The 72,089-nt window shown below is 36.2% G+C and overlaps 1 protein-coding gene and 1 long non-coding RNA gene across 2 annotated transcripts; one reads left to right on the plus strand and one right to left on the minus strand.

Annotated features, from left to right (window-relative positions):
- Window positions 1–47,285: 47,285 nt before the first annotated feature.
- On the minus strand, window positions 47,286–49,876 carry LOC128654385 (homeobox protein Hox-D3-like). The gene is made up of 2 exons (XM_053708281.1): window positions 49,389–49,876; window positions 47,286–48,505 (listed from the first exon to the last, which is right to left on the minus strand). The coding sequence occupies exons 1-2, from the start codon at window positions 49,822–49,824 to the stop codon at window positions 47,778–47,780; spliced, it is 1,164 nt and encodes a 387-aa protein (XP_053564256.1). The 5' UTR covers window positions 49,825–49,876; the 3' UTR covers window positions 47,286–47,777.
- A 105-nt stretch (window positions 49,877–49,981) lies between these two features.
- LOC128654386 (uncharacterized) lies at window positions 49,982–57,794 on the plus strand. Its single transcript, XR_008401448.1, has 2 exons — window positions 49,982–50,319; window positions 57,344–57,794. It is a non-coding gene; the product is annotated as an uncharacterized LOC128654386 (long non-coding RNA).
- Window positions 57,795–72,089: the final 14,295 nt, after the last annotated feature.

Consider the following 72,089-nt stretch of genomic DNA (forward strand, 5'->3'; position numbering starts at 1 on the left):
CATTAGAGATACCACAAGCAAAGACAACTAAAAGGCCCACAAGGAAAAAAAGAGACTGAATAATCATCGCCCATATGTTGTATCCATCCTGTATCTGCTGATCATACATGTAATGTTGTGTCTCGATGTGAGGCTGCTGTATCATATCATGAAGCAGAACTCATTTATACACAGCGCTTCCAAATACTTCAGTAACACGTCCCCCCCTTTATTCATCACAGTAGATGTGTTGACAAGCGTCTGTCCATTGTCTTTGGCAACTTCTAAGGTAGTGAAACAAGGAAAGTTGCCTGTAATTTACAAATCACTCAACTGCTTCAAGGGAAATCAAATGAGATGCACCAGTCCTGATATTTAATTCAAGTGCAGCCCTTATGATGCAGAAGTCAGGTCACAATGGGGATATTTATAAGAAGGAGTTAAAAGGAGAATTAGAAAGGGGAAGTAAAATTAATCATCTTCTAGTTAGCTTTATGGATAGTACTTATTGATTTATTTAATTCCCCTTCCGTCCATAATACATTGTAGAATAAGATAAATGGAGTTATATTAATTCTATTTTTTTTCTCTATTGAATGCTTACCCCTCAATGATTTGGAAACCAATTAAACTTATCACAGTTTAAAATAATTTAGAGACATAAAATAAAATGCTCAATTTAGTCAAAGCATTTTCTTATTGCCCTATTGCTTGTATAGCACTATGAGTTTAACTTCCACAAAAGGGCAAAACATCATAGTCAATGTTAGCTTTGGAATTCCAACACACTTCCACTCCAGAACTGAACACAGACATTAACTGACAGCTATACACATATGCCACTTGACTTGTGATAGGCTCTCTTGTGATTTTAACTATGCTTTAACCCCTGTTCGGACAATAAGAACATAGCTAAATACAAGCAGTAATATAATAATAAAATGGATGTAACACAGTCAGGGCCGTCTTTAATATTGACTGGACCCGGGGCAAACATTTTCTTGCCCCCCACCATGCAATTTTGCTCTCCACCCCAACATCACAAAAGACAACTAAATCAATTTATTGTATATATATTTTATTATTAGCCCAGCAGTGGATCATCCACTGCTGGGCTAATTATTTAAAAAAATAAAATAAATTGCAATATGTGAAACTGGACCTAAGCAGTACTAATAAGTAAATAAATATATAAATTCCTCCACTGTGGATTAATTTAATATTCTTTTGAATGTGATTCTGGTGTGAAGTTGGCTGGTTAAAGAGATTTATGGCAGCCAACAGGAGCAAGCAAGGTAAAGACTGAGAAGGAATCATGGAGGTGCAGACAAATATAAGTTTACTGAACCATTTTTCTTCCGCTGATATTACAAGTGAAGCAAAATCGCCATTGCGCTAGGGCAATAGTCCTTTCTGCATCAATCCATACCGCAATCTAAGAGCTCTGGTAAAGTGTTTTTTTTAAACTAAAAAGTTTCACAAAACATTACAAAGTACACATACAGCCAAAAACTACACTGTTAACCCCTAATCCACCACCCCCCACATGGCAAACACTAAATACAATTATTAACCTCTAAACCGCCATCCCCTCGCACATCACAAACACAAAATAAAATAATTAACCCCTAAACCGCCATCCCCCACATCCCAAAGTAATTAAAATCTAAACCCCCTAACCTAAACCCAATTAATATACCCATAAATTTCCTTAAAATAAATAAAAACTTACCTGTAAAATTAAAACCTAAGCTTACCCTAACAAAAAAAACTAAAATAACTTGAAAATAAAAACCTACCTTACAAAAAGTTAACAGCTCTTTTGCATAACATAAAACAATTACCCCCTGACATTACAACCCACCCCCCACCCAAAAAAAAAACCTAACTAAAAAAACCTAAACTACCCATTGTCCTAAAAAAAGACATTTGGGTGGGCATTGCCCTTAAAGGTGCATTCAGCAATTTTTCTGCCCATAAAAATAAATAAAAAAATCCCTAATCTTAAACCCAAATTTTTTGTTTCATGATTCAGATAAAGCATGCAATTTTAAGCAACGTTCTTATTAACTCCTATTAACACTTTTTTTTCATTCTCTTGCTAGCTGTATTTGAAAAAGCAGGAATTTAAGCTTAAAGGGATAGTCAACTTGAAAAAATGTATTGCTTAAAAAGATATAAAATCCCTTTATTACCTATTCCCCTGTTTTGCACAGGTTGGTTATATTAATATATGTATAATCTCTGTGATTACCTTGTATCTAAGCCTCTTTTGACAGCCCCCTGATTACATGACTTTTTATTTATTCTGGATTGCATTTGTATTGTGCACAAACCACGGGTGTTAAATATTATCTATATAGCTCACATGAACTAGCACTCCCCTGTTGGGAAAAAGCATATAAAAAAGCATGTGATTAAGAGGCTGTCTATAGTGGCTTAGAAACAGGCAGACATTTAGAGGTTTAAAGGTTAAAAAGTATATTAATATAACAATGTTGGTTGTGCAAATCTGGGAAATGGGTAGTAAAGGCGTTATCTATCTTTTTAAAGTTTAAACAATAGCGATAGTGTTGACTGTCCCTTTAAGAGCCAGCCCGTTTTTGGTTCAGCACTTTGGTAGCGCTTGCTGATTGGTGGCTAAACAAACTGGGAACAAGTCAAGAGTTCACAGACGTATGTAATCACCCTAGACATATACAAAACACGGAAGGTGACTGCACTCTCAGACTGGACTGTGTACACATCAATGACCCTGCAACATGCTCAGCCCTGGGTGCTCAATAGCACTCACAGGTAGCTGTACCGTCCCCAGAGTCCCAGGCAGTTTACATTAGACAAGTCTGGGTGCAAGGCCCATAGGGAAAATTACAAAATAAATTAATAAAACACACAGATACAAAACACCGTCCCCAGAGTCCCAGGCAGTTTACATTAGACAAGTCTGGGTGCAAGGCCCATAGGGAAAATTACAAAATAAATTAATACAACACACAGAGAAAGTCCAGCACTCACTTACAAGCACTCAACTAAGGTTAAAAGCAAAACTGGAAGAGTTAGTTACCGCAGCTGGCCAAATGGGACAAGCCCAGGTAATAGCAATTATTGGCAGGCACTCTTCGGGTTTTCAGTTAACAAAATATTTGTTTAATAAAGGTAAAGTTTCGGTAAAGGTTTGCATATGTATTCAAATTGTATGTGATTACGATCCATCAGAAATCCCAGTTTTTGTAGGGATTTCTACTTTTTTTTCTTAAATGGACCGGAAATTCAAAATTAAACTTCCATAGTACATGTACAGCATGCAATTTTAAGATTTTTAAAGTACTTTTTATCAAATTTGTTTTCTTGGATTACTTTGTGTAAAAGCATACCTAGGTATACTTAGGAGCAGCTATTCAATACTGATAGCTAGCTTACACACTTAAAGGGACAGTCTACACCAGAATTTTTATTGTTTTAAAAGATAGATAATCCCTTTATTACCCATTCCCCAGTTTTGCATAACCAACACAGTTATATTAATATACTTTTAACCTCTGTGATTATCTTGTATATAAGCCTCTGCAAACTGCCCCTTTATTTCAGTTCTTTTGACAGACTTGCAGTTTAGCCAATCAGTGCCTGCTCTCAGATAACTTCACGTGCACAAGCACAGTGTTATCTATATGAAATACATGAACTAACACCCTCTAGTGGGGAAAAACTGTTAAAATGCATTCTGAAAAGAGGTGGCCTTCAAGGTCTAAGAAATTAGCATATGAACCTCCTAGGTTAAGCTTTCAACTAAGAATACCAAGAGAACAAAGCAACATTGGTGATCAAAGTAAATTGGAAAATTGTTTAAAGTGACATGCTCTATCTGAATCATGAAAGTTTATTTTGGCCTAGACTGTCCCTTTAAGCCTCTTGCCATTGGTTTGCCAGATGTGTTCAGTCACCTCCCAGTAGTGCCCTCGGAACCATCACAATTCTGTAGAAAGTTTATCAAATTAGTTATCTACAAAAATCTCATTAAAGATTAATGGTAATTTTCTGTAGAAAATTATTAGATACATTTCTCGAAAGGCTTGTGATTGAGTCCTTTGCAGGAGTTAAACACACGTTCAAGCAATAATAAACTTACACATATTACATTATTTTCTGTTTGCACTGCTATGTTACTATAAAACTGTATAGACCTCTATAGGAACTATTTTAGACATGTTTAAGCTGCATACGTCAGTGGTTTTAACGTTCTTTTTCTACAGTTTGCAGTTTAATTATATACAGTTGCATTCCCTTGTTTAATAAAGTGTTAAAAACATAACTTATGTCACATTTTAACCAACTAAACCTATCACATAAAATATAATTGTGAGAATGTTTATTTGTGATTGCTACTAAGTGCATACAATTGTGCAAAATGAGAGCGATTTGTACATCTTGATCTGTTACCAGGAACCATTTGGTGACCATAAAGTGTTTCATATCTTGCTTCCCACTTCTCTATTTCATACTAATGATACTCTACTTCTCTCCATTTGCAACACAATAGGGGCATATTTATCAATGTGCGAGCGAACATGATACAAAGTAGCGTATCATGTCCGCCGCACATCGATAAATGCCGACAGCATAGGCTGTCGGCATTTATCATTGCACCAGCAGTCGGCCGCTAGCAGGTGGTGTCAATCAACCCGATCGTATTCGATCGGGTTGATTTCTGTCCGCAGCCTCAGAGCAGGCGGACAAGTTATGGAGCAGTGGTCTTTAGACCGCTGCTACATAACTTCTGTTTCCTGCGAGCCAGGGGCATTTGATAAATATGCCCCAGTGTGTCATTTATGCACACGGAGCTTGATAAATATGCCCCATATAGTTCTTCTTTTTCATAAATAAATAAATGCATCACATTTTTTCTGGGGGGGAGGGGATGTGTCCAGACAATAAATAATATATATATAAATCAGTGGTTGAAAATTATCCCAAAATGCTACTCGTCCCAAGAGAAAGCTTACTAGTTTATAAGCACACTATACATTTTGAAGTAATTCGGCTAGATTACAAGTATGGTATTACAAGTTTTCTGAATGGCTGCGTTAGCCTCAGAAAAGTGAGCGTTGAGCAAATTTAGCACCACTTCTACGTGTAATACCAGCATTGCTTACGGTAGCGGTAAGCTGGAAAAATGTGCTCGTGCACGATTTCCCCATAGGATACAATGGGGCTGAGCTGTCTGAAAAAAAAACTAACACCTGCAAAAAAGCAGCGTTCAGCTCCTAACGCATCCCCATTGTTTCCTATGGGAAAACGCATTCTAAGTCTACACCTAACACCCTAACATGAACCCTGAGTCTAAACACCCCTAACCTTACACTTATTAACCCCTAATCTGCCGCCCCCGACATCCTTGCCACCTGTATTATATTATTAACCCCTAACATGCCGCTCCGGACACCGCCGCACCAACATTATACCTATGAACCCCTACATTATATGTATTAACCCCTAATCTGCCACCCCCAATGTCGCCGCAACCTACCGACAATTATTAACCCCTAATCTGCCGACCTGACATCGCCGCCGCTATAATAAATGTATTAACCCCTAAACCTTCTATCAGCCAATCGGAATTAAGGTAGGAAAAATCTGATTGGCTGATTGGATCAGAAAATAGAATGTGAGGTCAATTCTACTGGCTGATCCAATCAGCCAATCGGATTGATCTTCAATTTTCCTACCTTAATTTCGATTGGCTGATAGAATCCTATCAGCCAATCGGAATTCGAGGGACGCCATCTTGGATGAAGTCATTTAAAGGACCAGCCATTCGTCGGGTAGTCGTCGGCCGAGAAGGATGTTCCGTGCCGTAGGTCTTCAAGATGGAGCTGTTCCTCGTCGGATGGATGAAGATGTCTGCCGGTCTGGATGTCCTCTTCTGCCCGGATAGGATGAAGACTTCTGCTGGTCCGGATGTCCTCTTCTGCCCCATCAGATGACCACTGGTGACCGGCTGGGTGAAAATGGCTCAAGGTAGGTTGATCTTCAATGGGGTAGTGTTAGGTTTTTTTAAGGGGGGATCGGGTGGGTTTTAGAGTAGGGATGTGTGGGTGGGGGGTATTGTATTTATTTTTTTTACAGGTAAAAGAGCTGAATGCTTTGGGGCAATGCCCCGCAAAAAGCCCTTTTAAGGGCTGGTAAAAGAGCTGATTACTTTGGGGCAATGCCCCGCAAAAGGCCCTTTTAAGGGCTATTTGTAATTTAGTGTAGGGTAGGGAATTTTATTATTTTGGGGGGCTTTTTTTATTTTATTAGGGGGATTAGATTAGGTGGAATTAGTTTAAAATATTGTAATTTCTTTTTTATTTTCTGTAATTTAGTGGGGGGGGGTTCTCGTAATTTAGTTTATTTAATTTAATTGTATTTAATTGTAGGTAGTTTATTTAATTATAGAGTAGTGTTAGGTGTAATTGTAACTTAGGTTAGGGTTTATTTTACAGGTATATTTGAATTTATTTTATCTAGGTATTTATTAAATAGTTAATAAGTATTTAATAACTATTGTGCCTAGTTAAAATACTGTAAATACAAAGTTGCCTGTAAAATAAAAATAAATCCTAAAATAGCTGCGATGTAACTATTAGTTATATTGTAGCTATATTAGGGTTTATTTTACAGGACATTTAGTCTTTAGTTTTAAATAGGAATAATTTATTTAATTCTTGTAATTTCATTTAGATTTATTAAAAATAGATTTAAGTTAGGGGGTGTTAGGTTTAGGGGTTAATAACTTTATTATAGTAGCAGCGACGTTGGGGTCGGAAGATTAGGGGTTAATAATTGTAGGTAGGTGTCGGTGATGTTGGGGGGGGGCAGATTAGGGGTTAATAACATTTAACTAGTGTTTGCGAGGCGGGAGTGCAGCGGTTTAGGGGTTAATACATTTATTATAGTGGCGGCGATGTCCGGTCGGCAGATTAGGGGTTAATAATTGTAGGTAGGTGGCGGCGACATTGGGGGGGCAGATTAGGGGTTAATAACATTTAACTAGTGTTTGCGAGGCAGGAGTGCGGCGGTTTAGGGGTTAATACATTTATTATATTGGCGGCTATGTCCGGTCGGCAGATTAGGGGTTAATAATTGTAGGTAGGTGGTGGCAACGTTGGGAGCGGCAGATTAGGGGTTCATATGTATAATGTAGGTGGCGGCGATGTCCGGTCGGCAGGTTAAGGGTTAAATAATTTTATTATAGTGTTTGCAATGTGGGGGGCCTCGGTTTAGGGGTTAATAGGTAGTTTATGGGTGTTAGTGTACTTTGTAGCTCTTTAGTTAAGAGCTTTATGTTCCGGCGTTAGCCCATAAAACTCTTAACTACTGACTTTTATATGCGGTAGGAGTCTTGGAGGTAGAGGCTGTATCGCTCACTTCTTCCAAGACTTGTAATACCAGCGTTAGCCAAATCCCATTAAAAAGATATGATACGCAATTGACGTAAGGGGATTTGCGGTATGGAAAAGTTGCGGAATAAAAGTGAGCGGTACACCTGTACCTGCCAGACTCGTAATACCAGCGGGCGTTCAAAAACCAGCGTTAGGACCCCTTAACACTGCTTTTTAAGGCTAACGCCAAACTCGTAATCTAGCCGATTATTTGGTAAACTTTATTACACACTTTTACATTTCTTTTTTTTTTGGGGTGTACTAAAATAAATGTCTGTATCCAGACTCCTTATAAATGAAAATAGTAGTATATAGTTGTATTTATTCATTTGTTTTGTGCCAGATTACAAGTGGAGAGCTAAATTATCACGCACCCGAAACAGGAAATTTGCCTGTTTGCGGGTGCGCGATAATTAACCAGCCATTGCAAGTGGCTGGTTATTGCTGCCGCAAGTTTGCGTACATATACATATATATTTACAGGGAACACACAGTTCCCCACACCTGCCACTTTTAACCCCATATAAAAAAATGCTACTATCTTTATTTTCAATAAAATATATTACACTTGAGCTTGTGGTAGCAATAGCCAGCCACTTGTAATGACTGGTTATTTTACGATAAATTAGCGCTCCACTTGTAATCTAGCTCCTAATTTGTAAAATAATCTGTAATAATGATCTGGTTTTGTGAATTTCTTGATTTACAGACTATAATTAATAATGCAGCATTTACAATTTTGTGCATATTGATAGCAATTTAAATAGTTTTTTTGGGTTGTTGAAATATGGAAACTCAGTGAGTTTGATCAGTGCTCCCATAGCCTGCTTACTTGATTGCTATGTTGCAAGTGTAAAACATCACAATATTCCCTAGCAATGTTCTGTTCAGCAGTCTGCTGTATTGTCCCTTAATGTCACTATGTCTATGTCATCTGGGCTCTATCTTGCTGGGAATGCATTGCCTCCTGGCACTGCTCTCCACTTGTGTGGGGTTGACGTACTAATTTTCCTGTGGTTAGCTCTATTTAACACAGTTTGTTGCCTGTAATGGTGGTGGTGCCCATGGATTGGATTGTTCCTGGGTGTGCCATTTTTGTGCAGGATTCTTGTTGCTGAATTTTAGGCTTATTGCGAACCCATTACTGATTCTTGGAGCTTGATGTTCCTTGTTTCTGACCGCTGCTCCATAACTTGTCCACCTGCTCTGAGGCGGTTGACAGAAATCAAGCTGATCGAATAAGATCGGGTTGATTGACACCCCCTGCTAGCGGCCGATTGTCCGTGAATCTGCAGGGGGCGGTATTGCACAAGCAGTTCTTGCGTATGCTGTCGGCATTTTAACAATGTGCAGCGGACATGATACTTTAAATCGTATCATGTCCACTCGCACTTTGATAAATATGCCCCATGGCCTAAACTTCTTCTGGATCCTGACTATGAACCTGACCAGTCTGCCTGTTGATTGGTCACATCTGGGATCTTACCCTCCTATGCTGAGAACGTCTTTCTCCAGTCACTTCCCAACCTTAGGGTTCTTTCCTGGACAGACATTATCCCTTGGCCTGGCAGGAAATGTTTTTCAAACTTGTGGAACTATGATGATACCAAGAATTTGACTCATAATTAACACAGGGAGAAGCAGTTTTAGCCCAGTCACTGTGGCTTGTGCCACCCTTTAATAAACCAGTGTCCCATTCAATAAATCCAATGAAAGTAAGCAAGTGCGGCATTATACAGTTATGTAACCTTCTGACAATTATTAATTGTCCAGTCTTCACTGGATGTAATCTATTTATCCTATAACTTATACTTCTTTTCAGAAGGTGGAAGCACGAGTGTGGGGGGAAGGGAGGGTGAAACAAGGAGCCAAATTCCCTCCTTAAAGGGACATGAAACCCACATTTTTTCTTTCATGATTTAGAAAGAGAATGCAATTTTAAACATCTTTCTAATTTACTTCTATTATCTTATCTGTTTTATTCTCTTGATATTCTTTGCTGAAAAGCATATCTAGATATGCTCAGTAGCTGCTGATTGGTTGCTGCACATAGAAGCCTCATGTGATTGGCTCACCCATGTGCATTGCTTTTTCTTCAAATAAGGATATCTAAAAAATGAAGCAAAATAAATAATAGAAGTAAATTGTCATGTTGTTTAAATTTGTATGTTCTATCTGAATCATGAAATAAATATTTTGGGTTTAGTGGCCCTTTAAGTTTTGCTTCTTGCATCTAAGCATAAGCACTTGAGTAATTAATTTGATGCCAGTGAGCCACCGTATTTAAAGTCATGTACAGCTCATGTGTACAACAAGGAACTCTCCCCTGCTGCACAAGATGCCACTGATATAACTATATCCAGGCATTATACTTTTTTGCACCAACTAAAAAAACATTTTTGTGGACAACCATTATCAGAGGTCTAGCATTTTGTCTGACATCAACTTACACGGTGCCTGAAAATATCACTTCATACAATCCAATCCTGTGTCAACAGACAGGAATCACATTACAAGGTTGAGTTCTCACAGGAGAATGGCACACTTATACATTCCACTTTGGTGAATCACACATATTTTGAAGCAATTTGTGTTCAATAAATTAATATTCCTATGAACCCAACATGTTCTTCACAAGAGTGCAGTTTGTCTTTTCAACACAAAAAAACAGCAGAGATAATTACTTGCAGAGATAAAGTTTATGAACTCATACCTTCTTCAGTGTTTCCAGTAGTACAAAAAATGCACTAAACTCCTGCAATTTGTATTCTAGCGCAGTACTATGCTTGTTTTTTTTTTATATCATAAACAGCATGTATGTAACCTAGCAGCACAAATTATATGTGACACAACATAAAGTTTTTGTATATCTCCACCAGAGATCAAATTTGCTTTCTTCTATCATCCAGTAAAAACTTTATACATTTAAAATGCAACCGATATAGAAGTTGTGTACATCCTACTAATACTTATTAATTGATAGGTACAAAAACATATTTTATCTATCACCCAATCAGCTTTAGCAGAAGGTACTCACTAGCCAATACGTGTTAACACAAAACATACAATGGACACTGCTATAATAGTTTCAGTTTAAAATTAAAGCTATATAAAAGTCGAAATTAGACTTTCATGGTTCAGACAGCTGATGCAATTCTAAGAGAATTTTTCATTTACTTTTATTGCAAATTGAACTTAAAGGGACAGTCTACACCAGAATTTTTATTGTTTAAAAAGATAGATAATCCCTTTATTACCCATTCCCCAGTTTTGCATAACCAACACGTTTATATAAATACACTTTTAACCTCTGTGATTACCTTGTATCTAAGCCTCTGCAGACTGCCCCCTTATCTCAGTGTTTTTGACAGACATGCACTTTAGCCAACCAGTGCAGACTCAAAAATAACTCCACGGGAGTGAGCATAATGTTATCTATATGACACACATGAACTAGTACTGTCTAACTATGAAAAACTTTCAAAATGCTCTGAGCTAGGAGGCAGTTTTCAACGGTTTAGAAATCAGTTTGAGGCTACTTAGGTTTAGCTTTTCAAAAATACCACCAAGGGAACAAAGCAATTTTGATGATAAAAGTAAATTGGAAAGTTGTTTACAATTGCATGCCCTATCTGAATCATGAAAGTTTAATTTTGTCTAGACTGTCCCTTTAATTTCACTTGTTAGCCTTTGTTGAAAAGCATACCTAGGTAGGCTTAGGAGCAGCAATGCACTACTGGAAGCTATCTGGTGATTGGTGGCTACATACATATGCCTCTTGTCTTTGGCTCACCAGATGTGTTCAGCTAGCTCCCAGAAGTGCATTGCTGTTCTAAAGCTGATTTTAACTATATATTTGCATGGATTAAACACACAGTTATATGCCAGCAGCAGATCAGGCTGCATATAGAAGTGCACAGGAAGAAAAGACAGGCACTGCAGAGATGTGCAAAAATATATAAAAGCAGCTTTCAGCTTTATTATAATTCAAACATAAAAAAATAATCAAACAGATATGGTGGTAGTCAAGAGTGAAAATGACAGGCTTACGCATTTTGCGCACCCTGGAAGTGCTTAATCATAGACTATAGAGTCTATGATTAAGCGCCACCAGGGGGCGAGAAATGCATAAGACTGTAATTTTCACTCTAGACTACCATCATATCTGTTTGATTATTTTTTTATGTTTGAATTATAATAAAGCTGAAAGCTGCTTTTATATATTTTTGCACATCTCTGCAGTGCCTGCCTTTTTCTTCCTGTGCACTTTTATATGCAGCCTGATCCGCTGCTGGCTATGGCACTTCAGGTAAAGGGGAGGAAGCAATTCTTGTTTCTTGTTTGTATTTCCGGTTCCCGTATACCCCACACTGAAAACTGCAATACACTGCTTTTTGCTTTTGGAGTATCCCCTGCATCCAAGATTAGGATGAAAAGTGCAGATAAAAGACAAATTGTAGTAGGAAGGATTTGTGACACTTTGAAAAGAAATCTGTAAGAATCGCTTGATGAGATGATTCCTGTCAACAGAAGAATATGACTAATTGAGGATCTTAAAGAAAAGTGTGCCATAGAAAAACTAAGCAGACCAGACCACTAGTGAAAGTACAAGAAATCGGCAAGCCAATATAAAAAACAAACAAAAAGAATTTCACCAGTTTGTTTGTAACCATGAGTAGGACTTTGATATAAAAGCCAAATGTAATGTCTTTGTAATGTCCCATGGCAAAAATGCATGTGACGAGGTTGAAGGAACAACTAAGGGCAAGATTGCAAGTCGTGTATGGTCTTTCACAATCAATTTTCATTGCGCAGATATTGCAAGTCTTGAAAAATCTCGCATTTTACGCAACAATCCTTTCCACGCTTGAAGAGCTGTAGTCAACAGTTTTCCGCAACATAAAAGTTTCACAAAACACTTTAAAAATACATTACAACGTACAGTTACACTCATATTAACACTGTCTATTAACAATTATTTTAAAAATATATTGCACAGAAAAGTTATAAGGGCTCAAAGATAGGAGATCTCGGGCGTTAGGGAAAAAAAAGCTGATTTTACATTGACATACATACACATACATAGAGAAACATGGATTTATATGTCTAGAGATATGTTTAACTATGAAGATAAAGAAAATATTTCACATTACAATCTTATGCACATTAAAGGGACATTATACTCATCTGCTAAATCACTTGAAAGTAATGCAGCATAACTGTAAAAAACATTAAAAAAATAAGATATTTTACCTCTCATTATTATACTGCTGTCCAGCTGCTGGTAAAAAAAAAGAAGGAAGAAATTAACAGAAGCCAATCAGCATCAGCAGTGCTGAGGTCATGAACTGTGATCGCATGAGATTTCATAGTAAGCTTCCTTAAACTGAATATGGACAGGTCCTGGGACAGGCATATTGATTTGATGCATAAAGTCCTTTAAAATGGGGTGTACATACATTTTGAGGTAAACTATCTTTCTATTTTACATAGAGATGTTCAGGTGATGTTTCCTAGTCAGCTTTTTACATATGCTGCATCACTTTCAAGTATTTAAATATTTGGGTATCATGTCCCTTTAAACAATATCTCAGAGGATTTTCCAAGAGATATTCACATATAGATCTCAAGATATCTAGACATATATATTCATATACATATCTCGCTATAAATAGATATATCTGTCCAGAAATCATCACATATATAGAGAAATATTTATTTAGAAATAAATAGAACATATTCCGTTAAGAAAACATTCTTGCAATATGAAATATTCACATTTTCAAGTACACTTTTCGAGGAGAATACGTCATGAGCTTTGCGCAACAGGTTAGGGTTTTAGTTTTATGTTTTTTTTCTTTTTGTCTTCTCCATTGACTTCTATGGGGACTACCTGAACATAAATACGTTATTTTGCAACTTGTAATACCTGTGCAACCCCAAATGCGAAAAAAAAACATAACTTGCACGTTCTTTTCGCAATTGTGAAAAACAGATTTGCAGCGCAAATTGTAATCTTGCCCTAAGTGGGAAATAACAAAAGTCAGTGTGCATTGGACAACAGAGGGTAAAATCCTCAAGAAATGTTCTTCTTTTAAAGGGAAAGTCTACTCTAGATTTTTTTTTGTGTAAAAAGATAGATAATCCGTTTATTACCCAGTTATATTAATATACTTTTTACCTCTGTGATTCCCATGTATCTAAACCACTACAGAATGCCCCCTTATTTCAGTTCTTTTGACAGACTGGCATTGTAGCCAATCAGTGTTCTCTCATAAGTATTTCCATAGGCATGAGCACAATGCTATCTATATAGCACACACAAACTAACGTCCTTTAGCTGTAAAAAAAACTGTCAAATGCATTGAAATAAGAGGCAGCCTTAGAAATAGAGGTAGTCACTCAAAAATAATTAAGCTAATGAAAAATTGCCAAGCAACCGACTTTACAACACTGCTTTAGATGGACTGACCCAAATATTAATTTACCACCAGAAGAAACCAACATAAATGTTTTTACCTAATTAACTCAAAGCCTTTTTACACAAAGGCAACATAGACATAAGAATAATCATAACATCTAAGAGCTGCCACCTACATTGTTTTACAGGGCAAAGCGTAGATAATAAGTTCAGGGGCAGACTGAGCAGTCGGGCAAATAGGACCTGGACCGAGGGCTTAGCATGTAGTGGGGCCTATCAATGGTGTCACCCGGGGGGCACTGACCTGCATACTGCTGTATTCCCCTTTGTGCTCTCCAAGTCATCCTAGAGCTGCTCCTGGTGCCCACCTCTAATAAAAGTCATTAGGTGACCAGTATTCAACTGGACAGTCCAGTATTTCAGCAGGCTGTCCAGTGAAATCTTTACAAAAATACTGAACATGTAAATGTTCATTTTTTTTAAGTACTCTGAGTTACAGCTAAATTTTAAAGGCTCCGATACCTCTGTGCATTACAGACATGACCAAGAAACACTGTAATACTACCAGCCAAGGAAGTTTAAAAATAATAATCAGCTTAATATATTACTAGAGGGTTGGGTTAAAACAGTGCTGGGTGTGTTACTGGAATTAAGGGGTCAAATTATTGCTACTGATGAGGTAAAAATCACTGATGAAGAGCTTTGGGGAGGGGCATTGCATATTCTCACCTACCACTCATGCCCAGTCACCAACAAGTTGTCCAATATTTTTGAGGAGGACAGCTGGCATCCTTACAGTCATAGCTGGTTAAATATGCTAGTGCATCACTGACAGCTGAGCTGTGATAGCAATTGGGTCTGTGCGGGAGTGGGTGGCAGCAGGCAAACAAATTTTATTAATGGGACAATGCACAAGGTTTAATGATCAAATGCTCTCCTGAAGGGGGTGGGGCAGAGAGGTCGCAAGGTGAGGGAGGGCCATAGGAGGGGGGTGGGGCAGGTCCTTCCTTAATTTTTGTTTGGCAGGCCCTGGTTTGTCCATGTTGAAGCTAGAACGTTGCACTGCACCCTTCATTCAAAGTTCACAGGTAGGAATCTCTTTTTATGTTAGTTAAAGGGTCAGTCAACACTTGTGGTAGCATTATGCGATATTGAAAAATAAAAAACGAAGATCCGCATGCAGCATAGCCCTTTTGCCTTGCCTACTTGCTTTTTGTAGTAATCACCGTCGATAACTTCTCTAATACGAGGTAAATATGGCAGCCGAACTCCCCCCACCTTTACGTAGCTATCTTCTTCTTCAAATGATCAGCAAATCAGAATCCAATCCTCGGTCAGAAATTGCACGCGCTTGCAATTTCTGACCGAGTATTGGATTCTGATTTGCTGATCATTTGAAGAAGAAGGTTAGTATAAAATATATTGTTTTACAGTTCTTATCAGCTAAATAAGGAAAATATATGTAGCAGGGTTAGTCTTGAGAAGTCAGAAGGGTGCATGTTTAGCTCTCAGAATTAGAAATCCCACAATTTTCAGAGCTAAATTACATGAAAATTATGCAAAATAAATAATGAAAGTATATTGCAAAGTTGTTTCATCACCCATTACTAAACATTGTATATAAAAACCTCAAGCTTACACATAGCTGCCAACACTCTCATGTCTGCACTTTTATGTCCAGACATAGTAATAAGATCAACAGTAGTTTACTGTTTAAACACATTAAATATTTTTTGACATAAAAATGCTAAAACCAGTTTATTTTTTAACGTATACAGTATGTTCTTGCAGTGTTGGTGCATGAAAAAAAAGCTCTTTGTTTGATGACGAAATCTCCCACAGCTATGTTGGGCAGTGGCTCAACTGAAATAGCTTAAAAAAAACAAAACATGTTATCGACTGGCTGATAGTAATACTCACAAAGGTGTGATTTTTATCTCCTTTTCATTCATTAAGTAGCAGCGGTCTTAAAGGGACATTCCAGCAAAAATTGGTATCCACATGGATGTATTTCAGTTTTAAATAGAATCATTTTTGTAATATACATGCATTAGCAAAAATGTTTCTAATAAAAGCTAAAGCTGTTTCAAAAGTGTATTTAAGTATGCACTGTGCACCAGCTTATGAAACAGAGCACTTGCTCAGAGAGCCTAAGGTGCTTGTACCACCTGGTAATGACTAAATTAGTTAATTGCTGACATGATGCAAGCCCTAATTGCGCTCTGAGCAGCTGCCGTATTTAAAATGCTGGTGCACTGAGAATATCTAGCTATGCTTCACATGCACATGCAGAAAAAAATGTTAACACTAAAACAGTGATAACTTTTACTAGAAGCATTTTTGCCAATACATGTATATTCCAAATATGTTTCTGTTCAAAGATGTAATTCCTCTATGTGTATTTACATTTTGACCGGAATGTCCCTTTAATGCCGGACAGATAGGGTTGCAGGTTCGATCCCCGGCGAGGTCCACTCAGCCTTTCATCCTTCCGAGGTCGATAAAATGAGCAGCGCCTTGAGACCCTTACGGGTGATTAGCCGCGCTTTACAAGTACCCAATACATACATACAAGACCGCTGCTGCATAACCTAACCTGTCCACAACCTAAAAGGTGGCTGATTGAAATCATCCCATTGTAATCGGTATGATTGACAGCCCCTGCTAGCAGCTGATTGGCCGTTTGAACAGCATATGCTGTCCGTTTGCAGCAAGGTCCGGTGGACATGATTTGGAGTAGCAAATCATGATAAATGGAGCCCATGAAATAAAAGCCTGCAGAAAAGATGCCAAAAGCATAAGGCACAGACATACGTAGCCCATTGTGATAAAATAAATTGGGGAAAATATGTATCATTAATGTAACAATTACACAAGAGAGAAAAAAAAGGTAATTTTTGCGGACACTTGGGCAAATTAACTAAAATTGAATCCCTGTGTTGTTATTTTAATGAGCCTTTTACTCCTATACTAAATCATTTGAAAGTGATGCAGCATAACTGTAAAAAGATTATAAGAAAATATCACCTGACCATCTCTATGTAAAAAAGGAAGGAATAAATTGTATTCAGCTCACCAGAGAATGTACTTTGTGATCCAGGGCTACTCTTTTTATTGTCAGCTGCATGGTGAAAAAAAGAATGGGGGGTCTGGGTAAGACAACAGCTGGATAGGAATAGGAAGTTGTTGAACTGAGAGAGTGCAGAGAGTGCTGACAGTCATGGAAGGTCATAGCAGACCTGGAGATTTTTTTAAATAATTATCATCTCTCCCTTTTCGCTCTTAACTATCTTTCCCGGCTACCTCCTCTCTTCAATCTCTCTTTTATACCCTCTCCATTCTCTCTGGGGCCATATCTTCTCTATACACTCTTTCTTTCCCCTTTCTCATATCTCTTCCCTTTTTTTCTCCATTCTATCTTAACTCTTCCTTCATCTCCACTTTCACTTATTCCCCCCAAATCTCTCTCTCTGCGTCGTTTACCCTCTCAGAAGTAACAGTTTAAGCACTAATGGGAGTTTGTATTTGCAGAATGTACATTCCTATTGCAGCATTGACAGTGTGCCAACTTTGCTACTTACAACATGCCACCAGACTTCAGACTCATTCTTCACTAACTTTCACTCGCCACCATTCAATTTCCACTCGCCAATGGCTAGTGGACATTTTGAGCCCTGTGTATATGCTTATATAAATATATATTTATGTGTTAATATGTGTACATACACCTATTTAAAGAAAACAGTTTTACTCAGCACTATATGAAAGATACCACGTATCTGCTAGTTGATAGGTATTAGTACATATTGTTTTTGCATTACTCGCTCCAAATGACTCATGCCTGATTCTCCTAACTGCTCTGGATTATTTAAGTCTCATCAGTCTCATCAGTTTACCTTTCAAAAAATTGAAAGGTAAAGTAAGATTCTGGATTTGAAGCAGACACACAAACATTACAATATAATTGTCCAAAAAAATATCATTATTTTTCTGCATGCTGGCAATTATTATTATTTTTTTTTAAATTGAGCCCTTTATGTTTAACCCCTACAAATTAGGACAGGGACTTCATACTGGAGAGATTTCTTATAGAATCCACAAGTCCTTAGAGCTTTAGATCATAGGGCCCTTAATCAACTTGAACCAGTAATGCATAAATGGCACACTGGGGCATATTTATCAAACTCCGTATGGAGCTTGATACCCCTGGCTCGCCGGTAACAGAAGTTATGAAGCAGCAGTCTAAAGACCCCTGCTCCAAAAATTGTCCGCCTGCTCTGAGGCCGCGGACAGAAATGACGATCGGGTTGAATACGATCTAGTTGATTGACACCGCCTGCTAGCGGGTGATTGGCTGCGAATCTGCAGGGGGTGGCATTGCACCAGCAGTTCACAAGAACTGCTGGTGCAATGATAAATGCCGACAGGGTATGCTGTTGGCATTTATCGATGTGCGGCAGACATGATACGCTTCTTCGTATCATGTCTGCTCACACATTGATAAATATGCCCCAGTGTATCAAATTGGAGCATGTCATTTTTTCACAAGAATATCCCTTTAAATAGTGTTGGCTTTACTGCTCACTGTACTATTAAAGTGATATTACCACACATTTTTTTTTCTTTCATGATTCAGAAAGAGCATGCAATTTTAAGCAACTTTCTAATTTACTCCTATAATCAATTGTTCTACGTTCTCTTGGTATCTTTATTTGACAAATCAGGACTGTAAGCTTAGAAAATTGACTATTTTTGGTTTAGCGCCCTAATTGCTGATTGGTGGCTACATTTAGCACCCTGGGTTGTGCTTGCTGACCAGGTGCCTAACAGCTCCTAAGCTTACATTCCTGCTTTCCAAATAATAGAAAGTTGCTTAAAATTGCATGCTCTATCTGAATACTGAAAGAAAAAAAAAATGGGTTTGATATCCCTTTAACTTCAATAACAAGGTTTCAATTAAGTATCAGCTAGGGTTGCCACCTTTTTGGGTGAAAACAAAACCCTAGCTGTGCTTATTTGTATACATTTGCATAAATGATTACAGAAGATAACTTGGAAACTAAAGCTGCAAGGACCAATTTTAAAGGAATATTTCTTTATAATTCAGCAGGACCTTTATTTCTATATTTTTTTTCATATTATCTATATTGTCTTAAACCTTAGAAATACTGGCAGGACCTTTATTTCTATATTTTTTTTCATATTATCTATATTGTCTTAAACCTTAGAAATACTGGCCTTGTCAGTAAAATACCAGCTGGATGGCAACCCTAGTATTAGCAACATCTTCATTATATTTACAACTATTCTAAAATATATCAGACGATAATGTAATAAAAAAATATATTTCTTATTACATTATCTGTAATGGTATGGAGGAATCATCTGACTTGTAACAAAGTACTTCTCATATCATATACTTTTTTAGTATCATTAAGTGCGAGATACAATGGCATGCTTCTACAAATAAGGGAGAGAAAAAAAAAGGAGGCGCCACAATAGTGTGAGATCGTAGGTGTATGGGACCCCCACAAAACGATACAGGATCACTTACTAGATTATGAGCACTTGAGAAGTGCCACAGGTGCAGGCTGAACTATTAAAAGCTGTCCAGCGAGCTTATCCTCACGATCCAATGGCCAAAGGGAAAAATTCGATTTCCCCCACATGTACTGGGGTCGGAAATGAGCCCAGTATTGGTATGAATATCCACTCGGGGCAAAAAATACAGCTTATATAGAGCTGAAAGCTGGTTAATAGTCAGAACAGCTAATAAAAGCAAAAGTAAAAACAAGCGTGATGACAGATAGGTTAAAATATAACATATAAGTTTATTAAAACCTAATACACTACGCGTTTCCCGGTCACAACAACCGTTTCATCAGGTGTATAAAACTAACAGTCATCACACTATTTAAAACCAATCTCGGCGTTCACAAGTTTTCAGTACGCATGCCCATTAAAAGCTGTTAACCAATGAGATGTGAATCTGAGCCGGCAAACATTTTGATTGGACCAAACAATGGGCGTGTAGTACCAGCCCCTACTAGCGAGTGTTACCTGTCACTCAAATGGCGTCACTGAGAAGCACGGCTGCGATCATTAACTAAGATACGCCGTCATTGCTAAAATACATTAATAAAAGGCACTGCTCAGTAATATACTGGGTGTTTACTACAGGATAAAGTCCCCGTAAACTACCCCAAAGAGGGCGCTAATGATTCCTTACTGGAATAGGTTTATTATTATGTGATCAATAGTACTATCACAAAATATGTCAATAATGATTTCTAGAAAGCATAAAACTGTCTCTATATATAGTGCAGTTTGAGTCCTAAGGGAAAAATCCTAGCTTTATATCTAATGGTAAATTTAAAATATATTGATGTCGAGAGATACAAGGTAACACCCCACAGTTATATGTATTACAATGTAAGATAAGTATCACTCGATGGATACAGGATAATACAATATATAAAATATAATATATATTATATAAGGGATATGCCAGCTCAGGGATCATCTGATAAGTCACAGCTACATGCACTTATGTGATATACTAAAACTTGTAAATGCATAAATATACACATAAACACAAAACTATATAAAAATATAATAATATAAAAATACCAAATATCCATATAAAAACAATAAGTAATATAATGGTAACTCAATATAATTCAATTAAAAGCTGCCATGTCAATGTTTTCATTTAGACCGTGGGGTTTCAAAGTTTTTAATTTCCATATCCAATAGGTCTCTCTTTGTCGCAAGTGTATAAACCTATTTCTACCCCATTTGGGAGCTACATGTTCTATAGGGAGAATATTAAATATATCGCTTTCTCCCGGATGACAAATGCCCTTATGGCGAGGAACACTATGCTTTACCAATTCTTTCTTTACATTTCTCGTGTGCTTCCCCCATCTTTTTTTGATGGGTCTTGAGGTTCTCCCAACATACTGAACCCCACATTTGCATTGTAACAAATACACCACAAATGTTGAATCACACGTGAAATGTGAAGAAACACTAAATTTTTCATTGGTGACTGAGGACTTAAATTCAGTAACACTCCCCATCGTATAGCTACAAAGGCCACAATTATTTTTCCCACATTTAAAAAAACCTATCTTAGTGTTTAAAAAAGAATTAGTATTAGATTTAGTTACCATCCTATTTGTGCGCTTTTTCATTAAAATCTTACTTGGTGCCAACTTATTTTTAAGTGTCTGTGCTCTTCTAAAGGTGCATATAGGGGTATCATCCAAAATTTGTTTCAAAACTGGATCATTTTTTAGAATGAACCAGTATTTCTGTAGGATATTCTTGATTAAATGATGATTATTATTAAACCTAGTAATGAATCGAGGATGATTATTATTTTTGGAATTATAAAGTAACCTTTCCTCTTCTGAGTTCCATGTTTTTTCATATTTGTCCTTTTTCTTAGAATTGAACAAATCTGATCTTACTTTATTTCTAGCTTTTTGATAGCCTAATTCTATAAGTTTTGGTGGATACTCTCTTGCAAGAAACCTCTCTTTTAATATTTGTGATTGTTCATCAAACACAGACATTTCAGTACAATTTCTGCGTATTCTGCAGAATTGATTGAATGGAATATTTTCTTTCCACGGTTTGTAGTGATTACTTTTAAAATTCAAATAACTGTTCGTATCCACAGTTTTGAAAAATGTCTTAGTTAAGATGGACCCTTTTGGATCCCAATATAATATAAGATCCAAAAATTCAATTTGTTCCTTTGAAATATTAGAGGTAAATGTTAAGCCCATATTGTTGGTGTTAAGGGATGTTACAAATTCCTTTGCCTTAGACACTGTTCCATCCCATATAAAGAGCAAATCATCAATAAAGCGGCCATAGAAGACCAGGTTCGCCCTCGCTGGGGAATTATAGATATACTCCTCTTCAAAGGACCCCATAAACAAGTTAGCGAAGCTGGGGGCGAACCTGGTCCCAATGGCCGTGCCCTTTATTTGTAGGAAAAACTGCTCCTGAAACACAAAATAATTGTGCTTAAGCACAAAGGAGATAGCATCCAAAAGGAAAATTTTCTGCTGTTCGGGTAAATAAATATCTCTAGATAAAAATTTATCGATAGAGTTAATACCTAACTCGTGCTCTATGTTAGAATAGAGGGCTGACACATCACATGTCATCCAAACTAAATTTTTTACATCTAGATTTTTTAGTTTCGATAGTTTATTTATTAAATCGGGTGTGTCTTTTATATAGGATGGTAAACACTTTACTTCTTTTTTTAAAAACGAGTCTATGTATTCGGATAGGTTACACGTAAGATTCCCGATCCCCGATATAATCGGGCGACCGGGAGGATTATCCTTACACTTATGAATCTTGGGGAGGTGGTAATAGTATGCAAGACTAGGGGTACCAGGGTTTAAAAATTATTTTTCTTTCTTGGTGAGGATCCCTTTATAGTATCCATCATCTATAAGTTTAACCAAACCAATCATATATTTCTTTGTAGGGTTAAAAGTCAATCTCTTATAGTACTCAGGATTTAATAAGATACGATTAGCTTCCCCTACATAGTCACCCCAGTCCTGCAATACTATTCCACCTCCCTTGTCGGCCTGTCTAATCACTAGAGACTGATCTTTAGCTAACTTAGATAAGGCTCTAATTTCATAGATATTCAAATTTGAGGCCTTATTTCTACTCCTATTATGGTTATTCATAGAACTAAACTCTTCCAAAACTAAATCTTGAAAGAGTTGGATATTGTGATTGGTAATGGGAGGATTAAAACTGGATTTCAACATTAAATTAGAATGAACAAAATCATCGAACAGAGAATCACATAGATCTTCTGGTTCATAGTAGATAATATCTGTAGAAGGTCTTTCAGACATATCATTAGTAATTATAGGTATACGTTTATCTTGTTTTAATTTTTTATCACAGAAGTATCGTTGTAGCGATAGCTTCCTGATAAATTTATTCAGATCAACAAATAATTCAAATATGTTGTGCTCATTCGAAGGACAAAAAGATAGCCCTCTATTCAGGACACATATCTCTTCATTTGTCAAAACATGGCTAGAAAGATTAAATATACCATCTTTCATCCTTCTAAGTTTCTCCTTTTTGGAAGATTTTGCTCTCCCTCTGCTGCCACGTTTGCATATGTTCTTTTTCTTGGTGGCGGAGTATAGAAACCTTCTTTTGCATAGTTTGTTTCCATTTGTTTTAATCTGATAGGTATTTGTCTTTGATGTTGTCTGTAATAATCTTGTTTCTTGTCTATTTGAAAAACCTGCGGTCTTTCTGTTTTGTGTTCAGTTTCTGTATTACAGTATGCTGAACTAGATGGTTTAAAATGGTGACCCTTGTTATGAAAATAACTCGTGTTACCATTATTGTAGGAATGACTCGTATTGCCATAGTCCCTGTCTTGTTCTCTTCTATACCAATCATTATCCTCTTTTCTGTAATCTATAGAATTATTCCTCTCTTTATGTTGTTCTTGGGGAAAAAATCTCTCTTTGTTTCTCCAAGTGGAGTTATACTGTCTAGGAGAGTTATATCCCCTATTGAAATCCTTATTGTTATTAAAATTATTATTATTGTGATACCCATGTTCGCCATTTTTATAATTTAAATTTTTCCTTTTATCCTTTGGTTTCTTGTATTCTACTCTAGTCCAATCATCTTTTTTAGAAAAATTCTTTATATTAGGGTTCTCCTAACTTGTTTATGGGGTCCTTTGAAGAGGAGTATATCTATAATTCCCCAGCGAGGGCGAACCTGGTCTTCTATGGCCGCTTTATTGATGATTTGCTCTTTATATGGGATGGAACAGTGTCTAAGGCAAAGGAATTTGTAACATCCCTTAACACCAACAATATGGGCTTAACATTTACCTCTAATATTTCAAAGGAACAAATTGAATTTTTGGATCTTATATTATATTGGGATCCAAAAGGGTCCATCTTAACTAAGACATTTTTCAAAACTGTGGATACGAACAGTTATTTGAATTTTAAAAGTAATCACTACAAACCGTGGAAAGAAAATATTCCATTCAATCAATTCTGCAGAATACGCAGAAATTGTACTGAAATGTCTGTGTTTGATGAACAATCACAAATATTAAAAGAGAGGTTTCTTGCAAGAGAGTATCCACCAAAACTTATAGAATTAGGCTATCAAAAAGCTAGAAATAAAGTAAGATCAGATTTGTTCAATTCTAAGAAAAAGGACAAATATGAAAAAACATGGAACTCAGAAGAGGAAAGGTTACTTTATAATTCCAAAAATAATAATCATCCTCGATTCATTACTAGGTTTAATAATAATCATCATTTAATCAAGAATATCCTACAGAAATACTGGTTCATTCTAAAAAATGATCCAGTTTTGAAACAAATTTTGGATGATACCCCTATATGCACCTTTAGAAGAGCACAGACACTTAAAAATAAGTTGGCACCAAGTAAGATTTTAATGAAAAAGCGCACAAATAGGATGGTAACTAAATCTAATACTAATTCTTTTTTAAACACTAAGATAGGTTTTTTTAAATGTGGGAAAAATAATTGTGGCCTTTGTAGCTATACGATGGGGAGTGTTACTGAATTTAAGTCCTCAGTCACCAATGAAAAATTTAGTGTTTCTTCACATTTCACGTGTGATTCAACATTTGTGGTGTATTTGTTACAATGCAAATGTGGGGTTCAGTATGTTGGGAGAACCTCAAGACCCATCAAAAAAAGATGGGGGGAGCACACGAGAAATGTAAAGAAAGAATTGGTAAAGCATAGTGTTCCTCGCCATAAGGGCATTTGTCATCCGGGAGAAAGCGATATATTTAATATTCTCCCTATAGAACATGTAGCTCCCAAATGGGGTAGAAATAGGTTTATACACTTGCGACAAAGAGAGACCTATTGGATATGGAAATTAAAAACTTTGAAACCCCACGGTCTAAATGAAAACATTGACATGGCAGCTTTTAATTGAATTATATTGAGTTACCATTATATTACTTATTGTTTTTATATGGATATTTGGTATTTTTATATTATTATATTTTTATATAGTTTTGTGTTTATGTGTATATTTATGCATTTACAAGTTTTAGTATATCACATAAGTGCATGTAGCTGTGACTTATCAGATGATCCCTGAGCTGGCATATCCCTTATATAATATATATTATATTTTATATATTGTATTATCCTGTATCCATCGAGTGATACTTATCTTACATTGTAATACATATAACTGTGGGGTGTTACCTTGTATCTCTCGACATCAATATATTTTAAATTTACCATTAGATATAAAGCTAGGATTTTTCCCTTAGGACTCAAACTGCACTATATATAGAGACAGTTTTATGCTTTCTAGAAATCATTATTGACATATTTTGTGATAGTACTATTGATCACATAATAATAAACCTATTCCAGTAAGGAATCATTAGCGCCCTCTTTGGGGTAGTTTACGGGGACTTTATCCTGTAGTAAACACCCAGTATATTACTGAGCAGTGCCTTTTATTAATGTATTTTAGCAATGACGGCGTATCTTAGTTAATGATCGCAGCCGTGCTTCTCAGTGACGCCATTTGAGTGACAGGTAACACTCGCTAGTAGGGGCTGGTACTACACGCCCATTGTTTGGTCCAATCAAAATGTTTGCCGGCTCAGATTCACATCTCATTGGTTAACAGCTTTTAATGGGCATGCGTACTGAAAACTTGTGAACGCCGAGATTGGTTTTAAATAGTGTGATGACTGTTAGTTTTATACACCTGATGAAACGGTTGTTGTGACCGGGAAACGCGTAGTGTATTAGGTTTTAATAAACTTATATGTTATATTTTAACCTATCTGTCATCACGCTTGTTTTTACTTTTGCTTTTATTAGCTGTTCTGACTATTAACCAGCTTTCAGCTCTATATAAGCTGTATTTTTTGCCCCGAGTGGATATTCATACCAATACTGGGCTCATTTCCGACCCCAGTACATGTGGGGGAAATCGAATTTTTCCCTTTGGCCATTGGATCGTGAGGATAAGCTCGCTGGACAGCTTTTAATAGTTCAGCCTGCACCTGTGGCACTTCTCAAGTGCTCATAATCTAGTAAGTGATCCTGTATCGTTTTGTGGGGGTCCCATACACCTACGATCTCACACTATTGTGGCGCCTCCTTTTTTTTCTCTTCCTTCTATCTGCAGATCGTCGCTGGTGCCATCAGCCTTGGAAGGAGTGTTTGCTGCCGCATACCCGCTATTTAGTGGACATCCGGAGGAAAGAATCTCCATTACATGAACTTTGGATAAGGACTATACGTATACTCTATAGTACCTGGGTACCTTATTGTATGTATCCGGTATTGCTATGCAATACCTCCACCAATATGTGTCTCTAATATCGCTTGTTACTATGGTGTGTTTGTAACATCTCTCGCATTGATAGTCACTTGGTCTTAGCAACATTGTGTTTGTTGTTGGAGGGTGATTTATTCTATTAGAAGGACACAATATATATCACTTTTTGGCACTGTATTTTATGATAATTTGAGTTCACATATATCATATTGTTTTTTATATCTATTGTACACACATATATATATATCCAGTACCAGTTTTCTATCACACAAAAAATATAATTGTGAATTTATATCACGCACATCTCAAATCCTTGTCCTTTGTTGAAGAGGGCACCAAGGATATTGAGATATATAAAATATTTCTACATGTGCATTTTTGTACACTTTATTTGTGTGCATCATATCTAGGCGCCTTCACTTTTTAATTTATTATTTTTTGTTTTCTACAAATAAGGACAGAGCTTCAGTTTCACATTTTTGGAATTTTCGTGGGTTTGGAGCAAATTATACAAAATATATAGTACTGAAAAACAAACAAACTTTATTTTACAATTTTCTACAGTTTGGTACAACAAAATTTGTTGTACAAACAATCTTTCATCCATGAATAATATTTCTCATTTAAGGTATAGTGGGAGTATAGACATTCAACTATCAAATACATCAACATTATTAACTAAATAAGAGTACAATAGTACAATATTGAATGTTTTTAAGTTAAGCAAACTATCCCCAGTGACTGACAACCCTTCAATTAGAGGTGTTGTACTTAGAGCATGATATTTTTTAGTCAAATTTTATGTTTTTAAAGAGTTTTGCATTCATTTTCTATGCTGTGACACAACATTTAGAATTGGCAGTTCTTCCTCCCCATGCAAAAACAAAAACAAAAAAACCCAGCAACCTCTGCTCTGACTAATTTGGAAAACAAATGTTTGAAGCTATCCTTTTACATAAATGCTTTATTATATTTTGACCTCTTTTTTTTTCTTTCTTAGATTTGTATGGGTTAGTTGAATTAAGGGTAGTTGTCATGCACCAATGTGTTTATCCTCTAACTTCTGAAGCGACAGCACTCTGTAATATGCAATTTGGTGGAGCAATGTGTGTTACATAATGACATAGTGACATAATGAAATTTGCAGGATATAGTAATACTTGGTGTCTTGTCATATGCAATGTTAGCCATCAAAATCTTCTGTTAATTTTATATCTGTAATTAACTATTTAATTAACATGTATGCTCATTGTGTATTTTCAAGCAAGGTAAATATGTAGAAGTTGTGTTATTAGACACGTAAAAAAAAATGTATTCTCAAATGCTTACAACTTACATTGCAATGACCAATTGATTGCTTCAGCCGGAAATGACAATCGCTACAATCCTTGAAAAAGCAAAGTAAATCTGTTCAGTATTTGTAATAGATATTTGTCAGAGAAAAAAAAGTGCTCAGTTTGACACAATAATTAATTTTAACGATATTACATGAAATTTGGCAGTGATATAGATCAGGATTTTTCAACTAGATTTCTGGATTATTGTGGCTGACATCAGCTGGTTATTTCACTTGTGTTCTTATTAGATACTCTTAAAATCTAGCTTGTTAGTGGGTCCTGGAGGCTTTAATTGAGAATCCCAGATATAGATGCATGAGCTTCAAGCATTTGAATAAAGGTAGTAAATATATTCAGCATTCTAGAACATATTAAGCTTGCAGTGGCAAAATATTATTTTCTGTGTGCATGTGCAGCTACACAAAATAGCAGTGGCAAAATATTATTTTCTGTGTGCATGTGCAGCTACACAAAATAGCAGTGGCAAAATATTATTTTCTGTGTGCATGTGCAGATACACAAAATAGCAGTGGCAAAATATTATTTTCTGTGTGCATGTGCGGTTACACAAAATAGCAGTGGCAAAATATTATTTTCTGTGTGCATGTGCAGCTACACAAAATAGCAGTGGCAAAATATTATTTTCTGTGTGCATGTGCAGATACACAAAATAGCAGTGGCAAAATATTATTTTCTGTGTGCATGTGCAGATACACAAAATAGCAGTGGCAAAATATTATTTTCTGTGTGCATGTGCGGTTACACAAAATAGCAGTGGCAAAATATTATTTTCTGTGTGCATGTGCAGTTACACAAAATAGCAGTGGCAAAATATTATTTTCTGTGTGCATGTGCAGATACACAAAATAGCAGTGGCAAAATATTATTTTCTGTGTGCATGTGCAGATACACAAAATAGCAGTGGCAAAATATTATTTTCTGTGTGCATGTGCAGATACACAAAATAGCAGTGGCAAAATATTCTTTCTTTCATGTAATTAGCAAGAGTCCATGAGCTAGTGACGTATGGGATATACATTCCTACCAGGAGGGGCAAAGTTTCCCAAACCTCAAAATGCCTACAAATACACCCCTCACCACACCCACAATTCAGTTTTACAAACTTTGCCTCCTATGGAGGTGGTGAAGTAAGTTTGTGCTAGATTCTACGTTGATATGCGCTCCGCAGCAGGTTGGAGCCCGGTTTTCCTCTCAGCGTGCAGTGAATGTCAGAGGGATGTGAGGAGAGTATTGCCTATTTGAATGCAGTGATCTCCTTCTACGGGGTCTATTTCATAGGTTCTCTGTTATCGGTCGTAGAGATTCATCTCTTACCTCCCTTTTCAGATCGACGATATACTCTTATTTATATACCATTACCTCTGCTGACTTTCGTTTCAGTACTGGTTTGGCTTTCTACAAACATGTAGATGAGTGTCCTGGGGTAAGTAAGTCTTATTTTCTGTGACACTCTAAGCTATGGTTGGGCACTTTTTTATAAAGTTCTAAATATATGTATTCAAACATTTATTTGCCTTGACTCAGGATGTTCAACATTCCTTATTTCAGACAGTCAGTTTCATATTTGGGATAATGCATATGAATAAATCATTTTTTCTTACCTTAAAAATTTGACTTTTCCCTGTGGGCTGTTAGGCTCGCGGGGGCTGAAAATGTTTCATTTTATTGCGTCATTCTTGGCGCGGACTTTTTTGGCGCAAAATTTTTTTCTGTTTCCGGCGTCATACGTGTCGCCGGAAGTTGCGTCATTTTTTACGGGGTTTTTTTGTGCCAAAGGTGTCGGCGTTCCGGATGTGGCGTCATTTTTGGCGCCAAAAGCATTTAGGCGCCAAATAATGTGGGCGTCTTTTTTGGCGCTTAAAAAATATGGGCGTCACTATTGTCTCCACATTATTTAAGTCTCATTATTTTGTGCTTCTGGTTGCTAGAAGCTTGTTCTATGGCATTTTTTTCCCATTCCTGAAACTGTCATTTAAGGAATTTGATCAATTTTGCTTTATATGTTGTTTTTTCTATTACATATTGCAAGATGTCCCACGTTGAAGCTGAGTCAGAAGATACTTCTGGAATATCCCTGCCTGGTGCTGGAGCTACCAAAGCTAAGTGTATCTGCTGTAAACTTTTGGTATCTGTTCCTCCAGCTGTTGTTTGTACTGTTTGTCATGACAAACTTGCTAATGCAGATAATATTTCCTTTAGTACTGTTACATTACCTGTTGCTGTTCCGTCAACATCTAATACTCAGAGTGTTCCTGATAACATAAGAGATTTTGTTTCTAAATCCATTAAGAAGGCTATGTCTGTTATTCCTCCTTCTAGTAAACGTAAAAAGTCTTTTAAAACTTCTCATTTTTCAGATGAATTTTTAAATGAACATCATCATTCTGATACTGATATTGGTTCTTCTGATTCAGAGGATTCTGTCTCAGAGGTTGATGCTGATAAATCTTCATATTTATTTAAAATGGAATTTATTCGTTCTTTACTTAAAGAAGTCCTAATTGCATTAGAAATTGAGGATTCTAGTCCTCTTGATACTAAATCTAAACGTTTAGATAAGGTTTTTAAATCTCCTGTAGTTATTCCAGAAGTTTTTCCTGTCCCTGGTGCTATTTCTGAAGTAATTTCCAGGGAATGGAATAATTTGGGTAATTCTTTTACTCCTTCTAAACGTTTTAAGCAATTATATCCTGTGCCATCTGACAGATTAGAATTTTGGGACAAAATCCCTAAGGTTGATGGGGCTGTCTCTACTCTTGCTAAGCGTACTACTATTTCTACGGCAGATGGTACTTCCTTTAAGGATCCTTTAGATAGGAAAATTGAATCCTTTCTGAGAAAAGCTTACTTGTGTTCAGGTAATCTTCTTAGACCTGCTATATCTTTAGCGGATGTTGCTGCAGCTTCAACCTTTTGGTTAGAAGCTTTAGCGCAACAAGTAACAGATCATACTTCTCATAGCATTATTATTCTTCTACAACATGCTAATAATTTTATTCGTGATGCCATCTTTGATATCATTAGAGTTGATGTCAGGTATATGTCTCTAGCTATTTTAGCTAGAGGAGCTTTATGGCTTAAAACTTGGAATGCTGATATGTCTTCTAAGTCTACTCTGCTTTCCCTTTCTTTCCAGGGTAATAAATTATTTGGTTCTCAGTTGGATTCTATTATCTCAACTGTTACTGGAGGGAAAGGAACTTTTTTACCACAAGATAAAAAATCTAAAGGTAAATTTAGGTCTAATAATCGTTTTCGTTCCTTTCGTCACAACAAGGAACAAAAGCCTGATCCTTCATCCTCAGGAGCGGTATCAGTTTGGAAACCATCTCCAGTCTGGAATAAATCCAAGCCTTTTAGAAAACCAAAGCCAGCTCCCAAGTCCACATGAAGGTGCGGCCCTCATTCCAGCTCAGCTGGTAGGGGGCAGATTACGTTTTTTCAAAGAAATTTGGTTCAATTCTGTTCACAATCTCTGGATTCAGAACATCTTTCAAAAGGGTACAGAATTGGCTTCAAGATAAGGCCTCCTGCAAAGAGATTTTTTCTTTCCCGTGTCCCAGTAAACCTAGCGAAGGCTCAAGCATTTCTGAAATGTGTTTCAGATCTAGAGTTGGCTGGAGTAATTATACCAGTTCCAGTTCTGGAACAGGGGCTGGGGTTTTATTCAAATCTCTTCATTGTACCAAAGAAGGAGAATTCCTTCAGACCAGTTCTGGATCTAAAAATATTGAATCGTTATGTAAGGATACCAACATTCAAAATGGTAACTGTAAGGACTATCCTGCCTTTTGTTCAGCAAGAGCATTATATGTCCACAATAGATTTACAGGATGCATATCTGCATATTCCGATTCATCCAGATCACTATCAGTTTCTGAGATTCTCTTTCCTAGACAAGCATTACCAGTTTGTGGCTCTACCGTTTGGCCTAGCTACAGCCCCAAGAATTTTTACAAAGGTTCTCGGTGCCCTTCTGTCTGTAATAAGAGAACAGGGTATTGTGGTATTTCCTTATTTGGACGATATCTTGGTACTTGCTCAGTCTTCACATTTAGCAGAATCTCATACGAATCAACTTGTGTTGTTTCTTCAAGATCATGGTTGGAGGATCAATTTACCAAAAAGTTCATTGATTCCTCAGACAAGGGTAACCTTTTTAGGTTTTCAGATAGATTCAGTGTCCATGACTCTGGCTTTGACAGACAAGAGACGTCTAAAGTTGATATCAGCTTTTCGAAACCTTCAGTCACAATCATTCCCTTCGGTAGCTTTATGCATGGAAATTCTAGGTCTTATGACTGCAGCATTGGACGCGATCCCCTTTGCTCGTTTTCACATGCGACCTCTTCAGCTCTGTATGCTGAACCAGTGGTGCAGGGATTACACAAAGATATCTCAATTAATATCTTTAACACCGATTGTACGACACTCTCTGATGTGGTGGACAGATCACCATCGTTTAGTTCAGGGGGCTTCTTTTGTTCTTCCGACCTGGACTGTAATTTCAACAGATGCAAGTCTGACAGGTTGGGGAGCTGTTTGGGGGTCTCTGACAGCACAAGGGGTTTGGGAATCTTAGGAGGTGAGATTACCGATCAATATTTTGGAACTCCGTGCAATTTTCAGAGCTCTTCAGTCATGGCCTCTTCTAAAGAGAGAATCGTTCATTTGTTTTCAGACAGACAATGTCACAACTGTGGCATACATCAATCATCAAGGAGGGACTCACAGTCCTCTGGCTATGAAGGAAGTATCTCGAATTCTGGTATGGGCGGAATCCAGCTCCTGTCTAGTTTCTGCGGTTCATATCCCAGGTATAGACAATTGGGAAGCGGATTATCTCAGCCGCCAAATGTTACATCCGGGCGAATGGTCTCTTCACCCAGAGGTATTTCTTCAGATTGTTCAAATGTGGGGACTTCCAGAAATAGATCTGATGGCCTCTCATCTAAACAAGAAACTTCCCAGGTATCTGTCCAGATGCAGGGGTCCTCAAGTGGAAGCAGTGGATGCATTGTCACTTCCTTGGAAGTATCATCCTGCCTATATCTTTCCGCCTCTAGTTCTTCTTCCAAGAGTAATCTCCAAGATTCTGAAGGAATGCTCGTTTGTTCTGCTGGTAGCTCCAGCATGGCCTCACAGGTTTAGGTATGCGGATCTTGTCCGGATGGCCTCTTGCCAACCGTGGACTCTTCCGTTAAGACCAGACCTTTTGTTGCAAGGTCCTTTTTTCCATCAGGATCTCAAATCCTTAAATTTAAAGGTATGGAGATTGAACGCTTGATTCTTAGTCAAAGAGGTTTCTCTGACTCTGTGATTAATACTATGTTACAGACTCGTAAATCTGTATCTAGGGAGATATATTATAGAGTCTGGAAGACTTATATTTCTTGGTGTCTTTCTCATCATTTTTCCTGGCATTCTTTTAGAATTCCGAGAATTTTACAATTTTTTCAGGATGGTTTGGATAAAGGTTTGTCTGCAAGTTCCTTGAAAGGACAAATCTCTGCTCTTTCTGTTCTTTTTCACAGAAAGATTGCTAATCTTCCTGATATTCATTGTTTTGTACAAGCTTTGGTTCGTATAAAACCTGTCATTAAGTCAATTTCACCTCCTTGGAGTTTGAATTTGGTTCTGGGGGCTCTTCAAGCTCCTCCGTTTGAACCTATGCATTCGTTGGACATCAAATTACTTTCTTGGAAAGTTTTGTTCCTTTTGGCTATCTCTTCTGCCAGACGAGTTTCTGAATTATCTGCTCTTTCTTGTGAGTCTCCTTTTCTGATTTTTCATCAGGATAAGGCGGTGTTGCGAACTTCTTTTAAATTTTTACCTAAGGTTGTGAATTCTAACAACATTAGTAGAGAAATTGTGGTTCCTTCATTCTGTCCTAATCCTAAGAATTCTAAGGAGAGATCATTGCATTCTTTGGATGTTGTTAGAGCTTTGAAATATTATGTTGAAGCTACTAAGAATTTCCGAAAGACTTCTAGTCTATTTGTTATCTTTTCCGGTTCTAGGAAAGGTCAGAAGGCCTCTGCCATTTCTTTGGCATCTTGGTTGAAATCTTTAATTCATCATGCTTATGTCGAGTCGGGTAAAACTCTGCCTCAAAGGATTACAGCTCATTCTACTAGGTCAGTTTCTACTTCCTGGACGTTTAGGAATGAGGCTTCGGTTGATCAGATTTGCAAAGCAGCAACTTGGTCTTCTTTGCATACTTTTACTAAATTCTACCATTTTTATGTGTTTTCTTCTTCTGAAGCTGTTTTTGGTAGAAAAGTACTTCAGGCAGCTGTTTCAGTTTGAATCTTCTGCTTATAATTTAAACTTTATTTTGGGTGTGGATTATTTTTCAGCGGAATTGGCTGTCTTTATTTTATCCCTCCCTCTCTAGTGACTCTTGCGTGGAAAGATCCACATCTTGGGTAGTCATTATCCCATACGTCACTAGCTCATGGACTCTTGCTAATTACATGAAAGAAAACATAATTTATGTAAAAACTTACCTGATAAATTCATTTCTTTCATATTAGCAAGAGTCCATGAGGCCCACCCTTTTATGTGGTGGTTATGATTTTTTTGTATAAAGCACAATTATTCCAATTCCTTATTTTTTATGCTTTCGCACTTTTTTCTTATCACCCCACTTCTTGGCTATTCGTTAAACTGATTTGTGGGTGTGGTGAGGGGTGTATTTATAGGCATTTTGAGGTTTGGGAAACTTTGCCCCTCCTGGTAGGAATGTATATCCCATACGTCACTATCTCATGGACTCTTGCTAATATGAAAGAAATGAATTTATCAGGTAAGTTCTTACATAAATTATGTTTTTCTGTGTGCATGTGCAGTTACACAAAATAGCAGTGGCAAAATATTATTTTCTGTGTGCATGTGCAGTTACACAAAATAGCAGTGGCAAAATATTATTTTCTGTGTGCATGTGCAGATACACAAAATAGCAGTGGCAAAATATTATTTTCTGTGTGCATGTGCAGCTACACAAAATAGCAGTGGCAAAATATTATTTTCTGTGTGCATGTGCAGATACACAAAATAGCAGTGGCAAAATATTCTTTTCTGTGTGCATGTGCAGTTACACAAAATAGCAGTGGCAAAATATTATTTTCTGTGTGCATGTGCAGTTACACAAAATAGTGTCCTGTTTATATTTTATTATTTCATATTTTCCTTCAGAAGTTAATATTCTCCAACTGAAAGTTCTTATCCAATGCAATAAAAGGTTTTAAGCTCTAGATTATGAAAAGTCTAATGTATACAACAATCAACAATAATGCAAGATTTTATGGGGGGTTTTCTTAATGAAATTTGGACGTTCCTATTCTGGATAACATTACTTGTCTTTCATGTCCATATCCACCACTAGAGCTATGGAGTTTTTTCCCATCAGTCAATAAGTAATATTTCCCTATGGCTGAGTTTTCCACAATTGCGTTTCATCCTTCTCTCAATATCAGTTAAAACAGTGTACAGATGTTATATGTGTAACGTGTTTAACTACTACTCTTTCAAAAAAAAACTCTAGAAATTGTTTTTAGTTTCATAATCAAAATTTTCGGCTATTCCCTTTGCTAATGTTTTACACTTTTGTGCTGTTTCCATTTAAACATCCATTTCAGTGCCTTATTTACTATGTGTTACTTCAAACAATAAACAAGTATCATTTTAGAATGTTCTACATCTTTATCTGCTCATATAAGTCACTTTATGTAAGTGCAAAAACAAAGAACAAAACAGAGTGTGATTAATAATTGCTGCTAGGTGATTTTTTATTACTATAAGGGTGAAAGCAGACAGTCATAATGTACAACCCTACACACACACATGACTGAACCCATTCCATAGCCTTTCAGATGACATTTTTGATCCTATCTTTGTATGGTAAGGATGTGCAATAGTCTCTCCCTCGCTTTTGGGATTCTGTGGGGGAGGGTTTAATTTTACCATTATGTGAGTATTTAAATCCAGGAATTTCCTGAGTTTGCAAGCTCCACCATTAACAAACATTTTTGCCTTTGAACAGAGACAGAAGGAGACAGAGAGATGAGATGATAGATAGATAGATAGATAGATAGATAGATAGATAGATAGATGGATGGATGGATGGATGGATGGATGGATGGATGGATGGATGGATGGATGGATGGATGGATAGATGGATGGATACATAGATGCTAGATAGATAGATAGATAGATAGATAGATAGATAGATAGATAGAAGGATGGATTGAAGGATAGATAGATAGATGATAGATTGATAGATAGATGACGGATAGATGATAGATAAATAGATAGATAGATAGATAGATAGATAGATAGATAGATAGATAGATAGATAGATAGATAGATAGATGGATAGATAGATAGATAGATAAATAGATAGATAGAAGGATGGATAGATAGAAGGATGGATAGATAGAAGGATGGATAGATTGATAGATAGATAGGTGATGGATAGATAGATAGATAGATAATTTGATAATTGGATAGATAGATAGATAGATAGATAGATAGATAGATAGATAGATAGAGGGTACTTAATATACTATATTTTTGCATTTCTTTCCATTTTATCTACACAGTCTTCCTACCACAATAATAAATCACCTTACTCCAGACCATTAGGGACCTACTAACATTTTTCTGAAATCCACAGAAACATGTGCTAATACTTTACATTTCTAAACTTGCACGTTTACCTCACAAAAGACACATTGTGATTATGCAAAATATTTTACCTCAGATTGAAAAAGACTTGAAGACCAATGAATAAAGTACAACAAAAGCAGATTGTTAACTTTAAATTGATTTTATTATCATCCGAAATGTTTATAAAAATATGTCATGACCCTTCTATTTATGTATAATTTATTTTTTAGGGGGAGAAGGTAATGTATTAGAAGCCATCAAATATTTAAAGAAATGTAATAAAGGTTTGTAGGAAAAAAGTCCCACCTCTTTCCCCCCAAAAAAGTAAAAACGCAAAAATAAAACGTTATGATTAGATATTAAAGGGTAAAGGGTTCTTTTTTAATTTGATTTATTCTGTGTTACAGAAAAAATGTGTTGGACAGCCTGCAGCAGCCATGATAGCGACAAATGCAATGATAGGAATTTTATTTTGCCCGAGTGCTTATGCTCAGTAATGCTTCTCTGTTTGCCCATGAAACGAATAGGAGCAAACTTCCATTCTGATTAAAGGAATATGAAACCCAAAAATATTCTTTTGTGATTCAGAGCATACCATTTAAAAAAAAATCCAATTTTATCTTGAGAAATGTTTACGTTGCTATGTAGTGTTCTTTATGTGAAACAGAGACTCCTACATTACAATACAAGGTCTAAAACAAATCCAAAAGATTTTGTGTGCTTTCTCTACATACAGGCGAGGTTTTGAATATCAGGCCTTAAGTGTCACAGTTATATATCGCCCGTCCTGGGTCCTCAACTTTACTTCCTGTTTCCCTTCTTTCCCCTCCTCTGACAACCTTGCCCTCACTCATGGTCATTTTATCTTCCCTTTTGACAAGTGCACTTCTCATGGAGCAGCAAAGCTTCTCCAGCTCACATCCTCTTATGGTCTGTCACAATGGACCAATCCTCACATTCACAAACATGGACACTCACTTGATCCTTCTTAAAAGGTGATCTACAACAGTTGGCTTCTCTTGGCAGGGCCCTCAAACCACCCACAAGGTGCATAATTTGCCTCTTAAAGGCTACCTTTGTACATTATATCTGTGTTCACAGTGCAGCAGAATATGTACTCTAAAAATAAATTATATTAATAATACAGAAAATAAAAACTCTGAGCCCTCACAAAACAATCCAATCAGAATCACAGCAGAAATATCACCAGTAGAGGCAATAATGGGGACAATTCCACATGGTCATCAACTGGCAGAATGGTGATATTTTAGGAACCACTATTAAACATGTGACACACAGCACTATCTGTCTCAAGTGTCTGTACCTCAATGCATGGTGGCTACAGATTATTTGGGGCTTCCCACCTATTTTCAAGAATGAGCATTCTGAAGAAATCCAAATGCAAACATTATTTCCTCCATCAACTTGTCAGAAAAATATATCAGCATTACACTGATTATTTTTCTTTGCATAAATGTTTTGTAGATTGTCTATTTATTTAGCCCCTCTGGGAGTGTTTTTATAACAATGTATAGTTTTGCTTATTTTTTTTATATCATTGTGCTGATTTTTAAAACCTAACCAAGCCCCAAAGTGGCAGATGTAGACTGTTTACAGACTCCTGTTTGCTCCTGTTTGTGTAATGGGTCTTTTCATATGCGGGGGAGGGGGATGTCTGTTCTTTCTACATCCCCAGCCCCTTTCTATGGGTGTCCCAGCCTAACCTCATCAACAGTGCTAAACTAGGAGCTTCTAAGTATGTTTTAAAAAGGTTTTATAGTGGATTTTTACATCAGTAAATGTGCATATTCTTCTTTATTGTAGTATCTATCACATGCAGTTATAAGAAAATTGGTGTATACTGTCCCTTTAATGGTGCAGACTGGAGAAACAAATAAAGGTGACAGTATTCATATTACTCAATGCAGAACTCTAAAAACAGCTTAAACGGGGCATTATATAAATATTACATGTCCTGATTCGTTAGAGTGTGTTATTTTAAGACTAGCAACTCTTTAATGCTATGTGTTTAATCCCCCAAAGGTGTTAAACACATAGTAGAAGTACTGCTCAGGATCTGCAGAGCATTGTTGTTGCCAAGTGGAACTGCTGCAGACCCAATCAGTTGCACTACTAGCACAACTCAGCTGTGTCACTAGCGCATCTGATTGGATCAATGGCAGTGCCCTGCAGGTCCAGAGCAGTACTTCTACAATGAATTTAACTCCATTGTGGGGGTTAAACACATAGCATTTAAGGGTAGCGAGTCTTAAAATTACATTCTCTAATTAAGAGTATGTAATCTTTCAACTATAATGGCCCTTTAAGTACTGAAACTGGATGCCTGATTTGTTTTAAGATATATGGCTAATTGTAAAGTCCTTCATGCTGCTTCCAGTACTGAAACCTAAGATGGCTGCTGCTCAGAGACTTGACCCATAGATATATTTTATAATAGCCTATATGCAGATGATCCAGTAGCCTCTTCCCACCATCATTACTGAGTATGGCTGTTATAACTCAGATAAAAAAACTGCTTTTAGTGCCTAGGTGAAGTGTAAACCTGCCCCATATTGTGTCTCTTTACCTTATATAGGGCTGCCAATGTGAAGACACTTTTCATTAAAGTTGATTAGCATTATTATATTTGCTGGGTTCAATAAGAAGATCTATTTTTAATTGGGATATTTGCACACTCAAATACTGAAACCTGTCTAGGGTTACTCTAAAGTAATAAGCTGAAATGAAAACTTCCGGTTAATGCAATGTGTAGCTGATGTCATGTAGTTAAACCAGTAAATCAAGTAAGGAAATAAAAGCATATATTTTTTTTACCACAAAACTATTTACACATTACAAAAAAACAAAGACTATAAAATTGAAGAAATGTAAACATTGCAGGAATCAGGGGCGGGACTACTACTGGTGCAGCCGGTGCAAGTGCTGAGGGAGACGTAGCACTCTGTGTATAAATGCTCAGCATCATTATACTGTGCAGCATACCCATCAGTGTACACCTACATCATTATATAGTGCAGTGTGTTCACAGTACAGAGAATCATGTATATTGTTACTATTGCTTAATTCTGAGTTACCTTTTTGGGGGCCCAAAACAGGTTTGGCCCCAGGGCCCTCAGTTGAGTAGATCTGCTACATGCTGGCATAATTTAGTTAAAATGAATTTAAAGGGACATCAAAAAACAATTGTCATAAATAAAGTCTAAACGCACCATTAATTAAGTGAACATAGAATGCTTTTGTGTTGTTAGGGCATTTTTTTTAATCTTTCTTTTATTTAGAAGGGTTTTCACAGAAGTTTGAGATTGTATCAATTATACATTGACTTGTGCTAACTCTGCAGAAATAACCACAAAGCACCAACTTATAATTGACTTGAAGTCAACATATCAAATCCAGAGTTAGGAATTTTAAGTTGCATGTTTGCTACGAACTTGCTATATTTTAGACTTAAACGGGTACAAAGCTGCAAAAAGAAAATTCTCTAATGTGTTAGACAATTTTCTTATTTAATTATTGCCCTTTGCAGATAGCAATGCACTTCACTGAGTATGAGCCAATCACGAATGGTATATGTGTGTAGAAGGATCTAGTCCAGCTCAGGAGTGGCAGTGTATTGCTTTGGAGCTGACTTTAAATGGACTGTACTGTAAAATATTTTCTCATTTAATGTATTCCGAATGAACAGTTTTACCTGCTGGAGTGTATATAATGATTAATATATGACTCCTTTACCTTTGTTTTTAAATAGATGGTTTTACTTTTTTTAAACCACCACCTATATGAAAAATGCTGATACTGCAGTATTGGCTATAGAAATGGTAAGTAAAGAAGAGACAGCAGAAGAAATCAACCACTGGGGATGGGAGAAAGTCCAGCACATTTAAAAGGGTGTTCCTGCAGCATCTTTGAATATAATGAACTCTTATCTTTCATTTTTTTTAAAGTTTAAACACATATAGGCAAACAACAGTGCCAAAATACTTTGAACAATAACAGCATTTTATAATTGCAGCTTTATGTACCTTTAAGAAGCAAACTTGCAGGGCTTATAAAGACAACTTTCAAAGAAAAAGTTGGTTTTTTTCAGAAAATAAAATAAACGTTTTCTCTGTTCTATATAAGAAAAGGTGTTTTATATTACAGGGCCATGTTGCTTGAAAAAAATGAAGGAATATAATATCCATGGCCATGTTACACTGACCTCATCTGACTTTTATCAACTAACATTATTGTACAAGCGAGTTGGTCAAAAACAGTATTGTGGATTAAAGGGATTAAAAAATAGTAATTGCCACAACATCAGTGTGTCATTCGGGATACAGGTGTGACAGGTGACTGAAGCATAGGAAGTGTATGATTGTGTACAACTGATTCTTGTCCTACAGAAAATGTTTAATGTGTACAGGAAAGGCAATGTCTCTTTTAGATAGTACAGAGAAGATTTTTGAGTTCCATGTCCCTTTAACTGATTTTTATAGGTTAAAGGGATACTAAACCCCCAAAAAAGTCTTTAATAAATCAGATAGAGCATGCAACTTTAAGCAACTTTCTAATTTACTCCTATTATCATTTTTTCTTGGTTGTCTTGCTATTTTGTATTTGAAAAAGAAGACATCATTTATCCACCAATCAGCAAGGACAACCCAGGTTGTGAACCAAAAATGAGCCGGCTTCTAAACTTACATTTTTGCTTTTCAAATAAATGTGGCTGCACCTCACTGACGAGGCCCATAGGAGGCCAAAACGATCGTCTGGGGTTGTCATGTTCCTTGTTCAGAGGAGAATTGCCTGGTATTTCGGGGCTGGACTGACCTTACTTGGCAGGATCAGACTGATGTACTTCAGGAAAGTTTTCTTCTGTGAAAAGCACACTGGTCTAAAAGAGGCTGCTTCCGGGTGGTAAATCGCCATAGAACAAGCCACTGAGCTGTTGTTCGTTCCTGGTAGAGCGCTTCTCTCTTTGTATGCTTTTCAAATAAAGATAGCAAGAGAATGAACAAAAAATGATAATAGGAGTAAATTAGAAAGTTGCTTAAAATTGCATGCTCTATCTGAATGATAAAAGATAACATTTGGGTTCAGTGTCCCTTTAAAGGGACAGTCTAGTCAAAATTAAACTTGCATTATTCAGATAGGACATGTCATTTTATCAAACTTTCCAATTTACTTTTATCATTAAATTTTCTTTTTTCTCTTAGTATTCTTAGTTGAAACTAAACCTAGGCAGACTCATATGCTAATTTCTAAACCCTTGAGGGCTGCCTCTTATCACAGTTTTTTAAAATTCCTTTTCAACACAAAGAGACAGAAAGTACACGTGGGCCATTTAGATAACACTGTGTTCAGGCACAGGGAGTTATTTAAGATCTAGCACAAAACAATGCTAAATTTAAGACAATAGATAATAAACAGTCAGAGTCATGTGATCAGGGGGCTGGAAGAAGGTTCTTAGATACAAGGTAATCACAGAGGTAAAAGTGTATTTATAAACCAGTGTTGGTTGTGCAAAACTGGGGAAAGAGTAATAAAGGGATTATCTATCTTTTAAAACAATAACAATTCTATGGTAGACTGTCCCTTTAAATACATAGTAAAATGATTTATTTTGAAGAAAGTGATCTAACAAAATACATGAATGACTCATTTTATACTAAAACATAACGGCTAATTGTTCCAATATTGAGTATGACTAATGTGTTAAAGTATTATTTTTTTCATGTGTGTGCAATGAACAATTCACATTATTTTGTGTAATATTAATCATTTACATGTTTAAACCATCCACATAAATAAAGATCCTGATGACTTAATTTGAAATTAGTAGAAATTTCATACTAACAATTGTACTTTGAGCTATATTTTTAACTTTCAAGTAAAGCAGGAAACAATTGTGTTGATTAACCTGAATTGAGCATGTGTGGAAAAACAGGTTCTCTGGTACATTGCAGTGGCTCTGAATTTGAAATCTCTAGAATGGCTCTGAATTTGAAATCTCTAGAATGGCTCTGAATTTGATATCTCTAGAATGGCTCCGAATTAGAAATCTCTAAAATGGATCTGAATTTGAAATCTCTGGTATGGCTCTCAATTAGAAGTTTCTGACAACAAAAATCATCACAGTGGTTTACTAATCACAAAGTCAGAGACAAAAATATTAAAAACTATATCCAGGATGTAATTGTCATAGCACTAGAATGTTTCAAGCATATCAATGATGTAAGTACCCTCTTGATTTAATGTTTTGATGCCAATAAACCACCATTTTTAAAATAATGTACAGATTATGTGTAGCAACTTTCTCCTGCTGCACATTGCCACTTATATAATTGTTCTTATGTAATTGTGTTTGCCCCCCCAATGAGAAAAAAAAATTCTGCAGACAACCATAGTTAAAGAAAAGAAATTAAACACAGTGGAAATATTTTCTGTGTAAAAGGTTAATAAAATATACTAAAACTAGCAGAACATCCATGTTGGTTGCATTTATGTTCATTAGAGTATTTATGCAGTGCACATATAATGTTTTTTAAGACAAAAATTACATTTTAAAATACTTTCTTTAACAACTTGCTGTTGTTTTTTGTGTGTTTTTTTTTAGTTCCTTAACATTTTGCTGCTAGGGAGGTGAATTTCTTTTTTAAAATTTTGGGATGGTGGTGTGCCACAGGATTTTTTAATGTAAAAAAGTGTGCCACAGCAAAAAAAGGTTAAAAATCACTGGTCTATTGTACCAAATCTCCCATAATAAAGCAAAGAAAAGAGAAAGGAAAAAAGACGGAAAGAAAAGAGAGCATGGTAAGAGTGAAATGAGAAACAGATATAGAGAAAGAAGGAATAATTGAAAGAAGAGAGAAAATAGAGAGAGTGTGTGAATGAGATTTGTATTGGTTGCAGGATTTAATTTTTAAAGTGTGCCCCTGCTAACTTCACTCTCACCTGTAAAGGTTTTGTTTCCAACAAGCTCCATTACTTTCTATGGGAGACATCTCACAGCTCACAGGGAAAGCCCCATGCAAGTGTCGTCATGGAAAACTACATCTGACCCAGACAAGTTTTCAGAATTAGGTCCTAGGTTTGTAATTCTTAACTGTGCCAAATATGTAGATGACAAGTACATTAATTAAAATTCCTATTTTAAGAATTAACGAATGATAATAATAATTAAGTGCAGGTTTAAAGGGATATGAAACCCAAATTTTTCTTTCATATTTCAGATAGAGCATACAATTTTAAGCAACTTTCTAATTTACTCCTATTATCAAATTTTCTTCGTTCACTTGATATCTTTATTTGAAAAGCAGAAATGTAAGCTTAGGAGCCAACCCATTCCTGGTTCAGCACCTGGGTAGCGCTTGCTGATTGATGGCGGTGCTGAACCAAAAATGGGCTGTCTCCTAAGATTTCATTCCTGCGTTTTTTTAAATAAAGATACCAAGAGAACAAAGAAAAATTGATAATAGGAGTAAATTAATGCAGGCAATTTTAAGCAACTTTCTATCTGAATCATGAAGGAAAAAATTGGGTTTCATATCCCTTTCATTTTTAATGACCCTTTTAGGAAGTCAGTCCAACTCAGCTGTTTTAAAACTCATGTAGAATTCTGTTTTAGCTGTAGTTTTTTTTAAAGAATAGGTCATAAAAAGAAAAAAAATAGAGCAGCCAACTTTGATGTCTGCAGTCAACTGTTAACAGCACAAAAGTCAACTGACGAGTCAGATTTTTACAAAATAGACCTGATAATGTACCAAAAGGATTTTAGCAATTCTTATGAAATGTTAATTTCCATAATTAATTTCAAACAATGTTTGTCAAAGTCAAATATATGTTAAACATACAATAATTAAATAAAATTGCTTGAATAATGGTTAGCTATAATTGTTTAAGTTTCAACTAAAATAATCAGGAACTGAATATTTGTGTGCAATTAAAGAGACAGAAAACACAATTTTGAACAACTTTCCTATTTGCTGTGACTAACAAATGTCCTCATTCTCTTGTTATCTGTTATTGAAGAAGCGGCAATACACTACTGGGAGCTAGCAGAACATATTGGGTGAGCTAATAACAAGAAGCATACATATGTAGTCACCAATCAGCAGCTATCTCCCAGCAATGCACTTGAGCCTATCTAGATAGGCTTTAAAAAAAGGATACAAAGAGAATGAAACAAATTACATAATAGAAGTAGATTTGAAAGTTGTTTAAAATTGCAAGCTCTATCTGAATCATGAATATTACAATTTTGACTTCACTGTCCCTTTTAATCTTAGGTAACCATTATTAAATGGTAGAGGAAACTAACACATTTTATTGGTTGACAGAGACATGTTTCAATTCACAAGCATGACAAGAAAAAGTTATAATATGCAGCACAAGTCATATATTTATATATAAGAGAGAAAGAGATAAGTACAATATTTTACATAACAAACCTGAAGTGGAATATGGTTACAAAAAGCTTCTATAGACAATATATGGTTACTATTTACTAAAGTGAGAACCATAGGCTTATTCTAGGGCTCCTTTTTGGCTTGGGTAAAGTTACATAAGCAGCAAGGAAATCATCATATGATATTTAACTCGTGTATCAATAAATAAAGAGAAAGCATTGTAATCTAACTTAAATGAAACAAAATATTGTGTATTGTAATCTATCTGATCTATATTTTATATCTTGTTGCTATCTATGTAAATATATATATTTAATCTATCCAATCGAATCTATCTATCTATCTATCTATCTATCTATCTATCTATTCAATCAAGCTATCATATATATGTAGGTATATCTGTCTGTATATCTAAGCTATCTTTCTATCTATCTAATCTAATCTATCTATATCGAATCTATCTATTTTATCTAATCTATGTATCTATGTATGTATTTATGTATCTATCATACATCCATCTATCTATGTATGTATGTATGTATGTATCTATATATCTATCTAATCTATTTTTATATCATCTATCTATCTATCTATCTATCTATCTATCTATCTATCTATCTAGCTATATGTAGCTCTGTCTGTCTGTATATCTAAGCTGTCATATATCTATTTTATCTAATCTATGTATTTATGTACCTATCATACATCCATCTATCTATCTATCTATCTATATATCTATCTATATCGAATCTATCATCGATCAATCTATTTTATCTAATCTAATCTATGTATATATGTGTTTATGTATCTATCATACATCCATATAGCTATGTTTCTATGTATCTAATCTATCTATCTATCTATCTATCTATCTATCTATCTATATCTATCTATCTATGTGAATTTTCTGTGTTTCCTGTGTTGTGCACACATATTTTCAAATAATGATTATAGCCAGTAAAATACCCCGCTGCTTTATTCAGTGGCTCAGAACTACTGTTGCAGGAATCCGAGGGAATGAAGAATGGAAGCGCCGGGCAGCTCTCTCTCTCTTGCCCTGCAAGGGTCCTAGTGTGGGCGTTATTATGTGGCCCAGCCATCTGGGTGCAGGACTGTAGAGCAAGTCTTCATATCTCAGCCAAATGGAGACAGCTATCTGCGGCCTTCTGTTCCACACAGGGAAATTAAGTTAGCTGGGAGGTAAAATTTCATCTCAGCAATGGAATAGTAATTTGCTATTAGTGGCTATGGAGGATAAATTACAGTCCAGTGATTTTTTTTTTTTTTCATCACAAAATTCTAGTATATAAAAATAGAACAAAAACACAACTGTATCAAAACAATGCTATTTGTTTAATACAATATGTATATGTATAATATATATATATATATATATATATATATATATATATATATATATATATATATATATATATATATATATATATATATATATATATATATATATCTTTTAACTGCACAAGTCGATATTTATTATAATATGTATAATTGCTTGATATATGCAATACAAAATATTTATAATAGGAACACAAATATTAGTGGTTCAATTGCAAAAAAATATAATTAGTAAGTTATATTTCGTTATCCCAACTGTTATGTTTAAATATATGATTTATAGTCATTTTCATTCTTTTTAAAATGTAAACATACATAAATGTAAATACTGTTTTATTATTATTTTAAAAGACATCTGGAATAGTTCGCTTAAAGCGCTTTAAAAAGAACAAAGCAAATGAACAACTAAATTATGACAAATGAGTGATAATTAAAAACAAGTATAATATCTGCTGTAGCAAACTTTTTCCAAGATACAAAGTTAATATATAAAGTTAGTTATATGTGTGTGTATTAACGTAAGACTGTATTTGTATGACTGTGTTAAGATGATACAAATTAGAATTACCAGCAAAATTGTATTTTAATTCCTTAAAAATTGCATAAAAATATATCAATCATAGTTTTTTTTAACAAATATATATATATATATATAAATTAAAGCCCTCTTAAAGTCTAAACTAGCATTCAGATTTTAGTTGTTTTCCCTATAAAATCGAAATCTATTTCTGATGTGTGTGTGTGTGTATATATATATATTTATATTTATATATATATATATAATTTAAATCAGAAATATAAAAAACAAAACAAACCTTAAGTCCTGATGAATTTGGGAGTTTAGCAGAAAGCATTGTAGATACTGATCAAGGAAGATTGTACCAGGGTTGAATACTAACTTAACATGAAAAGGGCTTAAGGGGCCATGTGAACTGTCCCTGTCCAAATGATTAATGGGGGTGAATTAGGGGTGAAATGCTACCCCTAGTAAAAAGAAAAAAAAAACAAGCAAACTGATTTCAGGCACTAGCAAATACACTACAATGCTTTCCTTATAATTTAGTGTAATTGTAAGCAATAAATAATACAGATTTGTAGAAGTTTTATTTTTCTTTATTTTATCAAATGGTTAATTAAAATACTACTCAAAAATACAAATTAACGCAGTTAGATCACTTTCAAAGCCATCCGATTTCAAATCATAAAAGCCATCCGATTTCAAATCAGGAAAAAGGCAAAATTCTGACTTTATATCTAGAAAATAAATTAAGAAAGGCAATCAAATAAAAAAAGACAACAAAAAAATAGACAAAAATATTTAACAGATCTGAAGTCAACGCATATAAATATATGTTTCATTTTTTTTCTACTAAAAGATCAACATTCAGAAGGTACAAAAATCGAGAGATCGGTTTTACATAAATACATTCAAAGTAAAACTAAATCTTAGAGAGTTGGGGAATCTTTAGTTTGTTATTCTAAAATGTCTGAGTCCACCCGCAGAGTCTGACAAAGTATGAAAGGGGTGTGAGCTCACATTCTTACTGTGACAGGCAAAAAGTATTGAGGATATAGGAAATATTGCTGGAAATAGTATTTAATAGGTTGCTTATGTGAAACCGCTTTGCGTGATCCATGCATAGTTGTGTTGTGCATAGCTCAATAAATAAATGGGGATTGAGGGGGGCTAATACTGATGGTGGGTTTAAATGTACAGGGTTTTAATGACATAATGGGAAAAGGCAAATTGGCCTCCTGTTTCAAAGGATAGAAAGTCCTACAGATGTGTCAGCACTGGGGGTTCTTGGGAACACCCCTGAGGCACAGGATGTATGTTTAAGTCTGTGTAGGTGGGATGGGGGTCACATGGCCCAAGATGGTGTTTGCTGGGTGTTTGTGCTGCACAGCTGTAGTCCATGCTATCTGAGGAAGGATGGGGGAGGTTGAAAATGGAGCAACTTCCGGACCCATTTTCCAGGTAACTTCCTGCAATATAAGCCTGACAACCAGGGGTATCATATGTAGATTCCCCATGCATTGGTGGCTGATCATATTCAGAGGCCAGAGATTGAGCACCATATCTTTTAGGAGTTGGTGGATTCTCGAATATAGGTGCTGAGTAAGCTGTCAGGCCATACATATTTCCTGGTGTCTTGCTGTAGGCATTGGCCATGGGCACATCATAGGCACCCTCATCATCTAGAGGTAGGGAGTTGGTGAATGCCATCAGTGATGGGCTGCTGCTTGGAGACTGCCCCCCGGGAGAGCCACAGCCACCCTTGCCCTTGTGGTCCTTTTTATACTTCATTCTCCTGTTCTGGAACCAGATCTTAATCTGCCTCTCGGACAAATTAAGCAACTTTGCCATCTCAAGTCTTCTAGGGCGGCAGAGGTATCGGTTAAAGTGAAACTCTTTCTCCAGCTCAACCAGCTGTGAATTAGTATAAGCAGTCCTAGCCCTTTTGGATGCAGCGAGTAAGCTGTTGTCCAGTGAACTGTCATCTTCTGAAACAAAGAATAAACACACCATATTAAGCCAAATATATTATTATGAATAGACTTTAAAGAAAAAAATGAATACTAATTCAACAATGTTTACGTTAGAAGGGCCCTGATCCTGGTGTTTGTACTGAAATTATATTTTATCTTCTTTAAATTTAGTTTAAAAATAAATAAATCATTAATAACAAATAAATAAAAGACCACAAAGTTGGACATATCTAAGTTCTTACACAACAACAACAACAACATATAAACTTTATTTACTAGTCTGTAATTCCTGGATTGCCAACTCTGGAGAACAAAATCAACAATGCTTGCTCAAACACCGTATGTAACAGACAGGGACACATATCACCCACACACAGTCCCACACATAGATAGATAGATAGATAGATAGATAGATAGATAGATAGATAGAATAGATAGATGATAGACAGTTAAAAATACAAAAAATAAGTTTGATACTAAAATATAAAACTTATTTTTATTTGTTTCTGCAGACCATATTTGTGAGTTAGTATATATGTGCAGATTTTAAGTATGACCGGATGAGTCCCTGAAGATAAAATAATAGTCCTTGTTTTATATCAGTCAGTAAGCAAACGACACTTTATCATCTAAATTAAGGAGAACTTCTTAAAGTAACCTCATGTCACAACACATCCAGGAGAAGCTATTTTTCATTCATATAATGAGTTGTATATAGGTGTGTATATATATATATATATATATATATATATATATATATATATATATATATATATATATATATATATTATATATATACAAGCACATAGACAAACAATACAAACATAAGCTACATACACCTTGAAACAGGTAACTCCTGTAGGTGGAAGGAGGAGTGAAGGCATCGCATAATATTTACCTGTTGGGGGAGGAACTTGTTTCTTCTGCTTGGAGTTCTGTCGAGTTTCCTTCATCCATGGGAAAATCTGCTTGGGTAAATTGCTGCTCTTGCTGTTCTTCTTGGGGACAGTGACGTCAGCAGAAGCTGTCCCATTGCCCTCCTTTGATAGACAGTTCTGACTGGAATTATTTTTTGGGACGGGGGAGATTGAGTTTGGGGACTGGGGTTGGTGAACTTTTTCTGAGGTATCAGTCAAATTATAAGTAGTATTTTTAATAGAATGTTCACCTTTTTGGCAGCCTAAATTACTGGAGTTTGACTCCAGACAATATGGGGGCTGGTATTCATTCCCAGCAGTATAAGTTTGTTGCCCAATATAGTCCATGCCATTTATGTCCTGGAAGCCACAACCTCCAAAAGAACCTGAGTTGTCAAAGTAAAGTGATTTCTGCATTTCCCCAATCTGCTTGTTCCTCACAAAGGGAAATGTGACACCTTAGCTGCTAAGTGATGAAATCTCAGGGATCACTTTAAGATGACCCTTACTGCTGATCTTGAGTCAGGCGTATCAAGCAGAAAGTGGGTAATGGATCGGTCTCCTAAACCTGAGCCCACGCCATCTCTTCAGTCCAAACAAATCGTACAAAAACGTCCCAACCTGCTGACACAGAAAAAAAAAGAAAAGTAAAAGGATGAATATGGTCAAAGGATTTGGGAAACACCTTCTGACGTCATCTGACGTTGCACCTAAAAAGTATATTTTAAATATTTTATAGAAATGTCTTTTTTTGGATGGAGACAAACAAAGAAGATTAGAAGAGGAAAATACGCTATTTTAATACACAATCCCCTGTGGCAAATCTTTAATATAATCCTGGTGCTACAGAATCCAAATGCTGCCACTTTAAGTGCTTGGAATCAGAAAGAGAGAATAGGAATTTCTAAAAATGTATGTATCATTCTTTTTTTATTTATGTATTAATATTCGATAAATATATCAAGACTGAATGCTAATCTTTAATATGTTTATTAAATTACAAAAGAAATGTGTATTTGCAAACATCATTTTTTTTTTGTAAATACCCATAAAAAGTATTTAATAGGTGCAACCTGTAAGTTTCTGTTTAAATTATTTTTAAATTTTTTTTAAAAAAAAAAATAGAAGAGGTAAATTGTAGTTATATTTTGTGAAACAATGTATTCATAAAGCAGGTTTCTAAAAAATAAACTAATATGAACTAATTATAAGAAACTGAAACAAATGTGGAAACATTTAAACCACAAGTAAATCAGATAAAACACAATTCTGGACGAAAATATACAAAAAAAAGTTATTCTTTCACCTTAATATTAATCTAGAGGCTATTTATTAAAATATCTATTTCATTTTATAGTGATGTGAACCAATCAGTTGGTTTAATATTGTCACATTGAAGTGTTGGAAAACCTCTTGCACTAGGAATGAACCAGTCTAGTAATGATAATATTTGTCACTGAGCAATAAATCATAAAAATGAATTTTCATGAGCACATGGTTTGATGTACAGGATCATTGTCCTGCACTAAAACTTCTACGAGTTTTGTAACTTTACAGAATATGTTTGACTTGATGATGACAAATAGATTGTTAGTATTTTATAGTAATTTCGTACATTCAAATTTCTTAAGATTTTTTTTTAATGCTTAATTTCCACACTTGGACTTTAAATATTTCCACTTGTTTGAATCTGTCTATTTCCCTCCTAATATTCTTCACTTTAAATTTGTTTTCATAAAAGTTTTAAATTGCAGAGATAAGTTCTGAAAATTATTTTAAATAGAATTTTACATTTACAAACTGTTTTATTGTATTCCCAGGTATATATCTTAAGGGCTACACTTATTGTGACGTTCTAGGTGACAGTGTAAAGTAAAACTTTAAGGGAATAGATCACATTATACCTGACATGATGGATGGATTTAGGAAAGGTGAACTATGTTATTCACCCGATCTCTAACTCAATTCACAAGTTCCAAGGGGCATCAAAATAACCAGCAGCAATCTCTAACTAGCAATGCATGAAAAAGATAGGAGAGATATCCGTGTAGTGTGGAAGGACATGAGCACTTTATCTAGGGAAGATTTTGCTATATTTGCTGCAAATTAACTTTTTTTTGTTATAAGATTTTATTGTTATTATTATTATTTATCTCAATGTTGCACGTGTACAACTCAGCAACTCGTCAGTCCCCCATTTCTGAGTTGGAATGTTTAATTATCTGTCTGTCTGTCTGTCTGTCTGTCTGTCTGTCTGTCTGTCTGTCTGTCTGTCTGTCTGTCTGTCTGTCTGTCTGTCTGTCTGTCTGTCTGTCTGTCTATCTATCTATCTATCTATCTATCTATCCATCATCTATCTATCTATCTATCTATCTATCTATCTATCTATCTATCTATCTATTTATCTATCCATCCATCCATCATCTATCTATCTATCTATCTATCTATCTATCTATCTATCTATCTATCTATCTATCTATCTATCTATCTATCTATCTAATCTATCCATCTATCTCTAAATAAATGTAGGTATATAGAGATAATGACAACAGATGGGAGCAGACACACACTATATAACTTAAAGGGGAGGTCCGTTTGGAACCCTTTGTGCACTTTTGCACCATAATGCCTGTACGCCCCTTTTTTTTAATTAAATCCAAGTTATAAACATGCAATATTAAATCTGTATTTCAAAATATGTTAAATTGTTATGTAACTTGCATCGCTTATTATCAAAGAGTGAACTGTAAGTTGAAATAAATATATTTTACATAAATCTCATTTTGTTTGTCTTTGTTTCTACTCTTTTGTGTGCTTTTTCAGGTTAACCCCTTATCTTCCAGACACCAATAACAAAGCATTGAAGGCCTAGAAAACAAATGACATATAATGGCTACATAGCAACTTATTTATTACTAATTAAATTCTGTATAACTTTTCACCTTCTATTTTAATTATTTTGCATAATATCGTTTGTGTTATAAGTTGCCTTTGTGAATACATCAGTAATTTACTCAATCCATATCCAAACCGACATTAAATAAAGTTTAATAAATGTAATTGCTTTACAATGACCTATTATTTAATCCTGTATTCGTTCCTTATGTCCTCAGCCATATGTATTTTGCATTTTACATTTTTATAACAACCATCTATGAAGCATTAGCAGCTTTCCTTTAAATGGGAGTTGTACACTAAGTATAACTTCTGCTAATGTTACAAAGGGGCCCTCTCTGAGTCCTAGCAGATCTGAGAATCAACTGCCTGCACATTCCCCTCATATTTACCATCAAACTTTCTCTAACATTCCCAAATGTTTACAGAGGACTTGGGCTGAGGAATTTGACTCACATGGAGCCAAAAGCAGTAATAACATAAAATTGTTCCACTTGGCAGAACTCCTTCAGCATGTTTATCATTTATTAGCAAAAATGCATCCTGTCCATTCCTAAAATTCACACTAAAAGTTAAAAATAATTTTTTTTGGGGGGGGGGTTGGGGGAGGGGCTTGAAAACTTTTAAGCTACTGTACCCCTCTGATTTGTGTTAAGCTAAAGAGTTCAGTGGATTACAATGCAGGAATAAGTCTGTAGAATGCCATATTGCCTTTGTAATCATCTCCAGGTTTTCTACTGATCAGCCACTTCTTTGTCCTACAAGGTTCACGACTTTTACAAATCCCTGATTTTATTAACTGATTGAATAATATTTTTCACATAAAAATGAAAGCCTTAAAATCCAAAACGCAGTATTATGCCATAGTATGAATATAGATGATATATTATATATAAATTACTGTTTATTTAATAGCTAACGCTCTAAGCTCACATATAAATATGATTTGTATGTTTCCTTGTTTGATTTATATCAGCTCGGCTTCAAAACCTGTGTGAGACATTTATCAAAAACGAATTATCATTTTAGCAACTACAATAGCTTAGAGCACACACACAAAAGAAATATAGAAATAGGTTGCAAATAAAATAAAACGTGTAGTGACTTTAATTTAACTGAGCTACAAAACCATCTAATTAAATCTGTTTGTGCAATTAATGTTGGCCGATGCTAGTTATTTCTAAGGAATCGTGAAACTGTTACACAGATATTAAACATTTTTATTTGGGATAAATTATATAAATATATGTTTATTATTTTGGTTTTGGAGAGAATGTGCTGTATTTGATTTCCCCAAATGATATTATCCTTTTTGTGTTGAAATAGCATTGCTCATATAACCCAAGCAATATTTATCAACACACCAAAAAGCAGTTTTTTTTTGTTAAGAAATTGATATATGTACAAAGACATCAACCATATATTATATGACAGCACATATATATCATAGATTATCAATAAATGATAATTGTTAACTACAAATTAATGCTCATGCAAATGATAGACTGATTGTGTTTGAGATCACAGAGAGTATGAAAACCCCATATCACCTTGCAACAACCCTTGTAAAAATGTACATTCTGCATACATCTCCTCTTAAAAAATATTAAACCCAAGAGTTAAAAGGGAAGGAGAATTTAATGGCAGTCGTAGTAGTGTGAAGTCAGCCCATCCTTTTGCCTTCAGCAGTAGCAAATCCTTGTGAACTCTGTTTGAACCAAGAATCAGACTATAAATCATGTATACAAAAGCCTGCTGTTTGCTTGGAGTGAAAATATCTTACCTTTAACACTTTCATAGGCGAAGAGGGAGCAGTAGACGAGGCTGCAGTCTATATTCTGCTACAGATAAGAGAACTGAGCAGGGATGTTGGGGAGGCGTTAGCAAAGGGAATACTGGAGGGCCGTTTTTGGGGAAGGTGGGTGGTAGTGGGGGTGGTGGAAGAGTGAAGTGGTGTTAGGGGTATTGCCAATGCAGATTATGATTGTTTAGTGATCTTTAAGAGGGGTTGTCAGCTCAAGCATTGAACCTAACCCTGCGTCACTGCATCCACAGATACAATCAGGACAGTGGCAAAAATTTGCATTGATTACTGGAAGGAAATAGGCGTCATAATGGATGCCTGGCAAAGAAGAAGCAAGAGAAAGGTTTCTGATCAATAAAGGAAAAAAAAATAGATATTTAAGCTTATCCAGTGCATTTTTTTCAGACATATGCTCACATATACACGTCATAAGTACATATATCCTTTTCAATACAGCCATCAAAATGATAATATGTTTCCTTAGCTCACCCCCATTTAGCCCATTCTCCTATAACCCCCTACCATTTGTATTAGTGCCCCACACCACTCTATATATAATGCCTAGATATTGCTGCTCATCCTATCAGAGGTGTATTCACACGCTCCCTGATCTTAGTGTACTTATCAAGCACATCAAGGCTTTTAAAGCACTGATCTCTGTTCCAAAAAACTTTCTCTGACCTCTGATTTATGGTTTCTATGCAAACAACCTCATCCTTAAAATTAACACAATGACTGGATTTTAAAGAGAGGGTGGGGAGGGCTCTGACCATGCTCTGATAATTTCATATGACAAAAATCAAATGATGAATTTGGTTAACTTAATTCACTATGCCATTTTTTTTTCTTTCCAGAATTTAACTGTAAGTTAATGTACCCCAACAACTTGAGCCTTACACAGGCTTGTTAATGGGTTTAGATATTAGATGTTTCTACCCATGCATACACAATTTCCCCTTGTCTCTGTGGGCCTTCCAAAAGATTTATGGGTCTTTTGCCTTCTGTAGCTATAAACAAGGAGAAAGGGAATCACAGACACTGCATTGCTTAGTAACTCAAGGAATCTGTGTAACAAAAAAAAGCCCAGTTGTAGGAAGAAGATTTAGAGATTTTTTTTTAGCCAAGTTGGCAACTTTATCTCAGCACTTCTACAGCCCCCGCTTTCATTAGAAGAGGACACAGCAAAACATTGAAGCCTTTAAAGAGACATTTATACACACCAAGGATATGGGGCTTTCCCACACACACAAATATGGACATAGAAATCCACCATAGCATCTGGGAAGGCTGCAGCAGTATTGCAATATAAACGCTTTCTGAAGAACAAAAAGAGAAGATATTTTAGGACAGCCTGGGTTAGTGTCTGCTCCATGACCAGGCTTCTGTTTTACAGCAGGTAATTTGAGGTAGTATTTTGTGTGTCTAGGTAGTTGTGAGTATGGTTGCTCTATAAGTCACTTTATATTGTAAAGATTAGATAATGTTAGTTACCTCACCTCAAGGGGTTAATGTCGATAAATTATTTGAGCACTTCTACAAGTGACATTATATTTGCCAGCATACACATGTATCCTATTTGTTTATAATTGAATTGCAATAAGATAAAAGCTCGTGCACAATATGTATTTGCAGTGTTGGTTTTAAAAACAAATAGAATTTTAGGATCTTTGACATTTTCGTTTGAGACCCTCAGTTAAATATATATTTATGGATTTTCTATTTAAACACAATTCAAATTAAGTTAAATTTATTATAAATGTGACTTGTCATGTTTGTGGATGTCTTATACAGCAGCATTTCCTATTTAATATCATATACATTTATTTATAATAGATTGCCTAGTCAAAAGCCTTTATAGTTTACCGTTTTTTTTATTTCTTTTCCTGGTTAACATATTTGGGATTCATAAAAATGTATCGTTTTTCATTTCATTGATGCGCCGGCAGATACATATTCCCTGTGAGAGACAATAGGGAAAGCCATAAAAATAAAATTATTAATACCGAGAGAACAGTCTCTTATTTTAGTGCAGATAAATCACAGGATCCTGAAACAACGAAAATGCGTTGAAAACAAAAGGCCAATATTAATTTCCCTATATTAGTTATTTGTGCTGTGTAATATACATTAAACCCTGTATATAGTTTGTAATACTCTGTTATGTAAACGATTAATTAAAATATTCATTTATAGCAAAATTTATATATATTTTTTGTTCTTGCAGTTAGGAAATGTGTTATTTATTTTATGTTTTCTTATAAATACAACTAATTATTTGAAAAAAAACAAAAAAACAATTGAATCAAGTAACACATATTTCATCTCCATATTATAGCTATTTAATTGTGTGTGTTCAAACAAAGATACATATTCATATAAGTTGTGTATGTGTGCAGCTATGGGTACTTATATGTTACATATGGGTACTTATATGTTACATATGGGTACTTATATGTTACAAGTGGGTACTTATATGTTACATATGGGTACTTATATGTTACATATGGGTACTTATATGTTACATGTGGGTACTTATATGTTACATATGGGTACTTATATGTTACATATGGGTACTTATATGTTACATATGGGTACTTATATGTTACACTACATATGGGTGCTTATATGTTACATATGGGTATTTATATGTTACATATGGGTACTTATATGTTACATATACACAAATCTATAAGGTAGCATTAATAAAATAATACACCTTTGAATGAATGTACTACACAGATAAACTGAACAGTCTTTTTTTCCCTTTCATTTGAAAGCTTGAGTCAAGCTATCTATTTATTACAGAGGAATAATTCAACATTGTCTCGTAATAATAATCCAATAATGATAATCTTTATAGGGAAAGAGTACTAGTTCTTCTAGTTTTATAGCTGTACTTATCCATTTTAATGACCTTTGGCTCAACAAAGCCATAATTCAACACAAAGGAAATCCTAGCATGGCCTCAAGTGCTTCTTTATCCAATGTCTTAACCGCTTCACTGCTGTGGGAACCATGTTCTCCTCTCAAGCCTACCAGCGTTCCAATGGTTAAATCTTGCCTGTTTTATGTACCCAATCCAGGAAATAAAATCTGAATTTATTCAAATAAAACATAAAGTTTTGTCACCTTTCAGCTAAACGTCATCCCACGTTGACCAATAATTGTTCTTTTAAACATCATTTTTGTGTTATGTGGCTGTACTGTCCTTTAACTCTTTCTTTACTGTTTCTCTAGGTCATTTTTACAGGGAACTCGGTTTTATGAATCTCATCCCAAGTGCACTCCAGACAGCCTAAGAGAAAATGCAGAGAATGATCACTTAATCGTATATATGGGATTTTATTGTTTACTAAAACAATGGAGTGGGTATAAAAATTGTTTACTATCCCACTTACGTGATCAAGTATTTCCCCATCCCCGTTCAGATGTGCTACTGTGTCATGTTTAGCACAGATCAGTCTTCTGCTCTCCATTTCTCTCTTGCTGCTTCCTTTTTTTAAACCACTGGATATTTTATTGCAATTTTACATCTCATTTGCACTCTGTCACATTTTTTTTGCCTTGCTAAATGTTTTAGGTCCTCAGCTATTTCGAACATTTGTTTATGTAATTACTTGTAATTGTACATTGCTACAGATCTGTCATACCCAGGGGAGCGATTGTAATAAAAATTGGTAATAAAATATTTTGTTTTGCCTTTTTTCCTTCATATGAAAGCTCTGTGCTGGGTGTAAATGGGTTTGCAGGCTGCGTGGAAAGACAAACACAATCAGGTAGAACCTGTGAAATGAGGTCAGATATGGAAGAATGGGGAAGTTTATGATTTAAATGTGAGCATAAAAGAACTTTGTCAATAACGAGCCAGATTGGAGATTCTATTTATTTTTGTTTGTGTTTCTGTATTTGGTGGGTAGGCAAACAATATATAGAGGTAGATAGATAGATACATTATATATATATATATATATATATATATATATATATATATATATATATATATATATATATATATATATATATATATATATATAATATAATATAATATATTTATATACAAACATACATACAAACCTTGGGTATTAGCCCCATTCTCAGTTAACTTGTACTTTTTAGTTAAAGTATAAGACACCAACTGTTAATGTATGCACAACTTAACGTTACAATATACAATTCTTACTCCGGGAATTATTATATTTACGCCAATGAATTTGGAATTTAATTAAGAGTTAAAGGGACAGTATACTATCATTTTTTTCCCTTAATGTGTTTCCAATTACTTTTCTACTAGCTGCAGAGTATAAAATGTATGAGATTTGCTTTATCAAGGATTATTTCTGTTTATGAATTAGCTGGTTTTGTATTTTGAAGCCACAACCTAATAAAATGGGTTGAGCTTGTAGGTATAATCAGATCTTATTAATTTATCACATTGTGTACATATACATGCTTCTTTATCTTATATCTGTCCATAAACCAATCACTAATAATTGTAGAGAACAATGGAAAATTAACATTGCATTACCTTATCTCTTCTATAACCCACTGGGAGTGTAATTTCTTCTACTGGCTGTGTTAACACAGCTTGGCCTTGAGGCCAAAAACTTTCAGAATGGGTGGGGATACCACAGGCTAAATCAACTATTTCAAATGCCAATATAAGGGTAATGGAAATACTTGTAAACAATTTAATACACTCCAGCAGGTAAAGTGGATCATTGGGAACAAATTAAAGGGGAGAACATTTTTGAGTAAACTGTCCCTTTAACTTTTTAGTTACCATGTGGACTGCATAGAATAGAGATTGCAAGCCATTAAAGGCTCTATAGCAGGAAAGAGTTAAGTATGCCCTTAGCATACTGCAGCTATTATAAACCTGCATAATAAAAATATTATAACATTGGAAGCGTTTCAGTTCTTAATGGCTATGGCTGCTACTTGTATTCTAAACCTCACATAAAAAATGTAAGAATATACTTTATAATTACAGGTTTGTATATTTGTGTAAAGTGGTCATCTGAGCTTTAGACCCTTACAATAAAAGTAAAAAAATAGCTGCATGTGTAAAATATAGCTAAAAGCATCTGATCACTATACACAAAAAAATTGAACTGTTGTGAACTATAGGTGGCAAATGGTTTGCTGCATTCTGAGCAATCAAACCAGTCTAAAACCCAAGTGATTGTAATAAAGCTCCTGACCTGTTTACACCTGTCTGTTAACTGAGCTCACTGGAGCAACAGGCTTCATCATTCTGTGAATATCTAAAGTATGATTATAAAACATTAGCTTTAATTTATATGTATATATATATATATATATATATACACACACACACACACTATTTCCATGCACATTTAATGTGAAGTTCATTTAATTTAAACAGGAATACTATATCAACCTAGCTGCCACCTGAGGCAACAAGCATACAACTGAATGTAGCTGTAATGCAACATGTTAAATTCATGGGTAAATTTGCCTAGGGCTGTATACGTTTGTAACAGTTGCTTTAATATTGCAATATCTACAGTTACAAACAGAGCATATACCTTCTACTTACTGAATTGTGTGGGCTTCTGGACATAAATTATTTTCTCACATCTATTAAAAAACGTTAAATTAACTCAGTATAAGCAATATTATGTGTAACTGTGTTGATATGCATTAAAAAAGCTGATCTAGGGCTAGATTACAAGTGGAGCGCTAATTATCACTCCCAGTATCATTCTAACTGTGTTCAACCTTGGAGTATTCACACGTCAGGTATCGTGCGTATTACAAGCTGAAAGTAAAATGTTTTTGCTTGCGTGCTAACCCGATGCTGCAAAAAGCCGAACCTACAATATGGACTTCAATAGAGTGCGAATAGTTGAAAAAACCTACTCACTCACATTTCACATTCCAATGTTCTTCACATAGTAGAATATGTTTTATTTATTAATAAATAAATAAATATATATATATATATATATATATATGTATATATATATATATATATATATATATATATATATATATATATATATATACACAGCATAGTCCAAAAGAATGCACTCACCAATCCAGAGTATGTAGTACCGGGGTGTTGTGTAGAACAGTGATTTTTAACCTTTTTTTTGCCGTGACACACTTTTTTACATTAAAAAATCCTGTGGCACACCACCTTCCCAAAATTTTTAAAAAATCACACATTGTAGCCTAATACAGCATATATATATATATATATATATACACACAAACACACACATACTGTATGTATTGTGCTGTTATGCCATGCCTCCTACAAACTACCCCTGCACTGGGAGTAAAAAACAAGCAAAGTTTAAAAAATATGTCACACTGTTGTCAGTCTGCCGTGGCACACCGGAGGATCTTTCATGGCACACTAGTGTGCCACGGCACGCTGGTTGAAAAACACTGGTGTAGAAAATAGCCAGGTTATAATCCATTCATCCAGAACAGAAACACTGCACTCACTGGATTTTCATTGAAATAAAACGTCCTTTTATTAATACAAAGTTAAAACATCCCCAAACGTTTCGGCACCCACTGGCGCCGAAACATTTGGGGATGTTTTAACTTTGTATTAATAAAAGGACGTTTTATTTTAATGAAAATCCAGTGTGTGCAGTGCTTCTGTTCTGGATGAATGGATTATAACCTATATATATATATATATATATATATATAATGAATATCGAGAAATAGATACGGGAGAGAAGCAAATGCTTTAAAATTTATATATAAGCTAGTGAACAAGGGTAACCTCCAATCGGTCCTTGTTGGTATTATAAGTACATATGGTGCAGGCCCTTAAATAGTATTATAATGTGTAATATAACAGAAGAACTCATCCTGGAAAATAGCCAGGTTGAAAAAAGACAGGGAAACAGCACTCTTTTGAAAAAACAATATTTTTACTAGCACGATTTATATACATAAGTGGTAAAGGGGATGGCAATCGGGAGTCCTGCCTCCACCCTTGAACCGCAAGGATAGGCAAAGTACACTGTGTGTAAGGTACAAAATAGTTTGCAACAACAATATTTATCAAAAAAAACCAATATTTATAATGGGACCTTCCGAGTCCAATATACAAAACCTGACCGGTCAGGGGATGTGCGGAACAAGTTGCGCAATATGTAAATGCAGCACAATACAAAGCTGACTTAAGTAAAGCCTGTCACACTTCCTACACCCAGCTGCACACAGCACCTCTGTGAAGAGGTAATTGCTGGGCAGGTAAAACGTAGTAAGGGATCTAAGAAAGTGATGACAGCTTTATAACAAGCGGGATAAGCTAGTCAGATATACCTTGCAAACTGTACATAGAAGAATTTATATTCAGAGGGGAAGTGTATTCCTGGGATCAACTACACCCTGCTGCAGCCGACGCCTCACTCAGGAGGTATAGCGGTCGGGCAGGTAGAAAAATGGGATCTAAGTGATCTTAATGGAAACACGCCCTCAGGATATGTACATAAGTAGATAGACCAGACATTTAAATCTTCATGTATGGATGACATGTATTGCAGACAAGGTATAAGTAAGTACATTCAAGAAAACAGCGTTATTGCATGCCATGCAGAAAAGCAATTAGGTGTGTTAGTATTCAGCATATGTCTGTCCATTTTAAGTTCCTAGAAAAAGCTGTGCCCCCTCTCGACAGAGTGGCGTTTGCCAGGTGCGAAATTCATGCACATAAGCCAAAGCTGATTCATGCAGTTAGCGGCAAGGAATGTAATGGAACCATACGACCTGATAGCTGAAATGACAAGTCGGCCGTGCCGAGTAGCTGTGAGTCCATGACATGTATGCCAAAATATGCCGAGTTTTGATTCTGACTTTGCTTTAAGAGTGCCTGGTAGTAAACCGCAGGGCTTGTTTGCAGATTCTTTGCTTAATGATCTTCACACGCACATCACGTGATCCGGTCGGCTGGACCTATGCCGACGCGCGTTTCACCCGTGCGTCCAAGTTGCTTAACGGGCTTCGTCAGGGCGTGATATCCAAGGTGCACCTGTCACTCTATTTATACCTAGTGTCGTTTTGCGCCTCTACTGACGGGTGAAAGTATTGCAAGTATTTGCAAAGTATCAACAATTAAGGAAAAACCAAAATGTGTCTATATTCAAATATGAAGTAATAAAAAAGGATCTATCTTACTTTACATTGAAATTTAGAGAAATATAAAGGAGAAAATAATAAATATATTGATGTTGCAATCGTCTTTTTATTAAAAATTAACAGAATTTAGCCTACTATAGTACAAGACGCTAGAGAATGTGTTCATTCACAGAAAACAGGCCATATCCAATTTGTCATTGAGGCCTGCAGGAAGCTGGGTACCCAAAACTGAGATCCACCTGCATTCCTTTTGGAGGAGAATTCTGTCATTATCCCCCCCTCTATTGTTGGTTATGCCCCTATCTATCCCGATAAAGGAGAGAGAGTCAGGATTACTGTCATGCATGTGTTCGTAATGTTTGGCAACGTTACTTTTCTGGTTCTTATATTTCACATCGTCCCGGTGCTCTGTTATCCGGTCTTTTATGGCCCTTCTCGTTTTTCCCACGTAATAACGCGGGCAGCTACACGAAAGAAGGTAAACAACCCCTTCCGTGTTGCAATTCACAAAGTGTTTTAGAGTATATGTTTTTCCTGTGTGTGTTGCAAATTGTTTGGTCTTAACCATATACTTGCATGCAACACATTTCCCACAGGGATGGTTGCCATAGGATCTGTGTTTGGACAACCAATTTTGTTGTTTAGGAGTCGACAAATATTGGCTCCTCACCAATTTGTCTTTAAGACTCGGTGCCCTTTTGGCTGTGATGTTTGGAAAATCCCCAACATCACGTGATACTGCTTCATCACTAGTCAAAGTGTGCCAGTTATGTGCCAAAATCTGTTTTAATGAGGTCCAATGGCAATTATACTCAGTGACCAATCTAATTTTTGATGATTCACCAGTCTTGTCTTTGGGTACCAAAAGACTATCCCTATTCAGATGGGCCGCACCGGTTAGGGCTTGTTTCACTATCCTCTTTGAATATCCTCTATTCAAAAACCTTTTTTCCAATTTCAGCCGCATGCTGATAGTACTTCCCTTTTGTGGAACAATTTCGGCGTAGCCTGAGAAATTGGCCCTTAGGGATACCCCTTTTTAGGTGGCTTGGGTGATGGCTAGAAGCGTGAAGAAGGCTATTAGTGGCCGTGCTTTTGCGATAGTTTTCTGTCATCAGGCAGCCATCTTTAATCTTCACATTTATATCCAAAAAGGATATTTCTTCCTTACTAAACTGTAGGGTAAGTGAGATATTACTCTTGTTCTTATTTAGAGAATTCACAAATTCTTTCAAGGTCTGCTCTGAGCCTTCCCAGACTAGGAAGACATCATCCACATATCGTAGCCATATGTGGATGTTCTCGTCGAAAAGGGGATTCTGGTACACTTCTTCCATTTCCCAGATGCCTAGATGGAGACACGCATAAGTGGGAGCACATGTTGCTCCCATAGCTGTGCCCTGTTGCTGGGAATATATCTTATTGTCAAACATAAATATGTTATTTGTAAGTGTGAATTTTAGCAGTTCAATCGCGAAGTCAGTATGTTGTACAGCACTCATACCTCTCGTCGATAGGAAATGCTTACATGCCCTAAGTCCTACTTCGTGTGGGATTGATGAATATAGTCCCCTCCACGTCTAGGGTGACAAGGATGGCATTTTCGGGGAGCACCAACCTGTCAATCTTACGTAGGAAATCCGAGGTATCCATGATGTATGATGGAAGGGTGATGAGGTAGGGTCTAAGAAAGGAGTCCACGTAGTTGCCCAGATTTTCAGTAAGGCTGCCTATGCCAGCCACAATCGGTCTACCTGGAGGATGGTTGGCATTTTTGTGGATCTTAGGGATGCAGTAAAATACAGGCATCACCGGATGTTCTGGATAAAGGTACTTAAATTCTGTGGAGGTTATAATATCCTTGCTTTTTGCTTCTTTCAAAATATTGAAAAGTGTAAATTGTAATGCAGGGATCGGGTTAAACGTTAAACTCTTGTAGAATGTTTTATCCAAGAGTTGACGTTTAACCTCCAAAGTATACATGTTTTCGTCCCAGAGAACCAAATTCCCACCCTTATCCGCGGGTTTTATTACAAAGCCCTTGGCATTCATTAGCTGGTTAAGTGCCTTTCTTTCAGATTTTGTTAGATTGTCATTGACCAATCCAGTGAAGGGTAGTCCTAGGATTTGTTTTTCAACTTCTCTGACGAAAATGTTCACAGCTGGTACCATGGATAGCTGTGGCATGTATTTGGATTTTGCCTTAAAATTAGAGTGAAACCTCTCATACTGGATGGAGTCTTCCATCTGTGAGGGGACATATTGGCTGCCTTCACTATCTGCCAAAAGACTCTGAAGGTTCAATATGCTAGATGTATCTTCTCTATTTAGAGCAACATCCTCCACTAGGTGTCTACTCTTTCCTTTCATAATTTGCGATAGTACAACCCGACGTGCAAATAGGTGTAGGTCTTTAATAAACTTAAACTTATTAAGTGAATTAGTAGGACAAAAGGTCAATCCTTTTTTTAAAACCTCTATATGTATGAGATTCAATTTGAAGGAGGATAGATTGATTATCTGAAGACCCTCTTCTGAATTATTCAATATCCCCTTCGACCCCGAAACCCTCGCGATCTGCCCCGAGGGTAGTTCGTTTGGTTCTGGTCGTAACTCCGTTGCCGTCGTTGTCTGGAGGGATACCTCCTCTCTTCTAAGTGTGTACCTGCTGCTTTTCCTCCTCCTTTTTCTTCCCCCTCTCCTCCTTCTCCTAAAAAAGACTGTGAGTTCCTACGGGTAGATCTTCGGTGCTCAGATTCTATATCTGACCCATCAGTACCCGAGTCGTAGGAACTTCTTTGTGGCAGATAATTATAAACTTTTTTATTTTTATAATCATCATTGTCTCGCGAGAATTTCCTACCTTTTCTTAATTTAATATCAGTTTGTAACCTTGATATTTGTTCTTTTATCTCCTCATTTAGTTTTGCAAAGTTTGTATTACTTGAAAAAGTGTTAACCAGTTTAAGTGATTCCTCTGCCTGAGTGATGGTCTTTTCTAGTCTTTCTTTGTTACGAATGACCATTTTTTTCATCAAAATGATGGAGCAGTCTGAGAGGCTGGAATTCCAACCTTCCATAAACTCTTCACCTCCCTCGTCTTCCCTCAGATTAGTCCCAGGGTCCAATCGAAGACGTAAACCCCTCGGGATGATGTTCATTTTAATATAATTCTCAAGGCTTGATGTCTCAGCCCTAAGTTTTACTTGTTTAACAAGTTGTTTTTTATAGCTTTTAAAAGCACCATAGATGTTGACTGGTGTATTGCTACTAGTATCCTGACTCTCTTCCAAATTGGATACAGATAGTGAAGCTGTAAGTTCAGCCTCCCAATTTTCATCTGAAAATGTAAATGCCATTCTAATAGCGTCTTGTAAAGTAATATATATGCCAAAAACCTCACGGTTCAAAGCCGGAGACAAGGTATCCAGAATGCCAAAAGGAACCCCAAAGTTTTACCAGGGCAATGTATGATATTCCTGGTTATTTAGCTAGGGGATCTATCTCACCGGAGACCAGGGAAGCTAGGATAAACCTAAGTAGCCTGGTATAATAATAAAGAATATCGAGAAATAGATACGGGAGAGAAGCAAATGCTTTAAAATTTATATATAAGCTAGTGAACAAGGGTAACCTCCAATCGGTCCTTGTTGGTATTATAAGTACATATGGTGCAGGCCCTTAAATAGTATTATAATGTGTAATATAACAGAAGAACTCATCCTGGAAAATAGCCAGGTTGAAAAAAGACAGGGAAACAGCACTCTTTTGAAAAAACAATATTTTTACTAGCACGATTTATATACATAAGTGGTAAAGGGGATGGCAATCGGGAGTCCTGCCTCCACCCTTGAACCGCAAGGATAGGCAAAGTACACTGTGTGTAAGGTACAAAATAGTTTGCAACAACAATATTTATCAAAAAAAACCAATATTTATAATGGGACCTTCCGAGTCCAATATACAAAACCTGACCGGTCAGGGGATGTGCGGAACAAGTTGCGCAATATGTAAATGCAGCACAATACAAAGCTGACTTAAGTAAAGCCTGTCACACTTCCTACACCCAGCTGCACACAGCACCTCTGTGAAGAGGTAATTGCTGGGCAGGTAAAACGTAGTAAGGGATCTAAGAAAGTGATGACAGCTTTATAACAAGCGGGATAAGCTAGTCAGATATACCTTGCAAACTGTACATAGAAGAATTTATATTCAGAGGGGAAGTGTATTCCTGGGATCAACTACACCCTGCTGCAGCCGACGCCTCACTCAGGAGGTATAGCGGTCGGGCAGGTAGAAAAATGGGATCTAAGTGATCTTAATGGAAACACGCCCTCAGGATATGTACATAAGTAGATAGACCAGACATTTAAATCTTCATGTATGGATGACATGTATTGCAGACAAGGTATAAGTAAGTACATTCAAGAAAACAGCGTTATTGCATGCCATGCAGAAAAGCAATTAGGTGTGTTAGTATTCAGCATATGTCTGTCCATTTTAAGTTCCTAGAAAAAGCTGTGCCCCCTCTCGACAGAGTGGCGTTTGCCAGGTGCGAAATTCATGCACATAAGCCAAAGCTGATTCATGCAGTTAGCGGCAAGGAATGTAATGGAACCATACGACCTGATAGCTGAAATGACAAGTCGGCCGTGCCGAGTAGCTGTGAGTCCATGACATGTATGCCAAAATATGCCGAGTTTTGATTCTGACTTTGCTTTAAGAGTGCCTGGTAGTAAACCGCAGGGCTTGTTTGCAGATTCTTTGCTTAATGATCTTCACACGCACATCACGTGATCCGGTCGGCTGGACCTATGCCGACGCGCGTTTCACCCGTGCGTCCAAGTTGCTTAACGGGCTTCGTCAGGGCGTGATATCCAAGGTGCACCTGTCACTCTATTTATACCTAGTGTCGTTTTGCGCCTCTACTGACGGGTGAAAGTATTGCAAGTATTTGCAAAGTATCAACAATTAAGGAAAAACCAAAATGTGTCTATATTCAAATATGAAGTAATAAAAAAGGATCTATCTTACTTTACATTGAAATTTAGAGAAATATAAAGGAGAAAATAATAAATATATTGATGTTGCAATCGTCTTTTTATTAAAAATTAACAGAATTTAGCCTACTATAGTACAAGACGCTAGAGAATGTGTTCATTCACAGAAAACAGGCCATATCCAATTTGTCATTGAGGCCTGCAGGAAGCTGGGTACCCAAAACTGAGATCCACCTGCATTCCTTTTGGAGGAGAATTCTGTCATTATCCCCCCCTCTATTGTTGGTTATGCCCCTATCTATCCCGATAAAGGAGAGAGAGTCAGGATTACTGTCATGCATGTGTTCGTAATGTTTGGCAACGTTACTTTTCTGGTTCTTATATTTCACATCGTCCCGGTGCTCTGTTATCCGGTCTTTTATGGCCCTTCTCGTTTTTCCCACGTAATAACGCGGGCAGCTACACGAAAGAAGGTAAACAACCCCTTCCGTGTTGCAATTCACAAAGTGTTTTAGAGTATATGTTTTTCCTGTGTGTGTTGCAAATTGTTTGGTCTTAACCATATACTTGCATGCAACACATTTCCCACAGGGATGGTTGCCATAGGATCTGTGTTTGGACAACCAATTTTGTTGTTTAGGAGTCGACAAATATTGGCTCCTCACCAATTTGTCTTTAAGACTCGGTGCCCTTTTGGCTGTGATGTTTGGAAAATCCCCAACATCACGTGATACTGCTTCATCACTAGTCAAAGTGTGCCAGTTATGTGCCAAAATCTGTTTTAATGAGGTCCAATGGCAATTATACTCAGTGACCAATCTAATTTTTGATGATTCACCAGTCTTGTCTTTGGGTACCAAAAGACTATCCCTATTCAGATGGGCCGCACCGGTTAGGGCTTGTTTCACTATCCTCTTTGAATATCCTCTATTCAAAAACCTTTTTTCCATTTCAGCCGCATGCTGATAGTACTTCCCTTTTGTGGAACAATTTCGGCGTAGCCTGAGAAATTGGCCCTTAGGGATACCCCTTTTTAGGTGGCTTGGGTGATGGCTAGAAGCGTGAAGAAGGCTATTAGTGGCCGTGCTTTTGCGATAGTTTTCTGTCATCAGGCAGCCATCTTTAATCTTCACATTTATATCCAAAAAGGATATTTCTTCCTTACTAAACTGTAGGGTAAGTGAGATATTACTCTTGTTCTTATTTAGAGAATTCACAAATTCTTTCAAGGTCTGCTCTGAGCCTTCCCAGACTAGGAAGACATCATCCACATATCGTAGCCATATGTGGATGTTCTCGTCGAAAAGGGGATTCTGGTACACTTCTTCCATTTCCCAGATGCCTAGATGGAGACACGCATAAGTGGGAGCACATGTTGCTCCCATAGCTGTGCCCTGTTGCTGGGAATATATCTTATTGTCAAACATAAATATGTTATTTGTAAGTGTGAATTTTAGCAGTTCAATCGCGAAGTCAGTATGTTGTACAGCACTCATACCTCTCGTCGATAGGAAATGCTTACATGCCCTAAGTCCTACTTCGTGTGGGATTGATGAATATAGTCCCTCCACGTCTAGGGTGACAAGGATGGCATTTTCGGGGAGCACCAACCTGTCAATCTTACGTAGGAAATCCGAGGTATCCATGAGGTATCCATGATGTATGATGGAAGGGTGATGAGGTAGGGTCTAAGAAAGGAGTCCACGTAGTTGCCCAGATTTTCAGTAAGGCTGCCTATGCCAGCCACAATCGGTCTACCTGGAGGATGGTTGGCATTTTTGTGGATCTTAGGGATGCAGTAAAATACAGGCATCACCGGATGTTCTGGATAAAGGTACTTAAATTCTGTGGAGGTTATAATATCCTTGCTTTTTGCTTCTTTCAAAATATTGAAAAGTGTAAATTGTAATGCAGGGATCGGGTTAAACGTCTGTCGAGAGGGGGCACAGCTTTTTCTAGGAACTTAAAATGGACAGACATATGCTGAATACTAACACACCTAATTGCTTTTCTGCATGGCATGCAATAACGCTGTTTTCTTGAATGTACTTACTTATACCTTGTCTGCAATACATGTCATCCATACATGAAGATTTAAATGTCTGGTCTATCTACTTATGTACATATCCTGAGGGCGTGTTTCCATTAAGATCACTTAGATCCCATTTTTCTACCTGCCCGACCGCTATACCTCCTGAGTGAGGCGTCGGCTGCAGCAGGGTGTAGTTGATCCCAGGAATACACTTCCCCTCTGAATATAAATTCTTCTATGTACAGTTTGCAAGGTATATCTGACTAGCTTATCCCGCTTGTTATAAAGCTGTCATCACTTTCTTAGATCCCTTACTACGTTTTACCTGCCCAGCAATTACCTCTTCACAGAGGTGCTGTGTGCAGCTGGGTGTAGGAAGTGTGACAGGCTTTACTTAAGTCAGCTTTGTATTGTGCTGCATTTACATATTGCGCAACTTGTTCCGCACATCCCCTGACCGGTCAGGTTTTGTATATTGGACTCGGAAGGTCCCATTATAAATATTGGTTTTTTTTGATAAATATTGTTGTTGCAAACTATTTTGTACCTTACACACAGTGTACTTTGCCTATCCTTGCGGTTCAAGGGTGGAGGCAGGACTCCCGATTGCCATCCCCTTTACCACTTATGTATATAAATCGTGCTAGTAAAAATATTGTTTTTTCAAAAGAGTGCTGTTTCCCTGTCTTTTTTCAACCTGGCTATTTTCCAGGATGAGTTCTTCTGTTATATTACACATTATAATACTATTTAAGGGCCTGCACCATATGTACTTATAATACCAACAAGGACCGATTGGAGGTTACCCTTGTTCACTAGCTTATATATAAATTTTAAAGCATTTGCTTCTCTCCCGTATCTATTTCTCGATATTCTTTATTATTATACCAGGCTACTTAGGTTTATCCTAGCTTCCCTGGTCTCCGGTGAGATAGATCCCCTAGCTAAATAACCAGGAATATCATACATTGCCCTGGTAAAACTTTGGGGTTCCTTTTGGCATTCTGGATACCTTGTCTCCGGCTTTGAACCGTGAGGTTTTGGCATATATATTACTTTACAAGACGCTATTAGAATGGCATTTACATTTTCAGATGAAAATTGGGAGGCTGAACTTACAGCTTCACTATCTGTATCCAATTTGGAAGAGAGTCAGGATACTAGTAGCAATACACCAGTCAACATCTATGGTGCTTTTAAAAGCTATAAAAAACAACTTGTTAAACAAGTAAAACTTAGGGCTGAGACATCAAGCCTTGAGAATTATATTAAAATGAACATCATCCCGAGGGGTTTACGTCTTCGATTGGACCCTGGGACTAATCTGAGGGAAGACGAGGGAGGTGAAGAGTTTATGGAAGGTTGGAATTCCAGCCTCTCAGACTGCTCCATCATTTTGATGAAAAAAATGGTCATTCGTAACAAAGAAAGACTAGAAAAGACCATCACTCAGGCAGAGGAATCACTTAAACTGGTTAACACTTTTTCAAGTAATACAAACTTTGCAAAACTAAATGAGGAGATAAAAGAACAAATATCAAGGTTACAAACTGATATTAAATTAAGAAAAGGTAGGAAATTCTCGCGAGACAATGATGATTATAAAAATAAAAAAGTTTATAATTATCTGCCACAAAGAAGTTCCTACGACTCGGGTACTGATGGGTCAGATATAGAATCTGAGCACCGAAGATCTACCCGTAGGAACTCACAGTCTTTTTTAGGAGAAGGAGGAGAGGGGGAAGAAAAAGGAGGAGGAAAAGCAGCAGGTACACACTTAGAAGAGAGGAGGTATCCCTCCAGACAACGACGGCAACGGAGTTACGACCAGAACCAAACGAACTACCCTCGGGGCAGATCGCGAGGGTTTCGGGGTCGAAGGGGATATTGAATAATTCAGAAGAGGGTCTTCAGATAATCAATCTATCCTCCTTCAAATTGAATCTCATACATATAGAGGTTTTAAAAAAAGGATTGACCTTTTGTCCTACTAATTCACTTAATAAGTTTAAGTTTATTAAAGACCTACACCTATTTGCACGTCGGGTTGTACTATCGCAAATTATGAAAGGAAAGAGTAGACACCTAGTGGAGGATGTTGCTCTAAATAGAGAAGATACATCTAGCATATTGAACCTTCAGAGTCTTTTGGCAGATAGTGAAGGCAGCCAATATGTCCCCTCACAGATGGAAGACTCCATCCAGTATGAGAGGTTTCACTCTAATTTTAAGGCAAAATCCAAATACATGCCACAGCTATCCATGGTACCAGCTGTGAACATTTTCGTCAGAGAAGTTGAAAAACAAATCCTAGGACTACCCTTCACTGGATTGGTCAATGACAATCTAACAAAATCTGAAAGAAAGGCACTTAACCAGCTAATGAATGCCAAGGGCTTTGTAATAAAACCCGCGGATAAGGGTGGGAATTTGGTTCTCTGGGACGAAAACATGTATACTTTGGAGGTTAAACGTCAACTCTTGGATAAAACATTCTACAAGAGTTTAACGTTTAACCCGATCCCTGCATTACAATTTACACTTTTCAATATTTTGAAAGAAGCAAAAAGCAAGGATATTATAACCTCCACAGAATTTAAGTACCTTTATCCAGAACATCCGGTGATGCCTGTATTTTACTGCATCCCTAAGATCCACAAAAATGCCAACCATCCTCCAGGTAGACCGATTGTGGCTGGCATAGGCAGCCTTACTGAAAATCTGGGCAACTACGTGGACTCCTTTCTTAGACCCTACCTCATCACCCTTCCATCATACATCATGGATACCTCGGATTTCCTACGTAAGATTGACAGGTTGGTGC

Source organism: Bombina bombina, chromosome 3, assembly GCF_027579735.1.
Source record: "Bombina bombina isolate aBomBom1 chromosome 3, aBomBom1.pri, whole genome shotgun sequence".
Taxonomy (NCBI): domain Eukaryota; kingdom Metazoa; phylum Chordata; class Amphibia; order Anura; family Bombinatoridae; genus Bombina; species Bombina bombina.

Bases quoted from the DNA above. Each gene is read 5' to 3' on its own strand.
- LOC128654385 (XM_053708281.1), bottom strand. From the start codon at position 49,824: ATGCAGAAATCACTTTACTTTGACAACTCAGGTTCTTTTGGAGGTTGT. The intron at 48,506-49,388 runs GTAAATATTATG...TCTTTGTTTCAG, and splicing joins ACAAGTTCCTCCCCCAACAG to AAGATGACAGTTCACTGGAC.